At 37.0% G+C, this 72,089-nt stretch overlaps 1 protein-coding gene across 4 annotated transcripts; it reads left to right on the plus strand.

The window, feature by feature from the left end:
• The first annotated feature begins 34,216 nt into the window (after positions 1 to 34,216).
• Positions 34,217 to 47,563, plus strand: PCDH18 (protocadherin 18). 4 transcript variants are annotated; one of them, XM_061191084.1, is made up of 4 exons: positions 34,217 to 36,935; positions 37,723 to 37,811; positions 37,902 to 38,065; positions 45,701 to 47,563. In XM_061191084.1, the coding sequence occupies exons 1-4, from the start codon at positions 34,458 to 34,460 to the stop codon at positions 46,366 to 46,368; spliced, it is 3,399 nt and encodes a 1,132-aa protein (XP_061047067.1). In that variant the 5' UTR covers positions 34,217 to 34,457; the 3' UTR covers positions 46,369 to 47,563. The 4 variants fall into 4 exon arrangements, with proteins under 4 accessions (XP_061047067.1, XP_061047068.1, XP_061047069.1 ...); XM_061191085.1 differs by having other exon boundaries at positions 37,726 to 37,811; XM_061191086.1 differs by having other exon boundaries at positions 45,792 to 45,978.
• Positions 47,564 to 72,089: the final 24,526 nt, after the last annotated feature.

Consider the following 72,089-nt stretch of genomic DNA (forward strand, 5'->3'; position numbering starts at 1 on the left):
GCCTGTTACATATTATTAGGTGTCTCCCTGTAAATGTGATTTAAAAAGTAAAAAGTTAGATTTGAGTTTCAGGGGAGACATTTACTTGACATGCGGTCATGGAGAAATAAAAATATGAACGTTTTCCCATGTGTAAAATGCCATAAAAATGATACCTTTCCACCAGCTTATTGTAAGGTTTAAATTGAACTGCCTATATATGGTATCTATCACAGTACCTGTGACACTGAGTACTCAGTAAATGTTAGTATCCTTTCCCTTGCCCAATTTTTAATTGAATTTATTACTTTTCGTGAGTTGCTACTATTTTGTTATATCAATCTGAAAATCAGGTTTTTCTCACCTATACTATCGTTAATATAAAGCCTAAATTTTTTGGTGGTAGAAAATACATTATAAAGAATCATTCTTTATAGTACGTTCAATTTAACATTAACATTGTTACCTAATCATTTATTTATTTGTGATTTATTTGAAGGGAAGCTCCAAATGTTAGTTCATGTTTCTTTGGAAAACAAAGACCACAAATGACAAACTATACAGCCTCTGTGTGCCATTTACTCAACAACTAAATGTCATGCCTAATTTGTACAGGGCACTATACAAGGTGCCCCAAGGCATAAAACTATGAGTGAGACTATAGCCTATCAGGGGCCGATGATAACTAGGGTAGTGTTCGAAAGAAACGATAAGGGAAGGAAGGGAAAGATACTCTGGAATTTATAACAATATTATTTAAATACTGACTCGCTGTGGTTGGTTTGAGAGAGTAAGAAATTAAATATGACTGAGGTTTTACACCTGAGACTATAAGAATGGGGGGATCATTAGTGGAGAGAGGGAATTGAGAGGATGAAAGATTTTAGGGAGGATGGTCAGCTTACTTCTGTTCACCTTGGACTATCCGTATGGGATAAGTGATGTAAACTGCACCGAAACCCATCTGGAGTTTGATCTAGAAATGAGAATTTCAAAGCTGCTTGCCAACTGATTAAATGGCAAAAGGAATTCCCAGGGAAGAAAACAGATAATTGATTAATAGCTAGCTAGCTAGCTAGCTAGCTAGATGATAGGTAGGTAAATAAATTTTTGAAAGCCAAAGATAGAACCTAAACTGGAGGAATATTTGTACTTTGAAGGAAGAAGCCTAAAGAGAAGACAGCAAAGGAAAAAGTGAAGGGTTAATAAAGAAGAAAAAAAAAAAAAACAAAGAAAGAAAGAGAGAGAGGTGGGAGGGAGGGAGAGAGGGAGGGAGGAAGAAAGGGAGAGAGAAGAGAAGAGAAGGGTCAAAAAGAAAGGATTGTTATTAGAGTTTAATTTAAGGTGGTAGAAAATTCTAAGTTAAAAACTAAAAAGGGACCACTGGATTTGGCAAATATATTTTTGTTCATTATATCGTACTCAATTTTTCCTGCTTACCTAGAACTATTTAAATTATTAAACATACCAGCGTAAGGGAGATTCAGAGACATTTGCAAATGGCAAAGAGTAAATAATCTTCTTTATTAGAGGTTTTTTGGCTTGTTTATTTCACATCTCCTAACTAGAGAGAGATTATTAGAGAAGATCCTACTTACTCTCATTGATCGGACTTTTGAAAACTTAGAAAAAACTTTACAGAATATGTAGGACAGTAAGTTTTTTGGTAGTATGAATTCACTGACATTTTTATATTAATTTATTATGGATCAAATCATATTTTTATTACAATATTTTTTCAATTTCGTATTTTAAGATACAGTAGAAAGAAAGAGTAGTAAGACAGCACAAAATCAGGAGAAACTCTCTTAGTTAAAACTATAATGTTAGTCATTGTTAAAACTTTTAATACATCTCCTCATAATTAAACCTGCTAGCCAAGGTAAGCTTTTTTCCTCTTGCTGTTGTAAAGAATCAAGGTTTATGTAAACTTGATCAGTGATCACAAATTATCTCATTCAATTCTATTACTTTGGTTGCTTAGCAAGATTTTTCTTCCCATGAAATTAAGTTTTTCAAATTTTCCAAAAGTCTCCCCAGAATTCTTTCTTTCAGGAAATTATTGTTTTTAATTTGTTGCTCCTGCACTATTAATGCTTGAGGAATAATTCAGATAAGCAGTTTAGAAGAATAGATTTTTTAGCTAAGTATTTTTGAAAATTATGGTTTATTTTAACTATAATCCTTTGGTTTATATGGAAACTTCCATTGGTATGAATTATGATAATTCCAGTTGTTCTCACTGCTAAATTATCAGAATTCTTAAAAAAAACTGTTTCAGCTAATGTTGGCAAACTAAGAATTGACGTCTTCTACAATCCAGAATACATACACAGGCGACTGATATATTTAAAATGAAGAAATTCAGTATTAGGGATATTTGTTTATTCTATGCAAACATCAGAGGCAATATACACATAAACACCACAGCCTATATAAGTTAAAAATAGCAATGGCTGCAATGGTTTGATGAAGAACCGAACGCATTGTTCTTTCATGTCTCGTTTAGTATCACTGAGTAAGTAACGGAGCATAACTAGTTGATATACTTCCTTGTCTCATGGCTAAGTTCAACCCAAGTTGAACAGATTTCCTAGAGGCTGAACCAGTTTTGTCACCGTCTAGGTCCAAAAGGTAGGCCAGATAGACCTGGATCTACCTTTCTAGGATGTGTAAACCCAGATCTGCTTATTCTGAATGTTTTAGAATGGCTGGCACATTTCCCACAGTAAGTCACTGAAAGGACACTATGTCACATCATGGCCATTAAGTGCTCTTTCTTCTTTTCTGAGCTTTAATTTTGGGGAGTCACACCTCTTCTTCCACTCCATGTGGTTCTCCTAGGATTAGAACACAAGGATATACCTACTTCGCCTACTACTGAGGTAGGTTTATATCCTGAGGTGGGGCAAAAAAATAATTGGAGAAGACTTATATGTATCCTGTGAGAGAGAGAGAGAGCTCCTTTATTTACCCTGAGATCAGTAACTATGAGCTTGGATTGGCTAGTGATCATATTGATACCAATCATAGAGATACTGTCTGAAAATGAAGCCAACAGAGAACATAAAGAGAGACTGAGAGAGAGAGAAAGAGAGAGAGAGAGGCAGGGTGACGGGAGAGAGAAAAGGTAGCCAATAGTGTTTAAACCTCAGATTCTAGCTTGAGCATCATCCCTTGGCTTTCTCAGATACAAGAACTAAGAAATTACATTTTAGTCTAAAGTACTTGGAGTTGAATGTACAAAACTTGCAGTTGAAAAACTCCTGCCTTATTTCAAGCATATAAGATTTAGTTTGAATTTTTCTTAGAAACCTTGTTGTATAAGAAGAAAAGGGAACATGATACTGAGCCATTATTCTGAAAATCCTCTGAAAGTCCAGAATGAGTATCATTTGGTAGGTATTCATTTACTCGCTGACTTTTTATTGAGTGTCTATTTTGTGCCAGGCATTGTTCTTGGAAATATAAGTATGGTTATGCCCTAGATAAAGATTCTTAAACCTCTAGTGTGGAGTGGTACACATTAAACACATACATAAATAATTTCAAGTAGTAATAAATGCTACAAAGAAAAAAAAACAACAGCTAATGGGCTATTAAGGGAAGGATAGTTAGGGAAAGCTTCTTTAAACAGAATCTTGAATGATGAGGCAGCTTAACACACCATGAGCAGGGATGACACAAAAATGTAATGAGCTGTCTTGTTCAAAACACTTAAAGAAGGCCAGTACATAGAGAAGCAGTGAGTGAGGGGGAGAGCAGTCGGGGGTGATGTCAAGTGCTAGGGTCCTGTTGGCCAACCTAATGAGTGTGTATTTATTCTCATTTTAAAGGAAAATAGTTGGAACATTTTAAATAATACAGTGTTATGATATGTATTTTTTAATTACTACTAACTGTTCTGTGAAGAATATATCAAGAGAGAAAGGGTGAAGCAAGAAGACCAATGAGAACACTGTGTTGCAGCATGGGAAATAAAAACAGTACATGGACTAAGGTAGCAATGGATATAATAATAAGTGATGGGCTTAACTATGTATTTTGGAAAATAAAACTGACCAGTGGTTGGGGGGTGCTGGGAGAGGGGGTGGTCCATAACAAGAGAAAGATCAGGGATGAAACTTACATGCTAAGAGGAAGGAGAAGATTGCATCCCTCGACTGCCCTTGTATTCTCAGGATTAGAGATTCTTCTGGCTTACAAAAAGAAATAGCCATAGTGGTTTAAGTTTTGCTCTGAATTCAGAAATGGTTGATTTCAATTCCTAACTCTACCATTTCTTAGATTTGCGACTCTTTATTCATTCATTCAACACTCAGGCATACATTTGTTTCTGTTGGCAGGCTAAGTGTTGGAGAGGCAAAACTGACAAAGACAGATCTTCTTTTAAATCCTAGCAGAGAGGCAGGCAAATGCCAAGTAAACAAATACATAGATAAAATAGTTAGACATCATAGATAAGTGCTATACAGGAAATAAAGAAGGGGTAGAGGAAACTGGCTTTAGATAACATGGTAACCACAAAAGGCCTCTCAGATGAGGTAATATCTATGATGAGATCCCACTGTTGGGAGGAAACAAATCAAGCAGAGATTGAGGGAAGAGTGGTCAAGGAGTAGGATACCCTACAAAAAAGCCTTGTGGCTTCAGTTTCTTCATCTGTTAGAGAAGGATGATAATCTTTGTATGCATTTTTGAAAATTAAATAATAGAAAGCATAGGCAGGACTCAGTACAGTTCTGGAGGTGCAGTAAACATTAAATAAAGGATATAAAACTCTCCTAATTAATAGAATTGTTAAAATAGGAAGTTAGTATTGCATTGGTGTTGTGAGCACTGGTTTGATTTCAGACCAGTGGATTTTATGAAATCCACATCTTCCATACACAAGCTTTATCATCTTAGGCAAACTGTTTTTTAAGATCATAGAATATCAGAATGGGATCAGTCCTGGGAGACCAGCCTCCCGGGCAGGTTAGACAAGGACAGAGACAATCTGGAGAACCAAAAGAAAACAACCAGCACAAGGTCATTATGTCAGCTCTACAGATGAAGGGACCGTGGTGAGAGAGTTCGTGTAATTACTGAGTCCTAGAGGCAGAGTCTGCATCCAAAGACTACAACAGATAACCTCTCATTGCCTGTGTATCTTGACATGTTAAATTCTCCTTTAAAGCTGAGAACTATATAGATTACCCCGTATCCATTTAGGAAACTTAGAAAGTTTTTCCATGCTTTAAGACAGAAGTTCACAACCCGGGATAGGGGCTCAGAGGGGTCTCCCAGGGGACATTTGGCAATATGTAAAGACATATTTAGTTGTCACGGTGAGGGTGAGGAGGGGAAGGGTTGCCATTGGCATCTAGTGAGTAGAGGCCAGGGATACTGCTAAGCATCCTACAATACTCAGGACAGCTCCCTGCAACAAAGAACTATCCTGCTTGATATGTCACTAGTGCTGAGGTTAAGAACTCCAGGGTTAAGGTAATTAAGAGTTACGTATTCTATTAATTATGGAAGAGGTGGTATATAAAACAACAACAAACTTATAAGTATACTCAAGGGAGTGAGATAAAAGGATTTGGGAAGGACCTACTGTATAGCGCAGGGAACTATACTCAATATCTTATAATAGCCTATAATGGAAAAGAATATGAAAATGAATATATATATATATGTATAACTGAATCACTTCACTGTACACCTGGAACTAACACAACATTGTAAATTAACTGTACTTCAATTAAAAAAAAAAAAATCCAGGAATATACAGAAAGTAATTTCCTAAACCACAATAGATAAGAGTTTTTTTGCTTTCTCTGGAAACTGTAATCTATAAGAATGGCATGAGGGATGGCCTCTATAAATAACTGCTTTTTGATGTAACTCACCCTTGGAAATACGATATTGCTTTTTAGAAGTTGCAATATGGAGGAAGGAAATACGTTTTAAAATCTAGATATTTTGCAAGCTCACAGTTCTTATGTACAATTTTTGTAGTATGTGATGACAAGTAAATGAAAGATCAATGAGTTCTCTTTCAGGAATGAAGGATAAAAATTCAGAAGGCGTATATTAAATCTTATTGATATACATGCTTCTGATGAGGAATTTGAAAAATTTAATAAGTCAAAATCTTGTTTCCATCCTGCAGCAGCTCTTTGTCAGTTTTTTTTTTGTGTGCGTGTGTGTTTTTTGTTTTTTTTTTTAGCATCCAGTAATTGAAAATTCTATACCATTACATTTTGGCAGGACATCCTTTGGTGTGATCCATCTATTTCAAACATCGTGGGCTAGTAAGAGGACAAGAGGTGGGCAGCAAGAGTTGATTGACTCCACTAAATCTGTGACTCATAAGAATCTATTCGGGTGTGTGACAGAAAGGAGGAAGAGCCTCATTTTAAATGGACATCTTCTCAAGTTGAACTGCGGCATGGTTAAGACCATGAGCTCTGGAGCCAGAATTTCTGTTTTCAAATCCAAGTACAACCTTTTACTATCTGCTTGCCTTTGAGCAAGTTACTTAATAAGAATTCTACCTCATTCTCTTGAACATTAAAATGGGCATTAATAATAGTACTTGCTTCATAAAGGTTTGGTAAGGAACAAATTATATAATATGTGTAAAGTTACTAGCAGAAGGTCTAATATATTTCCACAAGTGTTATCTTTACATGGAAGTGGGTGATCAGCCAATGAAAAACAAGAGTATTTCAATTTATTGCATTGTAAGACCACATACCCCAAACATAGCTCTTCATATGGATGAATCCAAATTATAGCTATTGAGTACATTATTTTAAGAATAGCTAAACAGAATCTGTTGAGATTTAACAACATATTTATCAACAATGCAAACAGAAATCTTTTCTAACACATGGAACAAAAATAATACCATTAAATGATACTTGTTCTGGGATTTATATAAAAGTTACCTCCAGGACCTAAGGTAATGTGGTCTCAACTTATTTGAAATACAGGGCCCTTAAGAAGAATGATGGATCAGGTAAAAAAGAACAATGGCAAACTCTAACACAGGCTTCTCCTCTGGAGGCTTTCCTTACGTGCCCTGTGAGGGGTTCTTCTTCCTCTGAATAGATGACATGAATTTGCTAAGTAACAAAGAGATGCTTTTTGGAAAGGGATGGGACCTTTCTCAATCACAGGTGGGATAGATTATGCTTTGCACTGTGGAGAAAAAAGCTGTGGGAGAATTAGATCCTGGGACTAAGCCAAGAATCACCTGGGATGGAGAGGGTCAGGCTCTCTTGTCTGTTCTTGAGTTGGGGAGCGATCTCATGTTATTCCTAGCTGAGTTGGGGGAATTGAATATTTAGTGATTCAAGTGATTCATAATTAGCTCTGTCTTACTCTCTCTGCCTTTGGAGAAGAACATGGAAAGTCTGTGAACATCTCACACCAGATCAGGCATCTCCTTTTCATGGCACAGTTGGAAAAGAGGAGAGAATTCATTATCTTCCTTTTGAAAGAGGTAATACTCCTTGGGCCAATTACAGAGCATTGGCTCTTTGGTCTTAGTTTTACCATAATGGGAAGATAAAGCCTTACCTAAAACTGAAAGACGAGAAAAGGGGTTAGCAACAGGAGCAATAAGAGATTAGCAGAAAAGGCAGAGAATTGAATTCTGAGAGGGAAGAAGGTGTCAGCAAGTGTAGGAGCTGTGTAGCCAGTTTGTTGGAGTGAGAGCATAGACTCACGCAAAGAGACTACTGGATACAGTACAACAGGCTGTGCGTTTTAGTTTAGTGGCTACCCAGTGTTCAGACTCATATCTAGAATTAGTGTAAAGGGTTCTGACAACAGCACAGTTATGAAACTAGTGCCATTATAATGAGTGTTATTTTTCTTTTGGTCTTCTCTGAAATAGAAGGAAAACAGGAATGAGCAGTGACTCTGTGATGAATATAGAACATCACAAAATCACTTCCCATCTGCTAGCTAAATAGACAAATAACCATAAATCTTTTAAATGATAAAAACAAGAAAATGTAGTACATACATCAACAAAAATCTTTGACATCTCCTACCAGAAACCCAAGATGAGGTATTTGTTTAATTTTTAATGTGCTGGGTTTTTTTTTTTACAGTGAAATTAATGTTAAGTTAACATTAAAAAAAAAGAAAAATACTATTGATCAATGGAGAATTTCAAGTTTTATTCTAATTGTGATACTCTCTAGGAGAGATGCTTTTTGATTGACAAAGGTGTTTTTAGTTCATGGTTATACTGACAATTGTAAATAATATTACTATTTTTTAAATGAAATACATTAAAAGTTTTATATTATCTCTTTTCTTATGCACTGTATTTTTAAGTCAGATTTATTGAGGTTTAATTTACATAACTTTCACCCTTTTAAGTACGTAGTTTTATTAGTTTTAAATATAGAGTTGTGTTTCATGAACATTTTAATACTGGTTTCTAGAGTCTTTGGTGAGAAAATTGTCAATAAAAGACAAGATCCTAAATTTCCAACTTTTAAAATTGATTCTGAAGCTTGCTTAAAAGTACTTAAGCGAAATTCAAAATCGAATCTTTGAAAGACTGCATATACATATGCAGTTCTCTCATAGAACTGGGGTGAGAAAAAATACATGTGTACACACTAATATTAAAAAATCTTTTAGTGGTACCATAAGCATAATGCTTACAAAATAATCACTAATTATTATATTTTGACTTTAAGGCTACACAGTTTTTAACCTTTGCTACCACAGTGTATATTATTAAACATTTTTATAATATGACAAGAATTTAGTGCCTTAATTGAATACACATTGCCCTAAGGAAATTGTATCTTGTTTTAACAAAATATTGGTTAACTATTTTCCCAACATACTTTAAGTCGATATGTTAAATATTCAGTGCACGTGTGTATAACTTAAAAATATCTTTCATAGCTTAATGGTTTTAAGAAAAGGACACATATTCTTTATTAAGATCCACAAATGATAAAATTGATAAAATTTTCAAATGTTTTAGGTTGGCTGCACAAGAAAATAATGATAATGATATGATGTTAGAATAATGTTATATATTATGGCAAACTAATAACCTCCAGGGTGCTCAACTTCCATGAAATTCATTTCATATCTCATCTATTATGGAGGATCTGTGAAAAATAGTTTACTATTCCCCTTCTGAGATATTTGGCAAGGCAGGGCTGGCTCATGAAAGCAAAGAAATTAGACATTGTCATTTTCAAAGGGTAAAGTATGTGAAAGCTGTTTTCTAATTCAAGAAATGTCTGTGTGATAAAAATCCCTCCATGCAAATAATATGGGAGGAACAAAACCCAGTCATTTTTCTCAGCTTTCAAAATAGATATATTCCTTTCATTTTAAGTAGTACACGTCTCAGAGGGCTGTATCTACAAACACACAACCAGCTATAGATGCTCACATAGGTGATGTTTACTTCTTGAAAGCATCTACCCTTGGAGTTGTGTAGCCTTCTTCAGAGAAAGGTCTTGAGCCTTCCACATTCAGGAATTATCATCAGAATTTTAAGACTATGTTGTATCCAAAGTTCTAGTTGGGTAATGATGAAATCCACATAGAACAAAGAAATTGTTTAAAGGTTCTCATCCTACTTTCATATTTTCATTTGATTCCCACTGCCTATCATCAGAACTTATTTATGGCTAAAGGCCCTCTGTGAAACCCTGAAACAGTGTGTAAAATATTACCTGAAGTGCATACGTGCATGAGAAGCAAAAGCTTTCATTGCATCAGCAATGGCAAGGAGTTTTTAACCAATATAATACAAATGCCTTTTAACAGGGCCTTCAGAAGTGTTTAAGACCTTCCATATTTTCTATTTGGCCTGCACTGCCAGTTTTATCCCCTACAAAAGGCACCTTCCCTGGAACTTGCCCTCCTTCGTAATATTCTTGGGCTCCTGCTGATTTTCTTTTGCTTCATCTTCACCTGTATGAATTCTCCACAATGCTCGGGCTCCAGTTTATCTATGGTCTCATCCATTAGTCTGTGACATTCCTAAGAATTAAACCTCTGTGCTCCTACAGCTGCATTTCCCAGCAACGGTCTGATTCAATACTGTGTTTTTTGTTACTCTCTTATGTACCTCTCATTCCCCTTGCTCTAGTGAATGTCTACGAAGCCTTGTTTGTTTTGTGTCTCTAAAGTCTAGTCCACGCCTTGCACAGAGTGAGGCACATGTATTGACAGAAATCAAATTGAATTCCCAGTTATTTCAAACCATCCACTCTCCATGCATTCCATGAAGAAGCAGAGGAAAAGAAGTAAGAACCATCTAATCTGAGCAATCCTTATTTACTAAGCTTTCTGAATTATTTGTGTCTTCATCCAGAAACTTCTTTTTTTTTTTTTCCTTCTGCCATTTTCTCTTTTAGGCAGTAGTATAGGAAAACACGTTTTTTGGAATTCCATTATTTTTTCCTAACTTCTAATATCATTTATGGAACAACATAATAACAATTCATGGAAATGTAACATTTGGCAACTTTTTCATTCCTTGAATTCAAAATGTAACTACAAGATTGAACATGCCATAGTTTGGTTTTGTAGATTTTCTTTCAGAATCTCAGCAGATGTGAAAATGCAAAGAAAACAATACAGAAATTCTCACCCATTTGTTACTTTCCTGTCACTTTCATGACCATTGTGACACAAAAGGTCTTCTTTCCAACTATGTATTTCTTCATGTGTTCTCTCTGTATTTCTGGGCTTTTCTTTCTCCACAGATTTGAAGACTATATTCTGGCAAAGCTACAGACTCCTACTAAGTCTTCTCACAGCGCACGTCTCCCAGAACAGTTCTTTCCCCATCTCATCACTTTATGCTGTGGCCATCCTCCTCCACATGCTCTGCCGCTTCTCACGTCCTTCCCATCTTCCACTCTCTTCATTCTATTCCCCTCCCATCTGACAGGGAAATAGCCTCAAATATTTCCTAGGATGGTCCCTGAACTTCCTGGGCATAACTATCGCCGGCATCTCCCTTAAAGTTATTGATTCTTTTACAGATTCCTGGAGTCTAGAACCCTAATTTTCCTGTGACTCATGCACATCTGATTAGGAGATAATTTTTTTCTTTTTTTTTAATAGATCTTTATTGGAGTATAATTGTTTCACAATACCGTGTTAGTCTCTGTTGCACAACAAAGTGAATCAGCCATATGCATACACATGTCCCCATATCCCCTCCCTCTTGAGCCTCCCTCCCATCCTCCCTATCTCACCCCTCTAGGTCATCGCAAAGCACTGAACCGATCTCCCTGTGCTATGCTGTTGCTTCCCACTAGCTATCTATTTTACATTCGGTAGTGTATATATGTCCATGTTACTCTCACTTTGCCCCAGCTTCCCCCTCCCACCCCAAGTCCCTCAAGTCCATTCTTTATGTCTACCTCTTTATTCCTGCCCTGTAACTAGGTTCATGAGTACCTTTTTTTTTTAGATTCCATTTATATATGCGTTAGCATACAGTATTTTTCTCTTTCTGACTTATTTCACTCGGTATGACAGACTCTAGGTCCATCCACCTCACTACAAATAACTCAGTTCCGTTTCTTTCTATGGCTGAGTAATATTCCATTGTATATATGTGCCACATCTTCTTTATCCATTCATCTGTCGATGGATATTTAGGTTGGTTCCATGTCCTGGCTATTGTAAACAGTGCTGCAATGAACATTGTAGTACATGTCTCTTTTTGAATTACGGTTTTCTCATGGTATATGCCCAGTAGTGGGATTGCTGGGTCATATGGTAGTTCTATTTTTAGTTTTTTAAGGAACCTCCATACTGTTTTCCATAGTGGTTGCATCAATTTACGTTCCCACCAACAGTGAAGGAGGGTTTGCTTTTCACCACACCCTCTCCAGCATTTATTTTTGTAGATTTTCTGATGATGGCCATTCTGACCGGCATGAAGTGATACCTCATTGTAGTTTTGATTTGCATTTCTCTAATAATTAGTGATGTTGAGCATCTTTTCATGTGCCTCTCAGCCATCTATATGTCTTCTAGGAGATAATCTTGATATTCTCTTTGAATCACTAAACATCTTCTTTGAGGCTTACTTAATTTGACTATACTGTAAGTTGTTATATTATTGTCTCTCTTTATTGTTTCTATCTACAAATACTCCAATCCTTCCCCATCATTCACTGAAATCTTTGGTACCTTGTACCTTTGATTCTTTTCTAACCAAACTCCTTCCATTGCTATACACAATTTTTCGTCTCTGTGGATGTACTCCCAATACTTCAAACTTCAAAGTGCCTTGACTTTCTTTAATATCTACTCTACTTTAATCACCAGTCCCTTCTAACTCAAACATAGTATGAGTCTTGGAACCAGAAACCTACCATAAAATATCAATAAGATCTTGGCTATTTCACTAACCCTTCACATTTATTAAATGGGATATACATACTTGCTCTGCCCAACTCTTCATACTTATGAAAGAATCAAAACATATAACATATGTGAAAATGCCTTGCACACCAAAAATCTTCGTAAATATGAAGTAATATGACCTTGAAAACCATCCTTCAGTCTGGCATTCATGATTATGGAAGTATATGATATGATTTTAGATGGTCCATGGAGGAACTTTCAGTTTTATTTCAATGATCATGTGATTTATTTGTTGAATTTACAATGTACACATACTTTTAATTCAAACTAGAGATCTAAAATGAAAACAATGGTGCGCCAGTATTGTAATGGCACTGCCTGGGAGCATTTGGCAGACTCAAGAGTTCTGAAAATCAAAATTTTGAACTACAAAATCACCTTGACAATCTTCTCTCATCTGAGAAAGCAAACACAGCCTTTCTCTGGAAAAATATAGCAATATCTCAAAATCCATATTTAATTGTCATTTGGCTAGTTATCAAATCCAAATCAACACAGTTAGGAGTGAGATTAATACAGAGTAAGGGGAGTAAAGGGGGTGGTTATTCTAAAAAAATATATAGAAATTTGCTTATGTTTTCAAAAATATGGTGAAAACATGTTTATTCTTTCATTCATTTACTTAAAATATTTTCAGCATTTATCGTGAGTTGGGCATGATTTAATTGCTGGAGACAAAATGATATGCATAAACATTCCTAATCACTGCCCTCTTGAAAGTTAGACACTAATGGAAGAGAAATTAGTCAAATAGTCTCAAAAATGAATGAAAAATCACTAATTTGACAAAAGCTAACTAGGAAAACCTATAATAGGTCAATTTGACATGATCAGAGAGATTAGAGAAGACTTCTTTCAAAAAGTAATGCTCCAACTAAGGTGTAAACAATGATCATTAACTAGACATAGAAAGGGGAAAAGAATATCCAGGTAGAAGTAATGATAAATGCAAAGGCCATGAGATGAGGAATCACGAAAAGTACACAGAATTGAATGACATTTCCCTGCAAAAGAGAGTGAGGTGCAGCATAATGAGGGAAGAAGGTAGAAGGGTAATTAAGGCACGGACTATGCAAGGTCTTATAAAAGTCCATGATAGACGGACACTGATGTAATCATCATCTTATTCTTTTATATCAAAATAATGTATTGTTTTCATTAGGTATACAAAATTTTTTAATATATAAGTAATTTCGCTTTCCAAATTTGGTTACTTCTACCACTGTTTGTAGTAAAAACATACATTTTCCTTTTTAAAAAATTTTAAAGAAAATATTGAGTCAGTTTGAAGAAAATATAATTTTGTAAATAATAACAGGTGGTGCTCAGATATGGTAAAAACCATATAGGTGTTACATGAATGACTAAAAAGTTTGTGAAACACTACTTTAGTCTAATATCTGAATTTTTTTAAGGGAAGAATTGAGCTTTACAGAGATTGCTCAAAATGAAGTTTGGAATTTTTATTATAATCAATGAAATTTGTTGCCGGAAAATGAAACAAATAATAGCGGTAATGCTGACACCATTTTAAAATATTTTGAAATCATTTGTAAATAGAACTTCTATAGTTCCAGAAACTTTGTTTATCTTATGACATATGAGATATGGGACCAGATATTGATCCCTTTGTGTTCTTAGAGACACTTTGTTGCATAACATGTACTTTCCTATGAAAATATTTGAATGAGTTCTAAGCTGAGGATCCTGGCTTATGACAAACCTGAAGAGCGAGTTTGATCCTTATCCATGCTACTTCTCGTGAGGGTAGAGGAGAGCATTCACAGACGTCTAGACTCTTTACAGGATCAGTGGTTTGGGATAGAATTTTTCAGGCTCACTAAAGATCATCCAAGTAAAGGAAGGAACAGTATTAAGAAGAGTTTCCTCAAAATTAAACCCTCTCCACTCTTGGAAGCTTGTCCTTCAAATCTGAAAGATAAGCCATCGACCCTCATTAATGCCATTTCAGAATTGGAAACATTTCTAAACCAACCGATGGGTCTTTCTCACTGTTTTTACTAACATGGTAGCCCAGCTCAGAGCCCAAGTGTGTAAGGCTGAGGAGTTGGAGCATTTCTAAGAACATGTGGTGTAAATGTTTTAAATATCCTCTGATTCTAAGGCATATTTTATTTAAATTAAAATTTATTTTTGAATAGTTATTATGAATATAAGGTTCAAAATTCAAAAGGCACACACAAAAGTTCATACCAGTGATTCACCAAGTCTCTTTTGCATCTTTCACTGTCTACCAATAGGTTTCCCCCCAAAAGAGGCAAGCCCTATTACCAGTTACTTGTTGATGTTAACAGAGATATTCAATATATACACATATGTAATAAAACACTATTAAGCAAATGATAGCACACCAAAAATAAATAAATAAATAAGCCATCTCCTCCATGCATTCTCAGTCTCCTTCTACATTGTACTCTCTAATAATTTATTTCAAAAACTTCAATGTAAATAATTCATCCTAGTTTAACTGTGGTATCAGTTGCTAAGTGCTGACTAGGTGTCAGGAACTGTGGTAAAGTCTACAAATTCATTATCTCACTTAATACTCAGAGCAAGACTATGAGGTTGGGATTTTATCATCCCTATTTTAAGATGGGAAAATTGAGAATCAGTGAGTATCAGTAATTTGGCCAAGTCTGCATGACTAGTAAGGGCCAGAGCCAAAACTGGGAATAAAATCTAACTACCCTTAGTATTTGTGTTCTTCACTACCGTGAGATGCTTCTCTCTTTCTCTCTCTCTCTCGCTCGCTCTCTCACACACACACACATTTCCACAAACTCATATACACACATACATACATAAACACGTATAGAAATACTCATTCAGGCATTTATAAAATTATAAATATCTGGAAATAATATAAATCAATGTCTTATAAATTCACGACCTTGGTGATTAAATAAAAAACATAAAGAAGGCGCTTAATTGATAATAAATGTGCTTCAGCTCTCATTTGCCATTTCACTCTCTTGTATTCCAGTTACTCTGGGGTCTATTTCCCACATATTAATTACACAACATTAAATGTTTGTATGTCTACCAACCAAAACACAAATATGGGCACCAACAGCCTGGAGATTCCTTGTTAGCATATAAATCAATAAAAGATTATAAATTCCTGGTACTTGTAGACTGTATGTCAGATTCAGGAAGGACATTTGCCAGAAAGCCACAATGCTTGGAACTATTTCTGAATTACTGGCACTGGATATTGCCATATCGATTTATTGATGAAAACAACAACAATAATCTGCAGGCCTAAGTGGCATCTGAAATAAGTCAGTGATTTTTGGTGCTATTAATTGTGCAAGTAGAATTTTTAATATAAAATTATTACCATGCATTGAATTATCTTTTGGGGTACTTCTTAGAAAAGCTCTAAGGGTTGAACTGAAACTTTTTACTGAACTTTTTTTTTTCATGAGGGCTCTTTAATCAAACATAGCCACAATACCATTATTACATGTTAAAAAAATAACTCCTTAATATTATAAAAACTTCCCAATTGTTTTATTTTTTTAAAGTTTACTTTGTCCTTGAAATGTAAATAAAAAGAAGGGCCATATTTTACGATTAAATAAAATGTCTTTCAATGTAGAGTTTACCACTTCATCTCTCTAATTTTTCTTAAATTTTTGTTGAAGTTCTAGGTTATTTTTTCTGTAGAGCTTTGGGGTTTGCTGATTGCATCCCAGTAGTGTCTTTAGCATGATTTTCTTTCTCTGTATCTCCTGTAATTTGTGAATCTGGAGAATTGATCAGATTTTTAAAGTGTTGCTGATGGTCTACTTTCTAAGTGGTGGTGTATATTTCCATCAGGAGGCCCAGCATGTCTATGGTTGTCTTTTTGTGAAATTACCAGTCACTGATAATGATTGCCTACACCCTTTATTTCATTACAGATTGAAAAATGATGATATTCTAATTTTAACATTCCTCTTATTTTATCTGTTAGAATTGTTCCTAAAAGGAGGAACGACCCTATAACAACTCTGCTTAACTAGAAGTAGAGGCTATTTAGAAAAGGCAGAGTAAGTCCCAATTCTTTCCCTCTATTTACAAGATATTTGGCTTTTTAGCATCTCTAAAAAGTAACCAATAAAATTTTTTATTATCATTGTGAATTCATGGATTTAAACAATTTTTATGTATTTTAATACATTGCCATTATTATCCTTAATGATGCTAAAATGATTCCATATTTAGCTATAGTCAGAGTCTATTCAAGTTTGCTCCTGAGTCCTAAAGACATTATCCTTCTAGGCTCTGCCAACGTTTTTCTGTTACAACAAGATGTCCAAGCTCATCTTACACATTTTCTGTCTCAGAGTGAGAAGGAACCATTTCTCCAAAGAACCCTAGATCCTTTCAGTGGAAAATGGTATTGAGAGACCATAGTTAGGGCACTAAAGGAACTCATTCTTATTGGTCATTGATTCTAGGTCTTTTCACTTGCAAGATATAGGAAATATACGTATGAATTAGTATGTATTTTTTTAAATAAAATACAGACGTATGTTCCTTTCATGTTATTTTTCATTTTAAAAAGTTGCTTCTATTTTATAATTATAGAATATATTTACATTATTCCAAAGTTCAATATATAAGTAGGATATATACAAAGAAATTCACCTTCTCAGCTATAACCCATTCTCTCCCTCCTCCGTTGATAAGCTTTTTAAATTTGGGGGGATAATACCTCTGATGTTTCACAAAGTAAACCCACACACATTAGGGCATCCAAACTTTCTTAGATAACCTGCAGCATAGTCTACATAATTTTCTCCATATCCTATGGTCACTGCATAGAATGGCTACTCATTCCAGCTGCACAGTTTTACACAGCAGGTGTTTTTTTATAGTTTACTCAAGCAGTACACTATTGATAGGTGCTTGAGTTATTGCCAGTTTAAAATTATTTTTATTTTTATTTTTTTATGACTATAAATAGTGCTTCAATGAAGAGTCTAAATAATTTATTTGGTGATATTGCCATTCAATTACTTGTTTTTATAACAATCATTTTAAGGTAGGTAATTATTTAATAAAGAAAGATGACTATTGATCAGAAAATGAAGTGCTAAGAAAATAATTTTAATCGATTGACAAATTGATTGATCTGGTCAAATAACTGTAATGCATACTGATGAAAGAAATTAAGACAGAAAGAGGGTAATGTCTCTTCACATTTAATTTGCCTGAAGGTCAAATTTCAAATCAGTGGCAAAGCCTATGATAAATCAGACTACCCTGGGCATCGTGTCCATCAGAAATCTGCCCTAGTCAGACTCTTACCTCTAATTCTCTGATATCAGGCCTCTGCTTTCATTGTGTTCATCTGTTTTTCTTTTTTTAACTCTTGTCCCTTGCCCTTTTCAGTCAACTGTCCTCCATAATACACCATTTAAGAGAAAAATTAATGTTTAATAATTTCAGTACCTGAGCTATAGAGTTAGGTATCATTTTCACATTACTCAAGTAACTTGGCAAATGTTTAAGGTATTAAATAGTTTTCCAGGCACTCCCCCATAGTGATGGGAAAAAAGAAATCTCTTTCACTCTTTAAAACTCTACCTTCTGCCATCCCTATTCACCTGTCCCAGCCTAGGTAGCCCATCTCCCTTACAAGGATGGCCTAATCCAGTTTCCTCAGAAAACTACTGTGCTTAAATTCATGTTTCTCTGGGCCACCTGGCTTCCCAATTTGCCTCTGAGAGTTCTTGTTGTTTCCCCTTCCCAACATTTTAAATTATTTAAAGTGTAACATTTGTATTGTAACACATCCATCACCATTTCTCTTCAGGATTGCCTCTGAATTGACAGTTCATTTTTCAGGGAGAGTGAAGGTGATTTTTAAGCCAGAATCAAGGATCTGATTTTCATACTGTTAGAATGGCTGCCTGGAGAGATGTGACATCATAGATGAATGTCTGAGTCCTGGCTTTTTCCTTGGTCAAGAAGCAACTCAGGGCTTCCCTGGTGGTGCAGTGGTTGAGAATCCGCCTGCCAATGCAGGGGACACGGGTTCGAGCCCTGGTCTGGGAAGATCCCACATGCCGCGGAGCAACTGGGCCCGTGAGCCACAACTACTGAGCCTGCGCGTCTGGAGCCTGTGCTCCACAGCAAGAGAGGCCACGATAGTGAGAGGCCCGCGCACCGCGATGAAGAGTGGCCCCCGCTCGCCGCAACTAGAGAAAGCCCTCGCACAGAAACGAAGACCCAACACAGCCAAAAATAAATAAATAAATTAATTTTAAAAAAAAAGAAGCAACTCATTATTTCTAGAGAATCACAAAAGGCAGGATTTGTTTCCAATTTCATGTCCTTTTCTTAAGGTGGAGCATCAAGTAGCTACTGTTTAATGCTGGTGTTTTGTTAATTTTTTTCCTTCCAAGATACAATTACTTATACATAATTTGTACTCTTACATGAACCATTAGAAGATAAAGGATTGTAAGATAGAAAAAGTTGAACAGAAGTGCTTCTGTTCACCATGTCCTTGTCTCCCTCCATTCCTCCACCGCTCACCCTTCCTTCCTGCCCTCCTGCAGATGGTCACGCCCCTTCCCCTACTATCTCCTCACCAGGACCAGTGTCCTACAGGTGCCTCTGCCATTACTATACTCAAATCTGAAAAAAAGATATAAATCACACCAATTTTGCATCGAATCAGAAGTCAGTTTGTTTGTTTCAATATTTTATGAATAATATGGACATAATCTTCATAGTCAAATTGATCATTTTTAGAAAGAGTTGACTGAAATGATTCTAAACCTTGATTGCATAGAATAATCACCTGGGGAACTTTCCAAAATACCCAGGAAGCAAGACAAATCCATTAAGTCAGAATCTCTAGGGGTGAGATCCAGCCAACAGTAGTTTGTAAAGCTCTTCTGGTGATTCCAGTGTCCAATCAAGGGCAAACGATTGAAAAAATGCTTTTCTCTAAGGCTCATACATTTGCAATTGAGAATCACTACTTAGTAAGTAAGCCTTGGCTAATAAGGAAGGTTGTCACGACACTGAGCAAAAAAAGTTTTGCAAATCAATGTTACCAGTCTGTAAAACAATCATTCATCAAAAAGCTCATTAACCAATCTATTATTTATAATTTTAAAATAGCTAAAGTAAAATACTATTTTGAAAAATAAAATATAAACTGTATCTATATTGTAATTTTTTGGAAAAAGAGTTAAGTGCTAATATTTAAACCACTTATTCAAGACACAGAATAAAACCCTAGGAATATTATTCAGCTTGCCCATGGAACTTGATTAGTGTAGCATTCATAACAGTTATCCACCAAATCTATTTAGACTCTGATATTCCATTTTATAGAGTTTTACTTTTATCCACATACAAACTTCCTTAATGGAAATTGCCCATATGCCATACAATTCATGGTTGACTTATTTCACATTTGCTTAACAGCCTTATTCCATGATTTAAGGGGACATTTGTAAGAGCAAAACAGTCAAAAATATCTTAATAACATGATGGTTTTCAAAGGGCACTCAAGGGCAAAATGTGAATATGACATTTCAACACTGATTAGTAACATGAATATAAGGCAGATATTCCATCTAAGACTAAATTCAGCACATCAACTTTGTGACATACACAGATTATTCCTAAGTGAATGAAACATTTTATTTTCTATAAGGAAAGTGATTTTTTTTTCACACATGAAGAATAAGGTAACATTTGCTTATAGATGTGTGTTAGAGTTTGAAAATTCAGGTTACTTTCAATTCCCATTATGAAAATATTAAAAGTAGTACATTTTTAATTTCTAAGAGGTAATACCAGCTGCTTCATTATGCAGCATTGTATCTGTTCAGGGATTTAACTCATGTGCCTGGGAGCATATGCTTTTTAGAAAACATTTTAGTAAACATTTGGATGTTGTCAGACTTACAACTCTGGAGAGAATGTGCACTCTATTATTTTAATTATGTTTTAGCATGTGGCTGTATGCCATTATATTTCCTTTAAGAGTTATATTGATATGACTATTATATATAAGTAAGTAATGAAAGTATATAAGTATATACACATATCTATATGTATACATATACACTTATATTAGAATCCTTAGAGAAAATACAGCAAATATGTTTGCTATAATGATTATATGCAATTCTTATTTCCTTTAGCATAATAGCGATTTAACCAACTACTGAAATTGACTTAACATCCTGGCTTATAGGTTTATTTTAGTTACAATAAAATGATATCTGAAACATCGCTAATATGATTCACAAAGAGAAGATACGATTTGTTGCTTTTGAAGATCTAATTGTGTTAATAACGTATATGCTGGTGTTCTGTTATTTTTAACCATATTCCATACTACAGACTTGTGCAATACTTTAAATAGAATTTAAGTACTAGTTGGCACGTGTTCAGTTTCTATGAAGTTCACATTTTCTGCAATGCACTAACAAGCAGAAATATTGCTAAAATCTCATTTATGTTATGGACATGGGTAAGCATGACAAGCAAGGCTGGGTTAAATATGTGACAGCACAAGGCCTTGAGAGGAGAAAATCTGTAAACAAAACCTCTTACTAGAGCAGAACAAATGCTAGGGAGTCTCAACCAGAGCATTGAATGAAGAGTCGATACAGCGTGCAGAACATCAGAGGGTCTGGCAGCAAACTACAAACCATCACTCCCTGAGCACACTTGGACGCATAGCATGAGATCGTTGGTAACAATGCTGACCTACTCTTAGGGGTAGGTGGTACAAACAGTGAGGGTTCCAGGGGAGATTCCCAAAGGAATATCAGCATCACCGAATTTCACCAGCTGATAAAAGGCAACAGCCAAAAATGTTTGGAGCAGGATTGAGTAATGTGGATTTGGAACGGCAGGAGAATAAAACTAGCAAACCCAAGGAAGATCTGAAGGTCAACTACTATAATTGGGACAGTAGATGAGAATGACACATCAGGTATAAGGAAGACGTCTAATTAGAGCCAGGGACCAGGCTTGGGGTCAGACTCAATGAAGCATCAATTATTGGTGAGCACCATTGTTCATACATCCTTCCTGACTCAGGACAAAATTGGTTCCTGGTACACTGGGGCAGAGCTCTGGGGGTACAACAGGTGGGATTCAAGTGGTCTGGGATTAGAAAGACTAGAGATACAAAGGTTGTGAACCAAATTGCATTTCATATGGGTACCAGAATTCAAATGTCAAATGTCAAATGACAAATGTCATTCCTATGGATGCAACTTTTAAAACAATCTGCAACCATGCTTCTGAAAAGTAAAGAGCACTCAGGATTTGGGTCTACAACCTTACTGTGAGAGCCTATATGGGCACTGTATGTACCAGAGATGTTTATATTAGATCCCTAGCATACAGAAATAACTTCAAGCATCTTATTCTAAGCTGTCAAGAAATTCTAGGTGCATAGAGTTTCTTAATGAAGTGTTATCACTTATACCTAGATAAGATATGAGAAACTCAGATACTTTCATTTTGTGTAAACAGTCTGGGGGCAATGCATTTTCTGCAATTCCACTACACATTACCTATCTTCCAAACATGAATTATTACAAACAATAAGCATTAGAATACCTAAAGTTTTCTTCTCCATTCACATGATGGTGAGTTTGAATTATATCACATCCCAAATATTTATTTAATTTTCTCCTGTGTTTTACTTGTGAAGATGTGCATTTTGAAGGGCAGTATAGGATGACATATAAAGTTATATAATTTAAATTTATAATAAATTTATACTTTAAAAAAAGTATATTCTTAATGCCAAATTTAAAAAATATACATATATTAATGAAGTTGTATGTTTTGATTTCTGGAATACAAAAGAAAAGCCGTATAGTCAGCCTCAGTAAGATTGTTTCCCATCTCTAAAAAAATGTAAAGCTCAATAATCGCAAAATTTTTCAATAGTGCTATCACAAATATTACAATTTTTTTCCTCAACTGTAGTCATTGGAGGAAAGTTTTGCTTATTTGCAGAAAAATAGTTTTGTAAACTTTGTCTTTCACAACTTAATTTTTTCATAAAAGTACAAATAAGACTTCACAGCTGTCACCACATAACACGGATTTCCCAGCTTTTAACAGCCTAATCATTCTTTTGTTGTTTCAAACAAAGAAGCTTTATTCCATTTGAGCCAGATTGTTTTAAATGCTTCTTTTTCAAAATTAAGTTTTACCTTTAAGAGAAGGTGTAGTTTTTACATCACTTAGTAACAAGGAAGGAGGTTTTCTTTTAACCTCTTTGTAGTCTACCTATCAATAAATGACAGACTTCTGCTATTTAATCTAGAAAAAAAGCCATCTATTATCACCTCAATCTGGCCCAAGATAAACTTGTTAATAACTGCAGTTTATGAATATTTATCATGAGACAAGTGGTTAAAGAGACAGTACAGCTTTAATTTTCAGGTAGCATTTCTGATAGCCCTGCAACTTAACACTGATTAATCAGACTGACCGAGGCTTTAGAAATACAGGCTTGCCTGAATTTGTCATATCTTCTGTGAATCTTTTGTTCCTTGCATTTCAAAATACTCTGATCTCTACTGAAAATTACTCAAAACCCTTTCTGGGACAGATTTATTCTTGACCAAAGCTTCTGCAGGATGCAAAATTGGAGCTGGAATCAATGAGGACAGCTGAAATAACGATCGTTAACTGATCAGACTTTCTTAACTGAAAATACTAGGAGACCGAACATAGGCCTTTGAAATATGACACCGTCTTGAAAGATGTGGCATGCTATTATAAAGTAAAATAAAATTCCACATTCCAGAGCGTCAGTTCCTTCCAGGTGCTGGTTTGGGCCCTTAGCCATTCTCCTGCTTCTTCGCGCTCATTCCTAGTGCTTTCCACTGTGTGATCTATTTTCCTGAGAAAACTTTCCACGAGATCTCTTGAAAGCCTGAGAACTCTTAAGTTCAGATGAATGATAATGAGCACTGTCAAAGAGGCAGTAAAATTGAGTCCTTGGTCCCGGCTGCTGAGCGGGAAATCCACAGGAGTTAATTGTGTGAATGGTAATGAGACCAGGAAAGCAGCAGATGTTCGCGTGCCTTTACAATCCAAATCCCACCAACAAATTCCTCCCACAGAAACTGTGAGGGACATCTTGGCACCCTGGAGATGGAGCTAGACCCAGCCATAGCCTCATGCCACCTGCTACACCTATTGTTTAAAAAAAAAAAAAAAAAAGCCTATTACAATAACAAAGTTGTTTGCTGTCTTTTGCAATGACTTTATGGTACCAGTTTTACCACAGTAGAGGAATGGAAGGAAAAGAAACATCTGATTCTTTACAGAGAAACATTGGCACCCGAAACAGTTGACTTACGTGGAAAGACTGATGTTTGTTATATGATGCCTACTCTTCTGATAAACCATGCCTGCCTTTTCCTCTTGTAAGTCCCCCCAGGCTGTTTATTCTATAGCAGATTTACAAGGCTACACGGTTTTTCATGACATGAAGAGAAAGGGCCATGTTTGTCCCTACAGAAAAATCAAAAGAGAAAAAGGATGTAGGATGTAGAATTGTTACCAATAATATTCATTTCTAAATAAAAAGTAAAAATCTTTCTAAATAAAAATAAAAACTCTTGATCTTTTGAATGGTCTTAGCCAGAATGCCCTGTGAATGATCAGTCTTTATCAAGTTAGAATTTTACTGATGATGCAGTAATTGTATTTTTTTAAATGTCTAAGACTGGGAAGTCCAGAATGCCCTACCTTAGTAAAATGAATGATCAGAATAGAGACAAGCAAAATTAGAAGAAACCCTCACATACTGGGCATTTAGGTTTGTGGAGCAGTGTTTTCCATATGGCAGTTTAGGGCTTTCCCTGAGGACAGTAAAATGGTATGAAACTGTGAGAAATTCTATTATATATTAGCTACCTTTACTTTTGAGGATGTTTTCATAAATCTTGGTATTATATTCCTTGTAGAAAAAAGGGGGTCTATTTCTAGTACTGGAAAATAGGGTTAGTTTCAATGGCGACTGCAGACATGGTAGATTTGTCATGTTTATCCTGCCCTAGAAGAGAGGCTCAGGTGTCTCTGTCCGGGTTAAATAAAAGCTGCTTCACTTCTCACTTTTTGTTCAGTTGGTTGACCCTCATTATTATAAAAGTAATTAGTTAGGCTGGAATTTCTGAATCCATTGTAGACAGCCTTTGATGATCTTGCATTAGTCATACAGATTTGAGTTAGAAATATCTGTATGCTTTGTAAGTTGATTTCATTGTTACCAGTGCAGGTTTTGGATTGTATAAGCTCTATGGTGCTAGATTTTTCTGTTTGTAAAGATCCAAGGTTCTATAGTAAATAAAAAATTGTGTTCTTTTCATAATAATAAAATCCGTGCTTCTGATTTACTGAGAAGTCAGGGATGGAAGCATGTGGGAGTAATATGTAAATGCCAAGCAAGCTGTTTATACTGGGAGCTGCTCCTGCATAATAATCATAATCCAATGCTAGCAGAAACCTTTTGAATTTAAAACACTGTAGAGTTCCAGCAAAACAGAAAGAACCACAGCAAATGTTGTAATTGCTGATTATTTCTGAAAAAATCTCAAATATGTTTATTTATTTTTTTTTTTTTTTGCGAAGTGGGGATTTCTATAAGTTTAATAGTATCCAGCAAAATCATTCTAAAACAATTTCACCGTGCTTTGGTGACCTGCTCTGCATAAAAATGCAGGGGGAGGGTTGGGTATTGAGATTTGCTTTTCTGTATTTCTATTACTGGAAGAACACATTAAAACAGAAATGCACAGCCATTTTGTCTAAGAAAAGTTGTATTGGGAGTTGTGGAAAAAGTGAATTTTATTTTATTATTTAAATTAATGTTAGAAATTCAGACCTTCTGTGCAGACTTAATGATGTGCGGTCTATATATGCTTCTTAAAATTTAAAGAAAGGTTTTTATTGTTTTTATTTATTTAGATGGTTAAGTTCAATACTTTTGGCTGAGAAAGATAAAGCACATTTTCTTGCCTTAAATGATGTTACTTTCTTTGCCAGGAATGTTAGTGTCTTTCATATAGGCTCACAACAGAAAGCAGAGTTTCTAGAAAAGTCTGTCAAAATAAATAACATGCTCTTGAGTACTCAATGTAAGCAGGATATCCAGGCGCAGTTTTATGTCTTCCTCCTGAATTTAGGATTCTACCCTTTACACAAGAAAATATTTGCGGAGAGTGACTTATCTCTGGGAAGACTGGTGATGTTATGACCAATGATGCAACATCAAAGAGTCCTTGCGTGGGAAGTGGGTTCCTTTGATCTCAGGTCAGTTTCTCTTGTACCACATTGTGCTCCTCCCTTGTGTCAGTCCCCTGGTTGGCTTTTGCTCAAGCACTGGAATGTTTCTGATTATAACATAAACAAGACTCTGAATGGCTACTCTCCTTTTCTCAGTTTCCCAGACTTTCTAGTTTCATGTTTTAATCTACAAATGATTGAATTGTGTTCCCTTCTAGATGAGCCTGGTTTCAGAGAAACCAGGATACCTGGGATATTTAGAGTCAGAAGAATATTACCTCTACCTTTCTTTACCTCCTCCGTTTTTCCCAGCTTTGCCTAAGAATCACTTCAATTAATCTTGTAGCATTAATAATTTTCAAGGATACCATCCAAAGGACAAAACAGTGATGATTTTTTCATTATTGCAAGAATTACAATATTTTTCCATGAGATAATTCACTTTGATGGGTACTGATATCTTTCCCCACAGCTTCATTGTTTTGGAAAAAAAAGGAAGAATTCAAAAATGGGACAGCCTTTTTCATTTAACATCTAAGAAACAAGTAATTATTACTATATCAGAAGTAGATTTTGGATGCAGATACAAACATACAAATTCAATATCAACTATGTATTAGCTGTGTAAAAACTTACTTAAACTTTGTGAGTCTTAGTTTCTTTATCATAAAATGGTTCTAGGATTAATGTGGCAGACAATACCTGCTCTCCACTCAACAACAACTCCCTCCTCCACTCTGTTAACTGAATCCCAATATTTTAGCACTTTATATAAACTGAAGGAGCTATTCCTGGACCCCAGGGCTAACATTTTGTTAGTCTAGGCCAATCATGACAATTCCCCTCTCCTTGCTAGAGATTCAAGAATCATCATGGGACACAAATCTGAAAAGAGCTTTAAGAGGATATCACTGGAAGGCTCCTAGAATATGTTTTCTTCCTTGATGAAAAAGACTCTATAAAGGAAATACTACCTTTTTGTAACTCTATATTCAGCTGAGTGGGAAGACATTTCCTAGAATTGTAACAGCCATCTTGGGAAGGTGAAGGAACCCATGTTAAGAAGGATAAGGCAGCACATTCAAGATAAAAGAGTAGAAAGATAGGAGAAACATGGTTCAATGATGGCATTACTGAGCTGCTTAATTATTCAATGTCAGAAGTGTCCTATCTCTGTATATCTTGTGTTTTGAGATAATCAACTCCTTCCTGTTGACACTTTGCTTGGGTTCTATTACTTGTATCCCACATGTTTCTAGCAATTATAAACATTTCATTATTAAGATTACAGTAAGAATTAAATGAGGAAATATATATAAAGCACTTGGTACATAATAGTGGTCAATAACTATTACCATTATTTTTATTGTGTTCCAAGACCTTGACATTTAATTGCTATGTGAGATATGACTATTTTAGATGGTATTTTTTATGACTAACTCATTCTAATTGTAAACTCTTAAATCTGCCCTCTTAATTACATTTTGGAGTAGATATTTTCTAAAATGTTTTACTGTTTTTAGGCAGATCTTTTTAAGATGCTTTACTGTTTAAAAGAGAATCTTCTTTGGAAATTAAATTCCTGTGGATAAAGAATATTGACTATAATTGGCTAATTTATTATAATTAACTTATCCACATTGAAAATAAATGCTAGATGATAATAAAGAGTTGTCACAAATGGTAGCCTGCTTGCTATGTGCCTTATAGAAACTAGGCATTATATTCAATGAAAGCCTAGCAAATTTCCTCAGTTTTGTTCCAACTGAAACATTTTCTGTATAACTGACATATATTCAGACATTTCTTATGTAAAAAGTATGTACAAACTGTTCATTTCTTTTATAGGTTATAAAGGAATCAGAAGTACACACATTTCCAGAGACCACCTATATAGCTAGGTATCTGCTACATGTTCTAAATTTATTAATCATTGGTTTTCTTTATTTTATGAAATTTTAATTATTCTTGACAAACAGTGCTATTTGACAATACCTTGAACTTTGCCTTTTCCTTGTGAAATTAAGCATCCCTCAATTTGATAACATTGCTCTTGCTGCACTACAGATCCTAGATCGCTCCTTCTAAAAGTGATTCAACCGGTGGATGGTAATTGTGAAGTGAATAATTTCTCACAAATTCTAAGTGAATAAAAAACTGGACATTGGAGCTGCAATTAAGCTAGTCATATTTACTAACAGTAAGTTTTTTTTATAATTTTGATGCTAATAGATATTATTTTATAATTTTGATGGTAATAGATACTATATTAAAACCTCCTTTCAAAAAGCTTTATATATCCTAAAATAGCATGGATTTGATTTTCATTATTTAAGAGGACGTTAATACTTCTAAGTCATTTTAGTTCTCCTTTATACTCCTAGAAACGTTTTCTTAAGAGTAAACATCAGTCTATGTATAGTGGGATGCTCTTAGTTGGAAAAAAAATGGTTGGATGAATTAGGTATTTATTAGGAACACTCAGAAGTATTACATGTGCGATGGATTGTAATATGAACACAAAAGATTTAAGCACTGGCAATAAACTTTTTGTCTCACTTCAATTTCTTTCTTTATCTTGAGCTAGAAATAGCGAAGGATAAATAAACAGTGTACTGAAGATTTGCTTTCCCATACCACTGAGTAATGAAGGAAGATTGGCATGAAGAAAACAGAAAGCAAATGTGCCATTTATATATACTTGACAGATGGAAAACACTCAATCAGAGATTCCTAACCATATACATATGTACAAATATACATATATGTATTGACATTGGAAATATTTTTGCCTTCAGAAATAGCTCTTCAAAAAGAATTAGATCTCTGTTTTTTGAAAAGTATTTCCCTCCCAAATGAAAAGTGTACGGTCTAAATAGATGAGGAGGGGAGTAACTGGTATAAAACACTGGATCCAGAGAGAAGCTCAATTCCCTCTTTTTCTATGAACTTAACTGAACAGAGAAGTTTTCTTATATCCCTTCTACTTATATTCTTGAATAAATGGAATCTCAGCCTTGGCCCTTTCTATGGTAATCTTCACCACATGCCAATTGTCTAAACTCCCTGGAGGAGCAAAATCTCGCAGCACATAGGATGTGAGTACCATTATGTCAGGGTTTTGACCACTTCAGACAATAGATTACTCTTCGTAGAACTGTGTCGCAAACTTTTAATGTGCACAGGAATCAGCCTAGGATCTTATTAAAATGCAGAATCTGTTTGAGTAGGTCTGGGGTGCTGGCTGAGATTCTGCCTTTCTAACACACTTCCAGATAATGCCCAGGCTGCTGCTCTATGGACCATACACTGTACAGTAATGCTTTAAACTAAGAACTCAGACTCAACTGACTTAAGGGCTTGCCCTCCCCGAGGCCCTCAAATCTTCCCAGCAGCAACTTTTGGAACATAATTTGTAGGCTTAGTTTCTGCCTCAGGATACTGTCCTGATGAGAAGGAAATTTAAGAGACTCATAACCAACTTTGCTGCCATCTAGTTTAACTCTGTGATCCTTCTCAAATTTTGACTAGGCTCCCAGTATATGCCCATTTTCAGAATACTGGATCTTAGGTACCTGTCTTGTTCTCTCCGTGTTAATATCGAATTTCATAACCTGTCTGGCTCAGAAGGCTTGAAGTCCTAAAATGAATGGCAGCTTACCTATATACCTAGCATCTGGACTCAGCTGATCGCCTGTCACCAGCCCTTAAGTCACCTGCTGGAACTTGGCACTCTACCTTTGGCAGGACATCCCAATACTGATTGCCCACTCAGACAAAATTGGCCTAGCAGCTGTCACTGCATTTCACAGACTCCACCTCTTCCTGGTCTCCCACCGATGCTGTCACTGCACAGCTATGACTCCAGGTGTGTGGCCCTCCTGTGGGCATTTATCCCATTGTTTTGATCAGAATTCTCCTAAAATCTATTTCTGTTCTACAAGCCTCAGGATAATGTGGGATCCATTCTCATTTCCCAACCCTAGATCTTATGTTGATAGCTTTGTCCCAATAAAGAATTCACACTGTTTAGCGATTTTATATAGCATATTCTTGAATAGATTAGTAAATGGAATACAGGGAGATCAACATGAAGAGATGTAATATGCCTGATAAAAGGCCTAATAGTGTTTTTTTAATTTTTATTTTTTAACTAAAGTATAGTTGATTTACAATGTTTCCGGTATCCAATAGTGCTTTTTAAATTAAAATCTTATTTGAGAATTTTTATCTTCCCTTGTCATTGACAAGATATCATATCAAATTACATCCTGCTGTCCTAGCAGTATTCTGTGACATGACATTAAAAAAAGACACTGCTTTTCACAAATGATTTGATAACAGGCAATACTAGATGTGTATCCTACCAAATATACAAGATAATTAAGCACCTGATAGACTTCTTTTAACTGTATTAGACACGCTTCTATGGTTTAGGGTCTGGAGGTATACTTAAGTATATTTAGTGGATCTTGTGGAATTTTATTCAGTGAACCAGTACGTTTTCAAGATCACCATAGATCAGTACTACTAGTTTTGTCAATTATGGTTCACAAGTGACCTTCATAAATCAAAAATGCAGAGAGCTTCATCTTTCCAGCATAAAATTATACAAGCATTTAAACCAAAAGCTTGCAAAGGAACAAGGACTGTGGTTATAATTTACGTTTGTTTTTTTTTTTCTCTCTTTAATGGATGTTAGGAAGAAAACAGACACACAGAGGCTAAGAAAAGGAAACTAACCTTTGTTGTATGTTTACTCTGGGCCAGCCTCTATAGAAAGCAATGTTTAAATTCTTAACAAGAATTCTTTATAGTAAATAATGATTATTCCCATAGAATTAGACAGACTCAGAGAAGATAATTTGTTCAGGATTACACAGCTACCAACTGGTGGTACCTGCATTTGTACATGTGTTGGGCTCTGTAAAAAGTCAAGTGTTTTTTTTAATCTTAAACAGTTCCAGAGTACTGAGATTTCTTAACTTTACCAACTTTTGTCTGGTAAAGCTCTTGGTCTTATCTAATTTCCCAGGATATATGGTAGAGTAATTATTTAGGCTTGTTGCAGCCATTTGGTGTCAAGCAAGACCATGAGTTCCTCCTCCAAGACATTTCACAACAAATGTTATGAGAAAGGTTATGATGGTATGCCAATCTGCAAGAAGATTCTGAGATCCCATATTAGTACAAATTAATAACTAAGAATTTTTAAACAAAATTCACATCTGCTTGTAAGAAATTTTAGTGACTGTAATTTTGTATTCCGGTACCAAAAAAGTCACTATCCTTCATGTAGTAGAGAGACACACAAGCTTTACAATTGAGTCTTACATTTCCTTTCCTTCTCAGTAGGAAAGAAAACATTAAAAATTTAGAACTATAAAGCTTCGTTTTCTTTAAAACAAAAGCAATCACAATAAATGGCACAATAAAAGTGTTATTAGAGGTGACAGGATATATTGCATATGCCAGCTGGTATCTTTTCTCTAAGTTTAGCAATTTTCAGCCAACTGGGGCTGACGTGGTAAAAGGAGATTCGTGAATAAAATATGCACAACAGGAAGGAAGCAGCTGAGATTCTCCTCCAGGAGCTCATCACCTAGAGTGCCATAGTCCTCAAGAGGAGAAGCCACCTCCTTTCTGGTCAACAAAGGCTGCCATATCAAAGGTGGACAGACTTTAAGGAACATACTATCACTGCTTCTTCAGTAAGATGTCTAAGAAGTTGTTTTAGAGGGTCTACCACTTCTTCATGACTTTGTAAAATTCCAGAAGAAGAAAGTTCAATCCAATCATCGTTAGATAACAACTAACACGTTTATCCTTTTTTTCTCCCCTGATACAAACCCTTTCACAGACACCAAGTGATATGGAAGACATTTTTAGTATTTTCTATGCAGAGCTACCAAATAAGGACATTTTGAATTGCTGGAACTAATCAAAAGTTCGAAGGAAAGATTTAGTTTCTATTCTGTACTTTTTGAAAACAAGTTTGAAAAACAGAGTAGTATATATTAAGGAGAAATCAAGAGCAAAATACTATCATGTAGTCATATATAATTCCTCAGGGAGAGACTGGCCAGCTGAAAATGAAGCAATATTTGGTAAGGATGACAGAGCAAGCAAGAAAAGCCCTTCTGCATGAAAGGATTCAAAGTTCTTTAATGATTTCCTCATGGAAACACATTCTTTATGAGTTTATATTAATTTACAACCTATTTTAAATATTTCAGTAAGTTACTTCTGAAGCTCTTTTTCACAATAATTAATTCTTTTCAAGCTCACTGTCAGAAATAAATGAAAGATTTTAAAGATATTTTTACTTTTTAAAGCATAGGGAAAGATGTCTTTCACATTAAGGTAATCAAATCCATTGCTCTTGGGGTTTTGGGGGGTAGACATACCAAATCCACAAAGAAAACTCTCCTAGAACTAATGGAATTAGATTACCTTTGAATTCTCACCCCTACTTCGAATAGTCACTAATTCCTTTCTTTGCTCTTTTGGTGTTTGCAAAGGGGTTCACTAAAGCCTGAATCGATATAATTATTGGCTCAGATCGTGAGAGATCTATGCCGGATGGCTATGGGTTTCTAAAATCCCAGTTGCTTGTGGTAGTTTTCCTAGTTTGCCTATAGGGTTTGGGGATCAGCAATTTGAAAGGGCCACAAACTTGTGAAACAGTTTATTCATGGGGGCAGAATGTTGATCAGCGTGACCCAGTACTAAATACATACATTATGGGCATTTCTATTCTGCACAATTTGCCACACAGCACTAGTTTCTGGGGGTGGTGGGGGGAGACAATGGCTTATAAAATGCTTTTGAATGCCTAAAATAGAAGGAGAGGTCACGCTACGACTCCTCTGCTTTCTTTTTTGGAAAGAACCTTCTTAGTTACTTTAGCTGAGCTCTGCTGAGAGTAAGCAAAGTGGAAAAATCAGAAAATTACTTTTTTTTATATGTTTCTGGGGGCAAAAGAGAGAGTGGGAGAAAATAAATGGAAAAAAAGTGACAGTGAGATTATGTGAAAGAGCAAATATGCAAGTGGATGAAGACAGCTGAGGAATAATGCAAGAGGTATGAAAAAAAGCAGCCAGAAAAGAGCCATGATGATAAACTTAAAGGGAACTGCAGAGCGGAAAGAACATCATAAATAATCATATTTTCAAATAAGAATAACGTATCAGTTTCTGTGACCTGGATAGAGCACAAACCTCCCATGATATTTCCTTAGCATTTTGATGCACACAAAATGCAATTTTCAGCTCAGGCATTTTATTCTTCAATGTAAACAAGCTTTGGGTTTTTAAAATACATATCCTAAAAGTGTTTTCATACATAATACATATATCATAAAAATTTGACTTGCAAACTACTGAGTCCACGTCCCCGCAAGTATTCATTGTGAAGACTCACCACGTATAGAGATAGTACCTTATGGTAGAAATTGACATGCTAAAGCATGAAATGTCTTTTACCAAAGGTAAATAGGATTTTTTGAAGTACAGGACAAAGAAACATCATCGCCAATTTTGCCCAAACTCTAGGAGGGAAGTGTTACGAGGTAGAACTATATTGTTAATTAGTTTCAAATGCTTTGGTGTTCCTTTAAATCTTGCTAATTAAGAGAAATCAAGAGTGGAAAACAGCCCCTTTCTTATCTTCAAGGAATAAAGATGAAAGAAAAACAGAAAATGAAACCTCTTTTCTTGTTCTGTTCTTTAAAACAGAGCCCCAAGAAAATCCGCTTGCGCTCACATAAGGAGAAAGCCCCAAGTATTTACAGAGGGGGAGGGGAAGGAGGCGGGCTGAGAAGCATAATTAGAAGCAAGTTTTCACATTTGATTAAATTCCTCCACCAACAAAACGCACTTAGAGGTATTTTAAGTTAAACCAGTACTTAAGGGCTATGAAAAGCAAGATGACTGCATGTTTGTGGAAGAAGAAAGGGCAATTAAGAAAACCAGGCCAATTTAAAATGCCATATAAATAAAGGCGACCAGAAGTTGATTTAAAGTTTGTCTTCTGTAATTTGTCTCTCCTTTGTCGTGGCACGCTCAGAGAAAGTGAACGCGGGGGATGGAGGGGAGCAGGGGAGGGGAAGGGAGGGGAGGGGCGGAGGGAGGGAGCCTGTCGGATCCTCCTCCTCCGTCTCGCTCCTTCTCTCTCCCTCTCCCACCCTCCACTCCCGTCCGCCCTGCCTTCGCTTTGCGGACTCCCTCGGCTTCTGATTTGGAAGGACGCTGATTGGCTGGAAGCGATTCAACGCACGCGGGGCAAGAGAGCTTTGTCTGAGTTGAAGTGAAGTTGTACAGATTTTAGACTGGAGTCGGCAATCACGGGCGTTTGGTCTCTGCAGCCGAGCGGAGAAAAGGAGAAAGAATCGCTGGGAAAAGAGCCACTGCAGACTCCGCCGGCGCCCTGCGATAGATGCACGCCGACTACACAAGGGGGGAAACGCGGACGTGACACTCTTTCGCCTGCCAAGAGGACAAACGGCCGCACAAATGCAAGGACTGGACTCCATGCCGCTATTATCTGGGAGTCGTGACACGGTGTGTATAAGACAAAAGTTTGCGAGCTGTTAATTGCTGTGCTGTTATTGAGAGACGCTTTCAAGTTTCGAGTACCAAATGTAGCCTAGCTTTAAGTTGCCAAAGGAAGTTGAGGGAATTGCTTTGCTGTTTTAACTGGCTCTGTGAGAGGAAATCTCATAAAACTGACCGAGGTACCAAATGAATGCTAAAATGCACTTTAGATTTGTTTTTGCACTCCTGGTGGTATCTTTCAACTCCGAGGTACTGGGCAAGAATTTGAAATACAGGATTTATGAGGAGCAGAGGGTTGGATCGGTAATTGCAAGATTATCAGAGGATGTGGCGGATATTTTAGTTAAGCTACCTAATCCTTCTACTGTTCGCTTCCGAGCCATGCAAAGGGGAAATTCTCCTCTACTCGTGGTCAACGAGGATAGCGGGGAAATCAGCATAGGGGCAAAAATTGACCGCGAACAACTATGCCAGAAAAACTTGAACTGTTCCATAGAGTTTGATGTGATCACTCTACCCACTGAGCATCTGCAGCTTTTCCATATTGAAGTTGAAGTGCTGGATATTAATGACAATTCTCCCCAGTTTTCAAGACCTCTCATACCGATTGAGATATCAGAGAGTGCAGCAGTTGGGACTCGTATCCCTCTGGACAGTGCATTTGATCCGGATGTTGGGGAAAATTCCCTCCACACGTACTCTCTCTCTGCCAATGATTTTTTTAATATCGAGGTTCGGACTAGGACTGATGGAGCTAAGTATGCAGAACTCATAGTGGTCAGAGAGCTGGATCGGGAGCTGAAGTCAAGCTATGAGCTCCAGCTCACCGCCTCGGACATGGGGGTGCCTCAGAGGTCTGGCTCATCCATACTAAAAATCAGCATTTCTGACTCTAATGACAACAGCCCTGCTTTTGAGCAGCAGTCTTATATAATACAGCTCTTAGAAAACTCCCCCATTGGCACTTTGCTGCTAGATCTGAATGCCACTGATCCAGATGAGGGCGCTAATGGGAAAATCGTCTATTCCTTCAGCAGTCATGTGTCTCCCAAAATTATAGAGACTTTTAAGATTGATTCAGAAAGAGGACATTTGACTCTTTTCAAGCAAGTGGATTATGAAATCACCAAATCCTATGAGATTGATGTTCAGGCTCAGGATTTGGGTCCAAATTCAATCCCAGCTCACTGCAAAATTATAATTAAGGTTGTGGATGTTAATGACAATAAGCCTGAAATTAACATAAACCTCATGTCCCCTGGAAAAGAAGAAATATCTTATATTTTTGAAGGGGATCCTATTGACACATTTGTTGCCTTGGTCAGGGTTCAGGACAAGGATTCTGGGCTGAATGGAGAAATAGTTTGTAGGCTTCACGGACATGGTCACTTTAAACTTCAGAAGACTTACGAAAACAATTATTTAATCTTGACAAATGCCACGCTGGATAGAGAAAAGAGGTCTGAATATAGTTTGACTGTAATCGCTGAGGACAAGGGGACACCCAGTCTCTCAACAATAAAACATTTTACTGTTCAAATCAATGATGTAAATGACAATCCACCCCACTTCCAGAGAAGTCGATACGAATTTGCAATCTCAGAGAATAACTCGCCAGGGGCATATATCACCACTGTCACAGCCACAGATCCTGATCTTGGAGAAAATGGGCAAGTTACATATACCATGTTGGAGAGTTTTATCCTGGGAAGTTCCATAACTACATATGTAACCATTGACCCATCTAATGGAGCCATCTATGCCCTCAGAATCTTTGATCATGAGGAAGTGAGTCAGATCACTTTCGTGGTAGAAGCCAGAGATGGTGGAAGTCCAAAGCAACTTGTAAGCAATACCACAGTTGTACTCACCATCATTGACGAAAATGACAACATCCCCGTGGTTATAGGACCGGCACTGCGCAATAATACCGCAGAAATCTCCATCCCCAAAGGGGCTGAAAGCGGCTTTCATGTCACAAGAATAAGGGCAATGGACAGAGACTCTGGTGTGAATGCTGAACTCAGCTGCTCCATAGTAGCAGGTAATGAGGAGAATATCTTCGTAATTGATCCACGATCGTGTGACATCCATACCAACGTCAGCATGGAATCTGTTCCCTACACAGAATGGGAGCTCTCAGTTGTCATCCAGGACAAAGGCAATCCTCAGCTGCATACCAAAGTCCTTCTGAAGTGTATGATCTTTGAATATGCAGAGTCAGTGACAAGTACAGCCATGACCTCAGTAAGCCAGGCATCCTTGGATGTCTCCATGATTATAATTATTTCCTTAGGAGCAATTTGTGCAGTGTTGTTGGTTATTATGGTGCTGTTTGCAACTAGGTGTAACCGAGAAAAGAAAGACACTAGATCCTACAACTGCAGGGTAGCGGAATCAACTTACCAGCATCACCCAAAAAGACCCTCCAGGCAGATCCACAAAGGGGACATCACATTGGTGCCTACCGTAAACGGCACTCTGCCCATCAGATCTCATCACAGACCGTCTCCTTCTTCATCTCCTACCTTAGAAAGAGGGCAAATGGGCAGCCGGCAGAGTCACAACAGTCACCAGTCCCTCAACAGTTTGGTGACAATCTCATCGAACCACGTGCCAGAGAATTTCTCATTAGAACTCACCCATGCCACCCCTGCTGTTGAGGTAAGATCATACCCTCCACCTATTCACTGACAAAGTCAGCTGTTAGTGATCAGAAGTTGTGTATGTGTTAGTTCTTAAACGTTTCCAGTACTAAGTAACAATACTAACAATATGCAAATTAAATAGAATACCAGTTACATTATGTAGGTATAGCAAGTATACACACCTTTTGCATACTGCCTTAAGTTTTTCATAAAGAATTTACTTGCATGTACCATGTGTAATATTGAAAAGTAAATGTGAAGCTAGCAAAGGACTATCTAATTAGAGTCCCCTTATCCTCAGATTATGATACTTCAAGCTAGAAATAAACAGGCTTGCTTTATTCTCAATAGTTGTGGTCTCTAAGAAAAATAAAAAACTGGGGTCTCCAGAATCCCATCTCAGTGCATGTGTATTTGTTCAGCTTTTGAAATGTTTCTGACATTATTTTAACTACATGTGTTAGAATGTATTTTACAGCATTTTCCATGTATTTTTATAACTGATCACTTTCATCTGAACTATAAGATAGAGGGAATCAATTAGTTTTCTATAAAGGAATCCTCTTTCAAAAAGAGAATGTCAGCTGTATGAGAGCATCCAAATTTCTCTGGGATGCATTTCAGTTCTGTTTGGTGGCTGGCTGCATGGTCCTTCAGAGTCCAGCATATGTAAATCTTTAAAACGGAGATAGTATGTTCAGTTAATTAGCATGAAATAGTGAGTAACTGTATTTGCTTGCTTAAAGCTTTTGAGTATTGGGGGATTTGTTTCCAGGAATCAGTACTGTCTGTTTGGTTTCCAGCAGGTCTCCCAGCTTCTTTCAATGCTTCACCAGGGACAATATCAACCAAGGCCGAGTTTTCGAGGAAACAAATATTCCAGGAGCTATAGGTATGAATTACCCTCGTGCTACCTATTAAGTCTCAGATAACACGAACGCTGAAGACTAAAAACTATACTTTCTCTGATTTCTCTTTCTAGATATGCCCTTCAAGACATGGACAAATTTAGCTTGAAAGACAGTGGCCGTGGTGACAGTGAAGCAGGAGACAGTGATTACGATTTGGGGCGAGATTCTCCAATAGACAGGTTGCTGGGCGAAGGATTCAGCGACCTGTTTCTTACAGATGGAAGAATTCCAGCAGGTAAGAGCGTGGTGATAGATAAATCCTTATTTTCAGATCAACTACACCAGTGAAGTGAGCAATTTCTCCCATGCTTTTATTTCTTCTTTGTTCTTTGCACTAAAGTATCTGTAATACACACACCATTAGCAGTGAACATAGACTGAAACAATTTTAAATTGTTTAATTAAAATTCATAGTAAACAGTTGGTAGAGAAAGGGAATAAGCAGGAGAGCTTAAGAGGACAAGACGGAAGGAGTGGGGAGAGGAGGCGAGAAAATGACCCCACTCCCCTCCTCTCTCTACCCCATCTACTACCGTCATAGGACACTCTTGAGCAACTCTGTAAAATTACTGGGTGGTTGTTTTTATTCAGAGAGCCTGTTTTGGTGCCTAGTGGTGAACTGGACTATAATTTGGAGGACACATTTCCTGTGATGGGAACCAACTCGCATAATCAGAGATTAAAATACACCAGGGAATGGTACACTTTAATCACTAAAAATAGGAGAAAGAATGCATCTTTGTAGGTGGTAGGCATGGAATAATGTTGCCACCTTTCATTTTAAGTGTCCACTGTAAATGGAAGAGGAACAGGAGTCCAAGAGGGGAATTTATAACTACACAGCTAGATGGAGGAGACCCTATTAAGTTACGAGCTATATTTTCGTTAGACTCCCTTCTCTCCAATCCTGCAGTAGAAACACTCAGATCCCGCTGAGTAAATACTGGCTGCATCACTGTAGCAACCCTGTTACTAAAGACTGTAATAATATATCAACCCTTAGGAACATATTCTTTTGGCTACTTATGTTTCTAAATTCCACCAAATGTTGATCAAATAACTGCCACTTGACAAATGAATAAGTGAAGTGATAAATGAAAGAAAGGCAGAACAAAACTATATTACCTTGCTGAGTCCATGGAACAACTGTTTTCTAAGTACAGATAAATAAGAGAGTTTAGGAAATAGACATGGGAGAGCTTCAGAGAGCCAGAGAAATTCAGTGGAAATCAGTACATAGGAACTCTATCTCTCGTAAACTGAAGTGGTAGTGGCGGCAGTAGCTGCAGCAGTATTAATATTAGTCCCAGCAGTCGCAGCAGTGGTTACCAGCAACGCCCTAGTACTTACTCTGGGCCCATGAGGAATTCTATACCTGAACAACCTCTTGCAACACTTTGACATAGGAATTAATGGTGGCGGTAATAACAGTAGTGTTCATATTTTTTTTTTAGATTTGAAAACTGAAGCTTATAAAGGTTAAAAAAAAGTATCCAAAATCAAGCAATTTGTACATGATAGAGGTGAGATTTGAACCTATCCCTCTACTCATTAAACACTAATCTATCAAGAATAATATAAAGTAACAGGTTTTTATTTTTTTGTAATATGTTGTATGTCATATTTGTTCTTACATTCTAAAGTCTTACAGTACTACTGTCTGTAACTTATTAAATGCTGCTTATTTAATTATGCTATTACCGTAATAGATACTGCATTTCTGGCAGGATGAATGTATGGGAAGGACTTCTAGTGGCATGAAGGGCTACAATCAATGTACATTGAGAGCCGAGATACTTACAGTCACCCATGGTGTCTTTTTCTTTTTCTTTTTTTAATGCATAGACTCCCTAGACCCATTTAAAGAGAAATCCTTGAAAACCTAGTGGAATATATATGGCCTAAGACAACTTGCTCAAAGAGAAACAGTTTTATTCTTCTTACCCATGAAATGAAAGAGCGGGCTGAATTTCTATGATTCTGTGATCCTGATGGAACTCTAATTTTGAATATTGATCTCTAATTTTGAATAAGATGATTTCCCAAATTACATTATTTCATAAAACAGAAAAGTAACATCATGGGTATAATATCAATTATCTCATTATATGTGTTATTTTTTCAATTGTAGAAAGTCAACTCACTGACACAATTCTATCAGTATAGTTAAAAGGAGAATAACTGCTCCTACTTAGATAACCTTGCCATTTCTGAGCCTAAATTATACCTAAAGTCCTTTTTAAATTCTGAAATTGTATAATTCAATAGCTAATCACGGTCTAGTTTTTTAAAAAAGGTCACGACGCCTCTTTCACTCTATCCTATACTTTCAAAGTTACCACCACCAGCTATGTTCATGGCAGGAGAGTTACCTAATGCTTGAATTAAAGTAATGAAAGTAAATGTTAAAGAATAAAGACATCTGGGAAACAACAGGTAGACATTGATAAACTCTAGATAATAGTGAGTCTTATTTAGTGAGTAACTTGAGTCTCCTCCTAAGTTACATTTCTTTTCAAAGTTAGAGGCTTACCTTTATATTATCACCAACACCAGTGAATATGTAGACAATTCTTTACAAAACAATTCCATATTTACACAATCATACTTAATCTGGGTGTGTGGTGGGAGAGCTGGGGTATGGCATCGTACTGCAATAGACTGTATCAGAGTACATACACTTCTGCCTGACTAGCAACCTGTCTCTATGTGGGGTGTTGTAGAAAGTATTCTAGAGGCATAGAGCACCAGGAAATCACCAATGATCCATAAAATATCTTAAGCTTTATGCATGGTTGGCTATTAGAAATGTGCATAATCAAATATCTGTACAAAGATAACCATCCCTTAATTATGACCATCATTCTGATGATACATCACCCATATTCTGGCTTATCCTTCACCCTGGCAGCTTCTGCTGGCACATTAGGGTGTAAAATTTGTGCTTTGTAAACTTTATATTCCCAGGAAATATCCCAAGTAGAAAAAAAAAAAAAAAAAAAGTAAGTCCACATCTGAATGCCATTAACAGAAATCAGCACAGTTTTTCTAAAGCATGAATATTTTTAGAACTTCAGTGTCTTATTCCAACAATGTTTTTTCTGCATTAGACTGTGATCAAATATAGATTATGTTATGTTGCTTTGCCTGCCAAACAGGGTCATTTCTGGTCATTCATTCTATTAATTCCCACAGGAGGATCCTGCATTCTGAGCAGTAAAGTCAGCACGCATTTTTGTCTGTTGGCTCATGTTTGTCAACATACTTTCTTCCTTACTCAGTCAACTTTGAACCACAACACTATATACACGCTTGCAAAATCTCGCTTTTCCCAAAGTGTTAGCTACACCAGGATGTTCTTGTGATACCCCTCCTTGATTGGGCGCATTCCATTTTTTTATCATTGTATCATCTGTGATTACTTAATTCAAATATTTGTCTTTAATTCCATGTCCTCACCATTCTCATGGCTGGTATCCTACTTCTGGCCTTTCTTCCATGGCTGGTTTTCTGTACCAGCACATGAATTGATATTCACTCTCCAGTAGCTTCTTTCTTTGTCAAATCTTTCTTTCATACAGCTTGAACAACTTTTTCAGAACATTTTAATTTATACTTTTTGTTTCAAAAGCAATAATTGACTTTTGTTGCCTGGCAACACCTAATTCAGCTATTTATCTTGGCATTCCAAGGCCAATGAAATCCACTCCTAGCTTATTAACTTTCAATTTTTTTTTTTTTTGTATCTTTTGCAATAGGCAGAGCCATCTCTTCCCGTAACACACCAATCCTTTGCTCATGTCACCTTTCTACCTGAAAAAGTGGCTTCTCTTCACTTTGTCTTCTATTCATCTCTCAAAGTTTGTTTCAAGTTGCTCTTTCTTTAACTACTTCAGCATCCACCTCTACTCTTTTCTTTTTTTAAATTTTATTTTTACTGAAGTAGAGTTGCTGTACAATATTATATAAGTTATAGATGTACAATATAGTGATTCACAATTTTTAAAGGTTATACTCCATTTACAGTTATTATAGAACATTGGCTATATTCCCTGTGCTGTACAATATATCCTTGTAGCTTATTTATTTTATACCTAACAGTTTGTACTGCTTAATCCCTTACCCCTGTCTTGCCCCTCCCCACTTCCGTCTCTCCACTGTTAATAACTAGCTTGTTCTCTACATCCGTGAGTCTGCTTCTTTTTTGTTATATTCACTAGTTTGTTGTAGTTTTTTAGATTCCACATATAAGTGACATCGTACAGTATTTTTTTTTCTTTTTTTAACATGCCCTCATCATCGTATAGTTTGGCACTTTAACTGGGCATTTATGACCTCATTTGTAACACTTGATTATTCTTATACCAGAAGCCATTTGAGGGCAGGAAGCACTTTACATATGGCAGGCTCTTAATAGATAATTGATTGATCACTCAATGACTAATGGCTTGATAGATGTTAGGCATATGTTTTTCTTCTTATGTCCCATGCTTGCTTCCTGCCCTACCTATAAGGTCTAGCACAGGGGCAAAATTGGCCATCATGCTGTGGGAAAAAAGAGTTCTCTGTTTCCCCATGACTTTCCCTTTCCAGAGGAAATTTAACCACCTGACAGAGCTTTCAAGGAGTGACAGGAAGGTTGGCCACTTGCACCACTAGCCAACAAGTTCTGATTCATTGGATACGGTGTGGAACATCTGTGGCTCTAAGTTACATGTACACTGAGGATGATTTCGAACAGTTGAGTCTCAGGAAAAAGGTTGAAAATATCAATGAAATTAAGAAATGCCCTCTTCTGTGTCACTGCTCTTCCATCTCTATTATTTTGGCCCTCCTTCTCTCCATTAGTCTTTATTCATCAATTTTTCATATTTTTTGAATTTTAAAATTTTATGTTATTTTTTTATTACTAAAGCCCCATTTATTTACTGTGAAGTTATAAAATAGCATTCCCTGTCTAAAAACTCCTATGACCAAATTTATTTTTAATATGAACTGTTGTTTGAATCACCCAGATGGTACTGATGGTTATTTTCATTATGTTCAGTTCTCTAGAAAGCTGATCATGCTCGGGATTCTTAGAAGCTTGTGTAATTTTTCCCTTTTCCCCCTGTCATTAAACATTAAAACAAAACAAAGCCAATCAAACAATTAAGTCCTTCCCACAGAATTAAAGACCAGAAAACAAATGAAGAGGTGTCATCAGGTCTGTTCCCCTTCCTTCTAAAAGGATGTGAGTAAGACAATATAGACAGGTCTCCTTTCCATTTTCAGAGACTCAGGGAATTAGGAAAAAAAAAAATTCATTACCACTTTGATAGTTATTTCAGTACTTAGAAAACCTCACTGCTATGAAGGTATTCCAGTTACTTTCAACACATTTTGGTTTTGTCCACATTTAAATGAGGAACAACGATAGTTGGTAAATATTTCCAAATAGTAATAATGCATTAACTCAGCGCATCTAAACATCTTTTTATTCTTGCTTATTTAAATGTAACCTTTCTTCATAGCAAAATGACACAAGGATTCTCAATATTGCTGTCTTTCTGTCATGCCATTGTGATTCCCATGGGATTGGCATTCACACTATCCAGCATCTTCCCTACTTTGAATTTCTAGCCTTCCTAGCAAGCAGACTTTTCTTCTCACAGTTCTTGCTCTCATTTTTGTCCCTCAACTTACCCCTTCTCTATTAAAAATTGAGGCCCAGAATGGATGAGGTATAAGGACAGAATTATCTTCAAGGCTCAAATGATGAAAAGCAGTGACTTCCACACCTTTGAACAAAGTCCTTTCCTTCTCCTTTTCTGAAAGGCAACATTTATTCTTCACTTCTCTTTTTTGTGCATAAATCTTTTCCAAAATTTTGTTTTAAGGCATACACTAAATATGGGATCAACCCTGCTAACAAAGTTTTAACTGTACAATACAGTATCATTAACTGTAGGTACAGTGTTGTACAGCGGAGCTCTTGAACTTAATCTTGCTTAACTGAAAATTTATGCCTGTTAATCAGCAATTCCCCATTTCCCCCTCTCCCTAATCCCTGCTAACCACCATTTCACTCCTGGATTCTATGAATTTGACCATTTCAGATGCCTCATATACAGGGAATCATGCAGTTATGTGTCCTCCTGTGACTAGCTTATTTCGCTAAGCTTAATGTCCTCAAGATTCATCCACATTATCACATATTAGAGAGTTTTCTTCTTTTTTAAGGTGGAATAATATTCCATTGTATGCATATACTACATTTCCATTAAACATTCAGTGGACATTTAGGTTGTTTTCACATCTTGGTTATTGTGAACAGTGCTGTAGTGAACAGAAGAATGCCAATATCTCTTCGAGATCCTGATTTCAATTCTTTTGGATAAATATCCAAAGATGGGATTACTGGCTCATACAGTAGTTCTCTTTTTTAATTTTTTGAGTAACCTCCATATTATTTTCCATAGTGGTTGCACCATTTTACATTCCCCACAACAGTGTACAAGGGTTCCAAGTTTTCCTCACCCCCCCCCACTTGTTATTGTTTGGGTTTTTTGGTTTGTGTTTTATTACAGCCATCCTATAATAAAACTGGTATGAGGTGATTTCTTATTGTGCTTTTTGATTTGCATTTCCCTGATGATTAGAAAATATGTAGCGAATGCCCACTCTATGCAGACATTTCAGACCTTTCCCAGGTGCTGGGGGTACATCAATAAGCACACTGGACAACTAGCTTCCCCTGACCAGGGATTTGGCATTGTTCAAGAGTCAGCCTTTTTTTAGCAATAACTTGGGAGGAAGAGAAATCTTTCTTAAGCAGCCAGATCTACAGAATTAGCTCTGAATATGTAAGTATGGCTGATATCAATCCAATTTTCATTCAAATCTAAGATAATTACTTTGCATTTTCTGAATTCTGTCATTTGCCCTAAAATGAAATCATGATATTGAAGAGACCTAAGCTGTCACTGAAAAAGATGGATGGTTTGTGGAGTATATTTTACATCTTCACATTTCTTGGTTGTTCTGTAGTTTAGTTATCACATTTGCCAAATTTAGAGTTTTGCCCTCTTCATTTTTCTGCTTTTCTCATATCATCGATTATTTTCTATGAGTGTAACCACTCACATTCCAACAGTGCATAATAACATCTGGAAGAACTAACCAGTCGTTTTTCATATTCTTCTTCTTTTGATGACTTCTCCAACTCTTTGAATTTCAAACCTCTAAAAGACTTCTTAACAGGGTAACTGCAGATGCCTGGTATTTGAGGATAATTTGCACTGCTGTTTTAAGGAACAAGTCGATAAATAATCCAGAATACTTTTAATAGAGATTGACAAGTATAATTACCTGATAGCTTATTATATTCTCAATGCCTCCATTAAAAGTAAAGTAGGTCAGATAGACCTCAATATCTAGAAGGTACTCAATGGTAGTACTCAAGGCTTATCTGGTGGCATTCTAAAGTTATGGATTTCCCTTTACAGCTCTGGGTTTTTATAGAGTTTATGTTCAGCAAATATTTCATCACCCACACCTTAGCTCTTTTCCAAACTTCTTCATTAGTAAGTTGTCAATCCATTTTCTCATTACATGAGTAGCAGAGGATATCCCTGAGAAGTACATGAGTCACAACCCTCCTTTGCTTATCTGATAGACAAAAAAATATATATACCAGGTCCACAAAACCAGTAGTCAAATCAAAATTGTAACTGTAGTCCACCTCATATGTATAATAATGGGTTAGTATCATGGTCATAGTTTAAAATTGTCTTATTCTATGTTTTAAAAAATAAAATGATAATTTTTTCTATTATTTTGAGTCACACGAAGTATAATAACGAATCCCCACTGCTTTCCTTGAGTGCAGCTATGAGGCTGTGCACGGAAGAGTGCAGGGTCCTGGGACACTCTGACCAGTGCTGGATGCCACCTCTGCCCTCACCTTCCTCTGATTATAGGAGTAACATGTTCATTCCGGGGGAAGAATTCCCAGCACAGCCCCAGCAGCAACATCCGCATCCGAGTCTTGAGGACGACACCCAGCCGGTAGATGCTGGTGAGAAGAAGAAGAGTTTTTCCACTTTTGGGAAGGACTCCCCAAACGATGAGGACTCTGGGGATACCAGCACGTCCTCTCTGCTCTCGGAAATGAGCAATGTGTTCCAGCGCCTCTTACCCCCTTCCCTGGACACCTATTCTGAGTGCAGTGAGATGGATCGATCCAACTCTCTGGAACGCCGGAAGGGACCTTTGTCAGCCAAGACTGTGGGTTACCCACAAGGGGTGGCGGCCTGGGCGGCCAGTACGCATTTTCAAAACCCCACCACCAACTCTGGCCCCCCACTTGGAACTCATTCCAGTGTGCAGCCTTCTTCAAAATGGTTGCCGGCCATGGAGGAGATCCCTGAAAATTATGAAGAGGATGATTTTGACAATGTGCTCAACCACCTCAATGATGGCAAACATGAACTCATGGATGCCAGTGAGCTAGTGGCTGAGATTAACAAACTGCTTCAAGACGTCCGCCAGAGCTAGGAAATGATAGCAAAGCATTTTTGTTTCCATATATATGGAAATAGGGGACAGCGAAAACCCTGAAAGAACTGGCATTGCCACATAGTTGCATTTATCATAAATGTGTCTGTGTATATTGAATATTAAATACTGTATTTTCGTATGTACACAATGCAAGTGTGATTATTTTAATCTGTATTTTAAAAATACATTTGTACCTTATATTTATGTGTAATTTAACAGACAAATTTTATTTTTTTACTCCCATGACAGACATGTGTCTCCTAATCATGTAGAAACTAGCCACTGTTCAAATCTGATATAATATTCAACCACAAAGTATAAAGGCACTGCTTAGATTAGTTATGTTGGGGAAGAAACTGTTATGCTGTAGGAACAATCCCACTAAAGCATTATTCAATTCTTAGTTCCATTAAGTGATCCAGCTTCTATTTTCTTTAACTTTTTTAAAAAAGTAAGCATCAAGAAAAATGTTTAACTCTTTTATTATTATCGTTGTTATTATTTTTACTGGTCTCTGCTAGTTCTGAGAGTCGGACTCTTACAGTAAAATTGAAACATGAGGTGAAATTTTATTTCAGGACTGGGAAGTATCTTTCACAGACAATGATGTAAAAAAACAGGACTAGAATCGGTTTTCTAACTCCCAGGCTCCTACTATTCCAGGGCATCACACTGGCCTGTTCTTGAGAATATTTCTGCTAAAGTATTATCATCTATTCATAATCAAGGTAAACAATGAATTTTATTCCATCCTTGTAATATGAGAGGTGCCCCAAGGAAATGGAATCTGTCTTTTAAATGGATAACAGTGTGTATTTTAACAGCATAAAGTATTAATGGACAAAGACAATTATGTCGGTGTCCCTCCTAGGGTAGTAAATATAATTGATTTATCCTGAAACTCTTCTATTTGAATCTTCCCCTCTCCTCTCACAATACTTGAACATGTTTATTTTTTGTAATGTTTTTCGCTATAACTCTTCACTCTTAGCTTTTGTCTCTAGTGCATGATCTCATATTTTTGCTTTTATTTTTAGTATAAGAACATTTATAAAATTACAGTTTTTGTTATTGCAATTCTGTTTTATTTGTTGTGTGACAAACGGCAAATTCTTTATTTATTGTGCTGTTATCTCTCTGTGTGGAATGCCTTGGAAAGGGAGATCGTTGTTATTATGACTGTTCTCATTTATGACCTAGCTTCTATTAATGTTATTTCTATGAATACACTATCTTGGATTGTACTCTCCAGAAAATTTTACTGTCAATGAAAATAAAAGGAAAATTGAAGTAAAGCTAAAGAACTGTCCATACATCAGAGTCCTGTTCCTACATATATGTTCAAAAGTTTTGCATGAAGCATACCCCTCATGAGAGGGTAATTCAGAGTTGGGTTTTGAATAGTAGAGAGGGAATATTCAACTCGCTTGGAAACAAGAAAAACCACAATGGAAAAGGAATGAATTTGAGATCTGTAATGGAAATGAAAGCAGTCTACCATATTTCCAGTAGATTAAAGAATTGAAATGCATTTGAAGTATAAAGAAAAAGGAATAATCAACAGTAACCACTTGAACATTTCTCAAATTATTTCTCAGACCATTTTGTGTTAAGTTGTGTCAGGAAAAAAAGTGTACCCTTACACTGTTTCCAAGAGGTGAAAATATTATCTTCTTTGGTTTACTAGTAGGGAAATGAAATACTAGGAAAGTTAAATAACCTTAAAATGGAGGAAACTCAGATATTTTAATTCTCAACTGAGTACCACATCAAATAGATGTGTTATGTCTTTCAAAAGGCACATTTTCCTTTGTAGAAGGGATTACAATTACAAGTGAAATTTCAGTTTATTTTTCAGTAGATTACACACACAAATGCTAACAAATGCTTTTTCTTTAAGAAAAAGACTTTCATAACTTCACTGTTCTTAATTTAAAGCACCAACAGTAATTTAGGAAGCAAAGCTGGAAATCAATGTTCGAATGATGTAAAGTAAATAAAATGCAATATTGTATTAAACAGAAGACCTTTGTACATTGTCTGTACAGGAAGCATTCCGTGTCTCAGGCTCCTTGTTTCTCCAGCCTCCCCGCTCTTCTTACTTCCCATGCCCCAGGTTAAGGGATATTAGGGCAAGCTTTTCACTTTTCACTCTTGTTCTTTTCACAGGTAATATTATCTCAGTAAAGGCTGGAGTGTCTGCTGCCATGATAGCAACCTAACTTCTCATCAAATTTATATTTCCTCTTCTTTGATACCATGCCCTTCCTCAGATTGAAACAACCAAAAAGCACTTCAGTCAAGGATATCCCTTCCTCCATTTGGCCCCAATGGATTCCCTTAAATGTTCTTCAGTGATAATCATCCATTAAGGGAATCATCTTCCAATAATGTAATTTGACACTGAATCTGTTGCTTAACATATCTTCCTTTTAAATGCTCATAGGATGATTAGAATTGGCTTTCTTCAGATTCTTATAAGTTACTATATTAACACGGTTATTCATTTATCATTTCTTTCTTTCTTGGTATTTGGCAGATGGGGCTTATAACTTTGTTAAGCATTTAAATTCTTGTTCCTCCTGTCACACATATATCAAATTTACCACTTACCAATAGATAACTGTTAAGGCAAAAGATGGGTAAGTCACTGTCTTATTGGAGTCACTGAAGAAGTGTCATTTGTGAAAATCAGCTTAGCTTCCTTGTTTCATCCATTTGATACCAGCTAATGTCAGAAAATATTCAAAACTGAGTTTGAATTACTGACACATTAAAATTCAAAGAATAGTGAATCTATGTAAAATTTAGTTGTATGGGTGAAAAATGGATTGTCTGACATAGCAACCTGCAATCCTGCATGAACTCACAGAACTGATCCAAGACAATTCAGGCAATTTGCCGGACTATCAAAAAGTTTTGATGTTTCTGTTCCAATTCAATATATCTTGATTAAACATCATCACAGTATCAAAAACAAAAGGATACACTAAATAGGCAATAAATATTGCTATATAAAATTAAAGCCAAACCATATGAAAGTCTTAAAGATTTGTGTTGAGTTTTAAAAAGGAAAAAAAATGCAGGAATTTTTTTTTTAAAGCCAGCACGTTGACGTCCTTAATTGCAGGTTAAATTCATAAAACAAAGCTATCATATATTTATAAACTGCCTTATATATTATGAAAGTGTAAGATGCCAAACTGATTGTAATCATTTTTAATATGTTAGGATGTCTCTAACTGTGAATGTTAGAAACATTTCTATGTGGTTATATAACATTTTAACTTAATAAATTAAGTATTTGGGGCACTGAAGATTCATCTCATTCAGTTTAGTTTCTAGAACAAGCAGTAAGTCACTTTTTTGAAATAATTGAATAATACCTAAAGTATTACATTGCAAATGGAAAAAAAACTTTATTGCCCAAATTGTGGCTTCATTCTTCATCTGTGTAACAGGAGTCATAGTCAAGTACATACATTTTGTATAACAGAAATAATAGGACCTTTAATGTAATCTAAACCAAAAAATAATTAACAGGTAGGCACTGTATAATAGATCTGCAAATGACAGTCTCTACTTCTCATTAATTTAACTTTTTATTATAAGATAGCTTATACAACTTGTGGAGCTGTTAAAAGAATTTTATGGGGAGCTGGTATTGCAAAAATTGCTACCAAAATTTACTGACTTCCTGACTTCTAAAATTGCAATAACACATCCTACCCTGGCACTTTAAAATAATAGTTTTCTATTTCCTTTTACGACTTCTGCAAGTTGCTCCTAATTCTTGTTTGCTTTTTCAGATTTTATCCCTTCAATTTATTTATTTTATGGTACTCCTCCTTGATAATTTATCCTACTGTCCACATTTTATAACAATCTTCTCCAAATTTTTGCATGTATATAGTTCTTTATACAGCCACCTAGGTTTTTTATCAATCTTTTCACGTCTTTCCTTTGTTATTAGTATTACAGGGATCATATTTTTGAGATATGAAGCCAATATCTTTTCATTCTCAATAAACCTTGCTCCTCTGATTCACTAGTTTAATAGAAGGGCAAATTTATATAATTAAGAACAAAGGGGTCATTTCATTTGTTCTATGTTTTAAAAGTTTTTGAGTGCTTATAGACATACTAGCATAGAAAATTTGACTTTTATTGAGGAAGGAAATTCTTTTTTCTAAATATAAAACACTTCTCTTTATGTACTAAGGGTTAGGCTGGGAAGGGTAAGCTTGGAGTTTTACTATGAGCCAAAGTTAAGCGCAAGAGAATGAATATTAAGTAAGGAAGGGCCATAACCATAGAAAAGAAAGGTAAGTTAGGCAACTGTTGAGAGCATAAAGCCCTAGAGGTGAATAAATTGAGAAGGGTGAAATATCAGGTTTTAGTGTCTTTATTCCCACCTCCAGTGATCTTTAGAAGAAGCTGTACAACAAAGCAATAACTCTGGGGAAGGTGTTTCTCCTTTCCCTGACCCTCCCTGCTCAGGAGTGCAGACATGGAAGGAAGAGGTGCAGGTGTGTATGTATGTCTCTGGGGCAGCACTTCTCCTCACTGCCTTTGGATGGCCTGCAGGAGATTCAGACTTTCTTCCTTACCCAAAATGGGGGAGAAGCTGATATTATCAACTGTATTACCTTTCAAACTGCTTTTATCTAAATGAAGGAAACCTTTCTAAAAACCCCAGGTTTTCTTGTTTTATTAAAAGATAAATTCTGCAGTTTAAAATAACTAACCACAAAATAGTCTAGGCAGAAGAAGCATAGACTTTTCCTTTGGAAGAAGACCTTTGTGTTAGAGTTTTAGGTTCCAAATAACCTATACAACTTCCAGGAAATCTTGTTACACTGAGATGCAACATCCAAAAATGGAAGTAAGAATATTTCATAAATTCTCACCAGAAAAATATTTTGCCAGTCTCTGCCTTGTGATTTGTATCTCTTCTGCAAAAGTATGCCTGGAGGCTGTCAGTGTGGACTTTGTGAACTTCCTCTAGAGATTTTCGGTAATTGCCAAAAGTATAGGCGGCAACTATATGACAAGTCTACATAGCAATAAGCAAAGTATCGTTGAAGGAAGTCTACAAAGGACCAACCACTACAAATGACTTATTCCTTCACTGCTTTTTCTCCCCTCCCTTTCTCCTCATTTTCTCCTTGGGTGGCATTTGAGTAGAGGGGCTGTATGTAAATCATTCCTTAATTTAACAAATATTTATTGTGCAATTACTGTCAGATAATGATCCAGGTGTTTGAGATACATTGTTGAACAAAACAGACAAAAAAGACATGAAGACCACTACATACCTATTAGAACAGCCAAAATCTGGAACACTGACAACCCCAAACGCTGACACGGATGCGGAGCAACAGAAACTATCATGCACTGCTGATGAGAATGCAAAATGGCACAGCCACTTTGGAAGAGTTTGGAGTTTCTTACAAAACTAAACATACTCTTACCATATGATGCAGCAATTGTGCACCTTGGTATTTAAACAAAGAAGCTGAAAGCTTCTGTCCACACAAAAACCTGCACCCGGATGTTTATTGATGTTTTTCATAACTGTCAAAATTTAGAAGCAACCAAAATGTCCCCCAGTATGTGAATGGAAAAATAAACTGTGGTACATCCAGAAAATGGAATATTATTCAGTGTCAAAAAGAAATGAGCTATCAAGTCATGAAAAGACATGGAGGAACGTTAAATGTACATTATTAAGTGAAAGAAGCCAATCTGAAAAGGCCACGCACAGTAGGACTCCAACTATATGACATTCTGAAAAAGACAAATCTATGAAGACAGTAAAAAGATCAGTGGTTGCCAGAGGTCTGGTAGGGGGAATGAATAGGTGGAACACAGAGAATTTTTAGGGCAGTAAAAATATTCTGTATAATACAGATATATATAAATATAATAATATTCTGTGAATGTATAATGATGGATATATGTCATTATACATTTTTTCCAAACCCATAGAATGTATAACACCAAGAGTGAACCCTGTTGTAAACCTTGGACTTTGGGTGAGTATGATGTGTCAGTGTAGGTTCATCAATTGTAACAGATGTACCATTCTCACGAGGGATGGTGTTAATGGGGGAGGTTCTGCACATGTGGGTTCAGGGGGTATATGGAAAATCTCTGTACCTTTCTCTCAATTTTGCTGTCAACCTAAAACTGCTCTAAACTAATAAAGCCTTAAAGAGAGAGAGAGGGGTAAAGAGAAAAGCCAGCAGAGAGAAAGCCCCAGACCATAACTGTCATGATGGAACAGACCACACACACCACCAGAGCAGGCAGACACTTCATATCAGGTGTAATTTGCAACAGGACAGAGAAATGATCAGAGGCCCTGCTTTGTTAACCAATATACCCCCAGTGCCTAAAACGGCAGCTGGCCTGTGATAGATGCTCAACAAATATTTGTTGAATGCAGGGATGACTTTATGCTTCTCCTTGAACCTGTATGCTACCCAGGGAGAAAGACTGAAAAATATTGCATTATTACCATTAAAAAACTCAGTTATGACCCAAGCATGCTTAAGTTTTAAGCCTCAAGGAACTAAGATAGCAGTAACGAAATAAAATTCAGTGTTTTCTCCTAGCAGCATGAATTGGAAATCAAGAAAAACTGAGACCAAATATGATTGTGTACGTCTATTTCACTTCTTTCAAAGAACATTTTTTTATTTTTTTGGCTGTGCTGGGTCTTAGTTGCATCACGCTGTATCTTTAGTTGCGGCATGTGAACTCTTAGTTGCAGCATGCGTGCAGGATCTAGTTCCCCGACCAGGGATCGAACCCAGGCCCCCTGCATTGGGAGCATAGAGTCTCACCCAGTGGACTACCAGGGAAGTCCCTTTCTAAGGAACATTAGATATTTTGTCCTTTTCTTTGGGCATTTGTGTCTAGATTGGGTGCTGCAGTTCAAATCTGAAAGCCACCCTTTTCTGGCAATATGGCTTTCAATAAGTTACATGACCAGTGAAAAATTTGGTCTCCACACTTGTACTACAATGTTAATAAATAGTAATAGCACATTCATGTCAAGTGAAACAAATAATGAACCCTTTATATTAGAAGAGGAAAACACAAGGGAATTTATAACAGGTACCATCTGTTTTCTTGTGTCATTTTTCTACAGAAGAGCTCATCAGTTTCGGTGCAGATATGGGGAATTAAATAATAAGTTTCTTTGCCATCTGAGGTTTTAGCAGATGGCTTGAAAGGAAAAAAATTAATTTTACTTAAAGAAAAGAAACTATGGTTTATAATGCTATCAGTGGGGAAGGCTAACAGGTGTAAAAAATAAACTCAAAATGAATAACTACTCAAATGCAGCAAAAGTTCCTTTCTTCTCATGTAACAGTCAGTCTAAAGTGAAGGTCATTTGAAGAGCAGCCTCATGAAGACTCTACCATCATTAACCCATCATTTCCAAGGTTACCTTGGAGGGAGGGAGCTCCTTTCCAGACAGATACAAGGGAAATGGTTATGGAGTAGTGCAATTAGGAGATGATTAAGAACCAAGCCTGAAAGTGTCATAAGTCATTTCCACTGATGGCTCATTGGCTAGAAACAGTCGCATGACCACAGAGGGAGGCTATGAGAGGCTGCCTGCTGTATTTTGGTCAGCAGCACAGTCTCTACCACACAATCTTTAGGAGTGCCTGCACTCTCAGAATGTCACAACAAGTCATCAGTATAATTTCTCCAGTCATTTGCAGTTCACTGTTGTAATTCTCCCACTAGAATCTCAGTACCTTGAACAAAGAAACTGTATGTTTTTAGTTTTGATCCATTTCTGTGTCTCCAGAGACTGGTGTAGTTTTGGACCTGTCGAAGGTACTCAATCTACAAATAATTAAAATCAAGAAAAAAGATAACATTTAAATCCTACACAGTAATCTTTTGTGGCGGGCGGGGGTGCGGGAGGGCAGGGAGTGGGATGGGGAAGGGTTGGTAGATACAGTTATTATCAGAATCAACCCATTTTCCAAAATAAATATGACTACTCTACCCAAATTTTGATAGGTATCAAAAAAGTGCTTCCTGGTTGTGGCGGTAGGGCGAGGCGGGAGTGGAGCCCACCTGCAAAGCAAAGAGGGAACGCTTTGCGGTAAAGAAAATGTTCTTTATCTCGATTGGGGTTGGTGCGTTACATTTGCCAAAACTCACCGAAATGTACATTTAACATCTGTGCATTTTATTTGTAAATTATACCTCAATAAAATGGAAAAAAAAATCCCCATTAAATAATAGCTGAAAAGCAAAACTAGAGAAGAAGATGAGGACTGCTCACTGAATCAAATCAAATCTTCTCTAATTCCCCAGGCAGTCAGTTCAGAGAAAGTCCCCAGCAGGATATTCTATACCATGTCACGTTAGCAGTGACTCAGTTCTGTGACCTAGCTGCTAGTCTTCCTGTTACAACTGTAGGTTTCTTAGGGAAGAGAACAGCTAATTAGATCTAATCATCTTAATTTTACACCATCAGCTGTGACAAGAGAAGCAGTACTGAAGAAACCAGCATGAACCATGAAGACCCAACTTCATTTAAGGAGCTTTCCATATTTAGGAAAAACCTTATGGTTTTGTTTAGTTTTAACAGAAACCCAAATTGTAACACAGAAGAGAAATCTGTGTGCATTACCAGGGTAGCAATATTGTGAGAAAGTAAATATATCCACCCCCCAACGCCCCGCCGGCAAATATATTGTGAGTGTGCTTGTGTTGGGCTGTACCCCACTGCGCTTGCCCAGCTTCAAGACCGAAGAATGGTTTAATGGACAGGGGAGCTTACAAGTCTGAAGCAAGGTCTTGGAGCAGGGGATGGACAGAGAGCAAGAGAACAGCCATCTTGGGTGGCCTGATCATACACTCCACCCCTGCATACGCTGCACGACCCTCACAACCTTGGTCCACCCCTCTTCAGCAATATCCCTGGGGTCAGGGGCACTGCAGCCAGACACCACAAATACAACACAGACAGCAGCAGCCAGAGGGCATCAAGAGTAAGACACCCCGGGGGCTTCCCTGGTGGCGCAGTGGTTGAGAATCTGCCTGCCAATGCAGGGGACACGGGTTCGAGCCCTGGTCTGGGAAGATCCCACATGCCGTGGAGCAACTGGGCCTGTGAGCCACAACTACTGAGCCTGCACGTCTGGAGCCTGTGCTCCGCAACGGGAGAGACCGCGACAGTGAGAGGCCCGCGAACCGCGATAAAGAGTGGCCCCCGCTTGCCGCAACTGGAGAAGGCCCTTGCACAGAAACGAAGACCCAACACAGCCAAAAAAATAAATAAATAAATAAATAAATAACTTTATTAAAAAAAAAAAAAAGAGTAAGACACCCAGTATGCTCAGAACAGTCGTTCACCAGGATGTGGGCAAACTTTGGAGCCAAGCGCTTACCGGGTCAAAGCGGGAGTCAGTGGCAGCAGCATCCTGTCCAATTATAAGGAAGATAAGGCCACCCCTGGTTTTCATAAACCTAGAGCCACCCCCAAGGGGAAGGGAAAGCCCTGGCTTTAAAGGAAACATTCTGGTGGTCTAGCCAGGAGTCAGCAGTCACAGTACAGGTCTCCACCCCATATTATGTTGAGTGTCATTAGGGGCGGACCCATTAGGTCTTTCCAAACAAAAAACAGTTAACCCACTAGTTGGACTTGTGTGTCCAGAAGTCACCCTATTCCACTCCACACAGCAGAGCCCAAGGGGACTCATGGGCAGTCGGTTGTACAGTAAGGTTTTACTGACGAGGGTCCTTCTGACGTATTGGCAGGCAGGGCAGGAAGATGGTGAGGGTCTTTTCCCCTTATGGTCGGCCGTCCCCACATAGTCACATTAGCCGGGTCCACTTTTCATGGAGGTCCAGAGGAGGACAGCAATGGCATCTCACTGTAGACCCAGCAACTAGACTCATTTTGCAGTGAGGCCATGGTCGCTTCCCAGTCCTCAAATAGATTTCCTTTACTCAGGCTAGGGATAACGTGCAAAACATCTAACAGACACAGCACAGGGGGGATCATGACCATTCAGCAAAATACTAGCAGTACCCACATTCTGAGATAATACCATACCCACCTGTGGATTTTGTCCCAGTCTGCAACAGAGTTCAGAAAACTCAAGTCTTCAGTAATACAGCAATATGTCACAAATCACATTACAATGGCCACCTAGTTTTAACCTTGGATTTCTGAACCACAGCTACTCCATTTTGACTTTCAAATGTATTCCCCTCCTCAATGGCCAAAGTAGATGTACAATGCATGCTCGACAGGCCACAAAACAGGACACTCTGGTCAGTAAAGTTTAAGTTAAACCATGTATAAACCAGAATGGTTTCCCTATACTTCCATATGTGAAGATTTTTCCATCATTTCCCCTTTTGATTGCAAATCTTTTGATAGACCAAAGTATATGTCCCTTGAAGCCAGGGTGAACGTCAGCTGCCCTGAGTCCAGATCATGTCCCTTGGTTCTAGGCCTCCTTTATTTTTGCCTACTTATCCACATTGGGGGAAAACTGATCAGATATTGTGAACAAGCTCAGAGGTATGTTAATGGCGAAACGTTTTATAGGCTATATATTTTATCACTTATAATTATACAATTTATCACATTTTATCACATCAAATTTTTACACAAACATTATTCATGTCCTTTTAGTGGCAGACTTACAGCAAGCAGTGATACATCATGAGTAGTATACTCTGTGACAACCTCGCTAGATAATTTTCTTTCCATCTTGAACATCAGAGAAAAAGTATGGCTAACACAATAACTTTCATAAATACAGACCTCAATGAGCAGAACTAGGATCCACTGAACCAAAATATTTTTCTCTCTAAAATTACCCTCATCTCCACCAAACAAAGCCAAATCAAGAAGAATTTGTTTGCCAAATTAGTCTGGTGAATTGACCACATAGGCTCTGCAAAACTGCCTTTTGTAGAACTCCTCATAAGGAGTCTCAGACTAAATTCCCAAAAGGCCTCTCAAGGCCAGGAAAGCCATGCCAAAGGCCTGCCATCAGGCTCCACCTTGGTGGATTTCTCTTTTCTAGAGGTCCCCAAAATATTGAGATTCCTGCACTTGCTAGGAGACAGTCTTTCCCATTCACCTGATAAGGCTGCTCAGAATCCAAGAGTCTCCAGGCAGAGAGAAAAGAAAAATGTTTCGATTCTACCCACAGGTGTAGTTTACCAAATTGCTGTAAGTCATAACTAACTTGAGGGGGAGGGCTTCCCTATATCTGGAAAACACAGATCAAAACCAGTAATACTATTCCAGACAAAAACCGTAAAAATTATAACCATATTCACCAGTTCACTCAGTAACCAATCGTTCTGTTAACTTTTTATGAAACCATCAGGTTTCCCCTTAGGATTCTTTAATTCCTTACCCAGTTCAGCAGTATGATCTGAAATTTATCAGAGACCTGTACTTGTCAAAAGCCCTTGACTCTCATTAAAGATGAAGCACTTTTGCAAAAGCATCAGAGTACAACAATAACTGTCTATAAATGACAAAAGACTTAAAAAGCCACAGTTAAATACTTGGTTACAATGTAATCGATAAAGAAACTTGGTGACAATAAATAGAATTATGACTGATTTTAATCTTAACCATTAAAAACCTTAATCTGTAGCAAACACCAAGAAGCAAGTTAACTGTGAACTCCTTGTCATACCAGCATTTCCTGTTTAGAAAACTTATGCTTTAGTCTTCGTCTTCTAAGAAGGCAAAGGTAGGTAAACTTAGACCAGCCCAGCAATTAATGTTCCAATATTTTATTCTATTTGAAATGACCCAAATAATCAATGAATTTTCTTCATTTAACTTAGTTTAGTTTCAAGCTACCAAAATCTGGAGAGACTATTTTAGATAGACATGCCCAAAACATAGTTATTTCTACAGAGTTTGAAAAAGCCCTTTTTTTCCCTTCACTCTTAGAGATCACAGATGATTAAAGTTCCTGAGAGCCCAGGTAGATCATTTACATCTCAAAGGCACAGGAAGAGAAATACTGATTCCTTCTAGAAAGCTAACTTCCTCTAATGGTATATGCAAAAACCAGTTTTAGAATGTCAAAAAGAGGACATCTTCAGGGATTTTTTCAGTTTTTCAGTCGTCAATTCAGTTTAAACAAATAACAGTAATAGACAATAGTGCATAGCATTCACTCACATTCACATGCCTCATTTTCAGAGGAACATGAATGAATCAGCATTCAAGTTAACCTTCACCCCAGCTGCTGGCTCAGCCTCTGTGGCCTTTCTTAATATAAAAAGCAATGGCCAGCCCACAGCTGTGGCCACTTCTTTTTCCCCACAGTAATGGCGGCCAGTATCTCTGCAGCAGCCTTAGGGATGTCTATGAGATCTCCGTACTCTGGGAGACCCCCATTCATCAAGGACAGCCACCACAGGACCCCACATGCTAGTGGACAGCCACCCCAGAATTTCCCCTGCAACGTTCGGGATCACGCCTGCAGCTTCTGGACTCCACATTAGCGGACGGCCACCCCAGGATCACCCTCACAACTTTCCACTCCCGGTCCTTATTTCCTGACATCTCGGGGCTCACAGGAGTTTCCTCTGTCTCCTGGCTGCTCTGCCTGGGGCAGGCTTACAAGCCCTGTACTTGCCGGTCCTCGAGACCAGAGAAAGAGCCCAGAGTCGGCGACAGAGACATCAATGGTTTAATGGAAGGGGGAGCTTACATGTCTGAAGCAAGGTCCTGGGGCCACTCCCCACCGTGTACCGCAGACGGCAGCAGGATGAGGTGGCAAGTCTTCACTCTGGGGGCAGAGGGAGGTTACCCGTTATAGGGGGGAATTGACATCAGCTTGGCTCAGCAGTTACCAGGGAAACTAGCAGAGAAGCACGACCCTCACCACCCCCCTGATAAGCTATCAGGTGGAGACGTTCTAATCTAAAAGTCAGAACAATCACTAGCTGGGGCCCGGCAAGTATGCAGGAAGGTCGGTCCTGTGATTAGGGTGTAAGTGAAGCAGGCAGGCACTACTCAAGCAGGGGATGTAGAGAGAGCAAGAGAACAGCCCTCTTGGGTGACCCAAGCATACAGTGTATATGTGTGTGTGTGTGTGTGTGTGTGTGTGTGTGTGTGTGTGTGTGTGTGTGTGTGTGTGTGTGTGTGTGTGTGTGTGTAGTGCAATATATATAATGTATGTAACAGAATTCTTACTAAATTTTCTGAAAGTACTTTTGGAATATTTCACATCAGTTATAATATAAGAGAAATCTGAGACTTAACCAGAACTATCACATGAAGATTTGAGCAACAACAAGATTGTTGCTCCAAAATTCTATTAAAACAGCCAGAAAATCTGTCAGAATGAAAATATCAATATTCAAAAGTACTTACTAATTGCTCTTAGTTTTGATGATGACCTGTCAGTTTAGAATTCATACCATGCCTTAGGCATCCAACCTGCCCACAGAGTATTAGGCAGTGCACATGAAATTAAGGGAGATGCTACTCACCACTGGGAAGTGTTTGCAAAAACTTACTCTCCCATTGAGTGAGTCATTGTTGAAGGTTTGTGATTCACAGCATTAGCTCTTTTATGAAAATAAACAAATAGCAAAACAAAATAAAAGCATAATGTCCTCCTCCATATCCCTCATTTTTATCATAATGCATCCACTTTGATAAAAGCAAAGACGGGCCAGACGTTAATGTCCCAGATGAAGGAACACATAATGCGAGTGATTTATAGACTTTCTGGCTTTCCACAGAAAGACTCTCTCAACTCCATAATTTCTTTTAATGTGAAGGGATGCTTTCTTCTCATTTAGCATGAAAGATTTCCATTGGTGTTTAACTTTCAGCTTCAATGAAAATATCCAAATTCAAAAGTGCTTACTAATTACTCATAGTTTTGATGGTGGTTTAGAATGTGACTCAGAATAATCCATTTTACTCCATGATAGGTCAACTTTTCTTAAATAAATTATTTTGTATTCTGAGTGTTTTTCGAGTTTCCTTTTTCTGCTACCATGCCCTCAAAAAGTTAAGCACTCTTCAGGATATTATATCCTGAATATCACCCTCTTCCATGAGAAAATTTGATTTAAGCACGTCTCTCCTTGACTCTTCACACTTTTCTTATTTTATTTAGCTCTAGTGTTCTCCTTCAATTTGTATTATACGTTTCTTTGATAGAACTCTCAACTGTGTTTTTTGTAATCTTCTGACTGAATCTTTTGACTGAAAACATAAAAATGAATTATATGATGTTGAACACTTGATTAGTTTCAAATTAAAAAATAAAACTAATAAAAAATAATGTAAAAATATCAACCTTGTAATGCTTAACAGTACATAAATTGCCTTTCTATTCAGTATCATGCTGTTTTAATTATTACAAGTTTAAAATGATAAGAGTAGAGAATCGTAATTCTCTCTCTCTCCTTTTGTCTATTTTTAGGACATTCCTATTTTATTCTTATTTTAACACTGGCACCAATTTGTCTAGTTTCCAAAAATATACTGTTGGTATTTTTACTAAGATTGCATTAAATTTATAGATTAATTTGAGGGAGAACTGACATTCTTATGATGTTGCATTTTCTTTTCCAAGAATGTGTCTTTCCTTATGCTAAAGTCCTCCTCTGTGTTTCTCAGTGGCATGAACAGTTTTCTACACACAAGATTTTACTTGTTTCTTGTTAGGTTTTGTATTTTATCTTTTGGTGTTTTATTCTCATACATTGTTATCACCCATATGAGAAACCCATTTATTCCCAATGTATCAATTTTGTGCCCAGCCCTGTAACTGTTTTGTCTTATTATTTATAATAGTTTTCCAACTGATCCTTTTAGATTTTGCAAGGAGAAAATATATATTATTCTCAAGTAGTAATAATTTAAAATTCTGCTTTCCAATTTTTGTTTCTAAATTTATTTCCCATTGTATTCCACAATATCATTGGCTTATGCCTCTGGAAAACTTTATAATCAAAATGTTGATAGCAAATTTTGTTGCTTTATTATTGATTTTATAGAGAATGTTTCTAATGTTTTCTCAATTAGCATATACATATTATTTCTGCATATATAAAACAGGGTCATATGGAAACTATCTTATATTTTTATGATTTTTAAAATCAAGAATAGACATTGAATTTTATTAAAAGAATTTCTTTATAGGTAGATTTATATGTCTTTTTTCATTTGCTAAGTATGTTGATTTATATTTATAGCTATCCTAATATTTAACCACATTAACATTCCAGGAACAAACTGTACTTGCTTTATTATTTATTAAATAAACAGCTGAATTTTGCTAGTTATTTTTAAAATGTTTTTATTTTAATATGTTTGAATGTTCTGTGGTTTTCTTTTATGTGTATTTCTTCAATGGGATTTTGGTATCAATGTGAGGCACATTAACTCTAAAAGAGGTAGGAAATTTTCTTTTCCTTTTTTTTCTCTATGCTTTGAACAATTGAAGTTTAATTGCAGTTATCTATTACTTGAATTTTTTTAAGAATTCCCTTGTGAAACCACCTGGGCAATAGCTATTAGACAACCTTATCTCTTGAATGTTAAATCACGTGTGCAGTTTTCCAGACCCACTTTCTGGGGTCAGTTTTGGTGATTTATATTTTCCAAGGAAAGCATTCATTTCATCCATGTTCTCAAACTAAATTGCAATGACTTGAAAAGGTTAGTTGTTTAGAATTCTACTAATTTCTACAATGTTTGTGGTTATTTCTTTATTGTCATTGGTAAGATTAAATAACTATTCTTTTTATTCATGTTATCAATTTTATTCACAACAAAAAGGGCAATAAGCTTTATTTATTGATTCTAACATTTAACTGTTTATGTTTCATCATTTTTTGCTTTTATCTTTACTACTCACTCTTTTCTTACATTTGTCTTTTTTTAGACATTTAAAAATTGAATGCATGCTGCTTTTGATATATATTATGTTTTCCTCTGTGCACTATTTTAGATGTGTTTTTCAGAGGTTTAGAAATATACATATTTTAATTGACATAATTTCCTAAATCATTTCCTATTTTAGTTTGATTTCCTGTTTTAGATAAGAGATGTATAAGAGAAAATTTACACTTCCTGGTAGAAAGATCATTCACGTTATTAATTTTTACTTTATTGCATTAAGGTCATATTATTTTGACTCTGGAATTGATTAAGCTGTTGGTTAATGCCCAATATAAGGTCAATTTGTGAACATTACTTAGGAATTTGAAAAGAATGTGTATTCTCTCATCTCTTGCACATGCTCATACATACTTACATGTACATTTAATATAGAATATATTAATATATAATGTTCATACTATTGAGAAGTAACTCAAACTTTATACCTACTATGTGTTTCTATTCTCTGTTTTTTCTGTAGATTTAGCTCCATTAATGTTGAAACTTTTTTTTTTGGTGCATAATTGCCTGGTATACCTTTGCCCATTTATTAATTTCTAGGCAATATAAATAGCTTTGTGTTAAGAATGTTTTGTTATTATACCACATTGTGCTTTGAGGTCCAACCTAAGAATTTTATTCTTTTAATAAATAAGTATAGTCCATTTACATTTAGTGGTTTGACATATGGTTTTTTTTTCCCTTTTCCCTTCAAATTCTATGTTTAGGTTACCTTATTTATTGTCTCTTTTTGTAATTTTTGATATTAATTTCTTTTTTTATACATTTATGATTCTAACTTTATATAAAAAAAATTAATCCTTTTTCTTTGACAATGTCTGTTAACTTCCTGCTATGGGCAAGGGCATAATTCAATGTTTCTACTTCCTTTTCTCTCCCTTTTATTCCCTCTTTCCCTATTTTGTTGTTTAGCTTTACACATTAAAGTATGCACTTGTAACTTTCTTTATACCATTAAATGGCTTATTCAACTTGTATTTATAAAAGATTAGACAATCATCCCATTCATCATAGTTCCCATTGTTTTCCTCCTAGCAGAGTTTTAGTTATGCTATTTCTACATTTTCAGAGCATATAGTATTTTCATTATTAGTCTTGTTCTTCACATTTGTCTTTATCCTAGTTGTTCATGTAAATTAATTTAATGTCCACTGTCAGTTCTTTTGTCATAGGTGCCTTGATACTTAAATAAGTTGACATACAATATTTATATTGCCCATTCCTACTTTGAAGGCTTTATAAACATGCTCTCCTATTTCCAGAGTTAAATGATGCAACAAGGAATAGGGAAACAAGAATAATTTTGTTCCCTTATAGATGACTTGACTTTTTTTGCTTAGATTCCTAAAATTTTTTTCCTCTATTTATTTAAAGTGCAGTAAAATCTACCAGGCTATACTTCAGTATTCATGTATTGTTAGTTTTTCTTGTGACAGGTGACTTTTTTTTTAATCTATAGATTCATATCTTTTATTTTTAGAAAGTTTATATGGTTTTATTTTGGAAAGTTTTGTTTTATCTTAGAAGAGTTTTATTGTTTTCCTTTGTAGTAATCAATTCATTTTCTTTTGGGACACTAATTTTGCAAAATGGAATACCATTTGCCTGCCTTTCCTATCATTCATTATTCTCTATTTTTAAAAACACTTAGTCTTCATTTTATCATTCATCTACATTTTTTTCCCAGTTTTATCCTCCATGTCAGTGACTGTTTTCAACAGTGTCTAATTCATTAATTGTTAAATCTAATGAGGTTTCATTTTTTTGATGGTTTTGAATATGTGTGGATCCATGTTTCTGCTTTTCTAGGCTTTCTTCCTGTGCTTTGCCTGTTCATATTTCATTTCCTTCTGAATTCTCACCATAAGTCCCTGAGCTTTTTGAACTATACTTTGTGTTTTTGTTTTTATTAAGGCGGTCACTTTGCCAAACTTGAGAATTCTTCCTTGGAGTTATATCATGTGCGTGTGACTCCTCTTTCAGGCCTGTTGTCTCTGAATCCTGAGGCTTTAATCCAAAGCAGTTCCTCTGAGGTCTCACTGTTCAACCAGGTTTCCAAACTATTGCTGAATTGATGAACTGTTGAACTGTTGATGAACTGTTCACAGAGTGGGCCCTTATTTGGTGAATGTGCTCTGCTTCTTTTTCTGAATTTTAAAAGCAAGGGGATTTGCATTCGTTTCCCAGGGCTGCCAAAACAAATTACTACAAACTGGTGGCTTAAAACAACAGAATTAAATTATCTTGTAGTAATGTAGGCCAGAAGTCTGAATCAAGATGTCAGCAGGGTCATGCTTCCTCTGAAAGCTCTTGAGGAGAACACTTCCTTGCCTCTTCCAGCTTCCGGTGGCCCCTGGCATTCCTTGGCTTGTGGCAGCATCACTCCAGTCTTAGCCTTTATCTTCATGTGGGTTTTCACATGACCTTCTCTTCCTTACCTTCTCCCCTTCTTTTAAAAGGACAAGTGTCACTGGAGTTGGAGCCCACCTTAATCCAGAATAATCTCATCTTGAGATCTGTAATTTAATTACATTTGCAAAAACACTTTTTCAAAATAAGGTCACATTCACAGGTTCTGAGTGAACCTACTGTTTTGAGGGCTGCTATTCAATCAACTACAGGAACTTAACAGATTTCTACTGGCCTTTCTAACTTTGGCAAAAATGGTCATTTCTTCATAATTTATGGTTTCAGGTTACAAATATCTCTATGTTTTATCAAAACATGAGCATTATTTTTTTTTATTACTTTTTCCCCAAGTTTTATTGATATGTAACTGACATATAATATTGTATAAATTTGAGGTGTACAATGTGTTGAATTGATACATTTATATATTGAAAAGTGATTACACCATAGCATTAACTAATATCTCCATCCCATCATATCATTACCACTTCCTTTTTGTGGTAAGAACATTTAAGATCTACTCTTTCAAGTATATACTGCAGTATGATTAGTTATCATCAACACTGTGCACAGTAGATCCCCAATTCAATTAATTATTAATAGGTAAGGACTTACTAATGCCATCTTCTTTATTGTTTTCTGGATGTTTAATAGTTCCTTTGTTTCTTTTTTCCTCTCTTGCTGTCTTCCTTTGTGATTTGATAATTTTCCATAGTGATATTCTTTGATTTCCTTCTCTTTATCTTTTGTGTATCTATATAGATTTTTTTGTGTATTTACCATCAGGCTTCCATAAAATGTCTTCTAGAAATAGTCTCTGTTAAGCTGATCACTTAACTTTAATTGCATACAAAATTTCTACCCTTTTACTCCCTCTCCCCCACATTTTATGTTCTTAAAATCACAATTTACATACTTTATATTGTGTATTCATTAAGATTTATTGTAGCTATAGTTATTTTTAATACTTTTGTCCTTTAACTTTTACACTAGGGTTAAGTGATTAACACACTACCATATTACAGTACTGGAATATTCTGAATTTGACCTGTACATACCTTTACCATATGTTTTCATGCATATGTTTTCACATTACCAACTGGCTTCCTTTCATTTCAGCTTGAAAAGCTCCTTTCAGCATCTTGTGAGGCAGGTCTGGTGTGATGAATTCTTTTAGCTTTTGTTTCTCTGGTGAAGTCTTATTTCTTCTTCATTTCTGAAGGACAACTTTGCCAGGTATTCATGTTTGACATTTTTTTTTTCAGCACTTTGAACATAACATCCCAGTCTCTCCTGACCAGCAAGGTTACTGCTGAGAAATCCACTGATGGCTTTATGGCGATTCCCTTGTAAGTGACTCACTTCTTCTCTCTTGCTGATTCTCTATGTTTAATTTTTGACAGTTTTATTATAACATGTCTTGGGGAAAATCTTTTTGAATTGAATTTGTTCTAGGGGCTTCATGAACTTGGCTGCGAGGGCTGTTGAGGTCCTCAGTGGTGCCTCAGATCCAGGGCTAGGGGCCACGGCAGGTGGTGTTGGTGAACTGAGCCAATGGCACATACTTGGCTGTGGGGGCAGGGTGTAGGTGCCTGTGTGGTGGCAAGGGATGGGGCCAGCAGAAGGGGCGGGGCCAACTGGGGGTGTATGAGTAGCTGTGGGAGCCCTAGTCGTCAGTGTGACCTTGAGTGACTACAGGAGCTAGCTGCAGGGGCACACGCTGTGATGGGGGGCCAGTGATGGGAGTCAGACCAGCAGCATAGAAGTGTGTAGCTATGGGGGGCTAGCTTCTGGCACGTGTTGCAGTGCAGGCCAGTGGCAGGAGTTGGGGCCAGATGCAAGCCCACAGCACCTGTAGGGGCCTAGGTTGTTGGCATGGACTTGTACAACTGCAAATGCTAGCCATGGCACACATGACAGTGGGGTCAGCTGTTGTCTTGCACGTGTGGTCACAGGGCTTGGACTCACTGCTGGTGCTGATTCCAGGCTCCAGCGTGAGGGCAGGAGAGGGAACAGGAAGGGACTCAGGCAGGTGGTATCTGCAAACATGAAAACCTGTGGGGCAAAAACCTCAGTGGTGAAACCTGCAGGGGCTCTGGGGAGACTATGGTTTCCTCAGTGGTTTCCTTGGTGGCAAAAGCTGCTGGAGTCTTCTGTGGAGCAGTCTGCTCTGGTCCATGACAAGGTCCTCTGTGATGAAAGCTGGTGGTCTCAGGGGATGGTCTGCAGCATCAGCAAGGGTTGTGGAGGTCCTCAGTGGGGAAGGCTGGGAACTGAGGTCACTCATGCTGCATAGTGGCCGAAACTGGTACTCCCTGCCCTTCTTCCTTGTTCCTGGCCATCTCTAGGCATCTCAGCTTTGGCGGTCTCTGGGTGGGGTGAAAGTGAACTGGGTCCAGGAAGGCTGGGGCAGCTAGTTGCTCACCTGACTCTCCTTTTCCCAGTTAGGGGAACTCTCCTACGTGGGGGAGTTCCCTCTTGGTTCCTTTTTTTTTTTTTTTAAAGAATCAATTTTATTTATTTATTTATTTTTGGTTGCATTGGGTCTTCGTTGCTGCGCACGGGCTTTCTCTAGTTGCGGTGAGGGGGGGCTACTCTTCGTTGCGGTACACGGGCTTCTCATTGAGGTGGCTTCTCTTGTTGTGGAGCATGGGCTCTAGGAGTGCAGGCTTCAGTAGTTGTGGCATGTGGGCTCAGTAGTTGTGGCTCGCGGGCTTAGTTGCTCAGTGGCATGTAGGATCTTCCCGGACCAGGGCTTGAACCCATGTCCCCTGCATTGGCAGGCGGATTCTTAACCACTGCGCCACCAGGGAAGTCCCTCCCTCTTGGTTCTGAGCAGTGCCGGCCTGGGGGCTGGGATAATGCAGGCAAATTAAAACTGTTCTTCCTACTCTTTTGGGCGGTTTTTGGAGTTTCTGCTCCACTATGTTCCTGAAGTTTCTTATATGGAATCCTGAGGTCTCCAAGAGCTATTTCATTCATGGATAGCTGTCTAATTGTTGTTCTTTGTGGGAGGACGGAGGCCAAGGTCTCCTACTCCACCACCTTGGTGACATGACTCCCTCTCATTATTTTTTGTTGATTTTGGGGTGGTATGCAGAAAAGAGGGAAACTTCCGTCTTTATGCCACTATTTTAAAATTCCTAGTCTCCATTTCATTTAACATGTAGTTTAAATTTACAGAGGTAATATAATCAATCAAATAAACATACTTTAACTTTTTGCATGCAAATCTGTTTCCACCTGCAACCTTAATTTATACTCCCTTTTTATTAAGAATGAATAAACGTGAAGAGGATATGTCACCACCACTTTACTGTAACCTTCCCTCCACAGGGATATTGCCCCATTTTTTCCCCTGGCCATTTTCACCCTCTCTACTTATCCTCTCTACATGTCAAATCGTACACTATTAATATATTATCTTGTCCATTTCGTCTTAAATAACCTTCTCTGAAACACAGGCACTACTTCAATTACCACCCTTACTTTCCCCTATACTCCATAACCAAACTTCTTAAATACATTTTTTCATACTCACTAGCCACGTTTTCTAACTTTCTGCCTCCTGATGGTTTCTCACCTTCCATTCTCACTTTTCCATCTAACTGCTCTAACCAAGGCTATGACAAGCCTTTAAGTTGATAACGCCAGTGGATGCTTTTTGGTCCTCATTTTACATGGCCTCGTATCACAGTTAACATTATCAACGCTACCATCTCTCAAAAATCGTATTATTCTCTTGGTTCTTGTATTAATTATACATTGTGTGTAATAACTCATCCCTAAACTTAGTGACTTATACCAACAAATATTTATCATCTCAGTTTCTGTGGGTTAGGAAATCAGCAGTGGCAGAGATGGTGATCCTGGCTGAGGACCTCTCCTGGGGTTGCAGTCAGGAGGTTGGCTGGGGATACAGTCATCTGAAGGCTTAATTGGGGATGGATGATTGACTTGCACGGTTATTGGATGGAGGTACTTGCATGGCTGTTTGATGAAGGCTGCAGTTCCTTACTCTGCAGATTCCTCCTAACACGGCAGCTGGCTGCCCTCAGAGTGAGTGACCCAAAAAGCCACAGTACCTATTGACTAGTCTAGTCATTCTCATCATTAGACGTGAATCCCTTAGTCCAGCCACACTTAAGAGGAGAGGAATTAGAGTCTACTTCTTGAAGAAAGGAGCATCAAATAATTTGAGGACTTATTTTAAAACCACTGCAGCCCTCTAATCACAACATTCTAAGGTCTCTTTTGTGGATCCTCCTTTCCATTAAGTACATTTTCTTCACTTCTCCTCTCCTCACCAATGGAGTGTTGGTGCACCTCAGATATTGGCTCTAGTTGCTCTTTGGCTATCTGTCCATTCCACAGATACTATCCTGGTGTTATGATATGTAGATATCTAAACTCAGGAAAACACAACTTATCTTCGTAGTTTAGATTTGCATATCTAAAATGAGAAACCCAGGCTAACAGTATTCTCACAGTGATTCTCATTCAGGGGGCACCAGGTTGGGGTAGCCAGGAAGAGTTGGGGGAATATAACAGATTTTTGATTTAACAGAAGGGCCATGCATAGTTATAAAACATACATTCCCCATTTATTTATTTTTATTTGTTCGTAATCACAATATTTATTCTAATCAGAAATTTCAAAGCATTATAAGAGACCAGTAGGTTTTACTTTTTAAGTTTTATTGTCTGTTTTTCAAAATGAGACATGGTCTAGAGCAGTTTGGAAAGCACTGACTTAACGCTGCTTGCCAAGGCTAATTGCTTTTTGAGAACACTACACATTATGTAAGCAGCAATATTTTGAAAGAAGTAATAACTAAATATTATTCATATTTCTATTTTTTGCTTAAAGAATATGAGTAGAGCTTAATAAATTTAGCCTTTAGAATGGAACAGGAAATGCCTGAAGAATACAAATTGTCTAACAGTAGAGAAAAGGGTAGTTAGCAATTATTGTTTAACCTTTGCCTCCCTGCTCCAATATTCTAATGCTGAGGCATCTGGAAAATTTAACCTTTTCCCCTCAGGTAATATTTTGCCTTGATATTTTGGACTCCTGAAACTTTGTGAAAAGATCACTATCCATTTATCTCTTTTCAGTGAATTTTCAAAGAACACAAGTTTTAAATTTATTCTCCAAACCAGCCCTGGGTCATCAGTTCTCTCAGTTTTATACTTCTAAGCTGATGTATTCATCACTCCAACCATAGGCTCCATATTTCCTATCTGAACATTTCTTTGTTTTCTAAGTGGATTTATTTTCTTCTGACACAATTACCAAGACACAAATGTTGACTCTGTGCACTGATGGTTATTTTTAACTTTCTCCAGTTAAAAGAAACAGTCAAGATATATGCCAAAGTAGCTCTATCAAAAAAACAAACTTTCCTTTAGCCAGCTTAGTAATATATGTGTAATGCATTTTCTTTCCATTTGCAAGATCCACCATGGGACTCTTAGCACTTTTATTTTTTTCCAGGGGTAGAATAAAAATGGCAAGAGGTTATTTCAGGGCAGATTTTTTGGAGAATAAGTTGAATTAGCATAAAGTTAACATTTCCTAAATGGCTATTTTAGAAACTAGATCATTAACCTTTAAGAAAGACAAAAAAATAAATATACTGGAACTTTGTTCTAGTATTATTGGCTTCCAACAGAACCTGGAATAAGTAGCATATCTCTTGGACCAACTAAAAACAGTACTATTCATCAGAAACTAATAAAACTTCAGAGTAAAACACTCCTGCCTATAAGGTAACCTCATTCAATAAAATGTATTAAACAGTATTATCTAGAGTTATGAAATAAAATGACATGAAAAGTTAAAGATACAGACCTTCCTTGACTTATGCTGGAGTTACTTCCCAATTATCATAAACTGAAAATACTGTATGCCAAAATTGCATTTAATACGCTAACCAACTAAACATCATAGCTTAGCCTAGCCTACCTTAAATGTGCTCATAACACTTACATCAGCCTACAGTTGGGCAAAATCATCTAATACAAAGCCCATTTCATAATAAAGTGTTGAATAATTCATGTAACATTTTGAATACTGCACTGCAGGCTTCCCCAACCCCTGGGCCGTGGACCGGTACCAGTCCACGGCCTGTTAGAAACCGGGCCGCACAGCAGGAGGTAAGCGGCGGGCGGGCGAGCAAGCAAAGCTTCATTTGCCGCTCCCCATAGCTCACGTTACCGCCTGAACTATGGCTCGCATTACTGCCTGAACCATCCCACCACCCCCATCTTCCATGAAACCAGTCCCTGGTGCCAAAAGGGTTGGGGACCGCTGCTGTATTGAAAGTAAAAAACAGAATGGTTGTCTGGGTACAGGATGGTTGTAAGTGTATGGGTTGTTTACCCTTGTGGTCGTGTGGCTGCAGCTGCCCAGCACGACAAGAGGGAATCTTACCGCATATCACTAGCCAGGGAAAGAGCAAAATTTGAAATTCAAAGTATGGTTTCTACTGAATGCATATTGCTTTTGTCCCATTGTAAAGTCAAAAAATCCTAAGTTGAACCATCACAAGTCAGGGACCATCTGTATATATTTTTCAAGTTAAATTAGAAGATTTCTTTTAGAAGGAATTGTGGAGTCTAATAAAAGGGATAGAATTTAAAGGGAAAATTTAATACTTAGGTGATTAATGATTTTATAGATGATAAAAACTTTTAAAATTAAAATTTTCCTCCGTAAAATAATCATACAGAAGAAATGTAAATCCTATGGAGCCTTCTAAACATGAACTAAATAACCTGCTTTTAAATTGAACTCAGATTCATGTATATCAGTGAGAATGCTGCATCACTGCCATGTTAGCAAATAACTCATGTGAGCTGAAATGGCAAGGGGTAGGAAATATACAGGTCATCCTTTGGAATCTGGGGTGTTGACTCAGAGTTAAGGATTAGCTTATCCAAGAGGGAGTTGGCCTCTTGCAGAATATTTGGGAACTGAAATCTACTGCATTGAAGCCAGCTGTAGACTTCAGTGCTAAGACAATCCATTCTAGTAAGTGCTGAGGTGATAGATCTGGTCTGGTACAGCCACTGGTACAGCACATCACACAGCTGCAGGCTCAAATCTTTGGACTTCACTCTTGATCAAGCTGGTGGAAGTGATTGTGCTTCCTCCAATATGAAGCTTATATAAGCTCCCAGCCCAGAACACTGGATCTCTCTTCCAGAATCCAAATTCTTGTCCCATTATTTCACTATGTGCAGCCTTAGAGTATGATAGGCAACAGGGAAATGATGTAACTGTTGTGCTCCAGTCTCTTTATTTTCCCCAATAACACTGTTTCAGGTCTCATGTGCCTATTTGTTACTT

The sequence above is a fragment of the Eubalaena glacialis genome, chromosome 5 (assembly GCF_028564815.1).
Source record: "Eubalaena glacialis isolate mEubGla1 chromosome 5, mEubGla1.1.hap2.+ XY, whole genome shotgun sequence".
NCBI classification, from domain to species: domain Eukaryota; kingdom Metazoa; phylum Chordata; class Mammalia; order Artiodactyla; family Balaenidae; genus Eubalaena; species Eubalaena glacialis.

What these genes read in the sequence shown, in the direction of transcription:
- PCDH18 (XM_061191084.1), top strand. Translation starts at nt 34,458, where the DNA reads ATGAATGCTAAAATGCACTTTAGATTTGTTTTTGCACTCCTGGTGGTA. An exon ending in ATGCCACCCCTGCTGTTGAG is followed by an intron (nt 36,936 to 37,722) that starts GTAAGATCATAC and finishes TTTGGTTTCCAG; the next exon opens with CAGGTCTCCCAGCTTCTTTC. An exon ending in AGATGGAAGAATTCCAGCAG is followed by an intron (nt 38,066 to 45,700) that starts GTAAGAGCGTGG and finishes CCTTGAGTGCAG; the next exon opens with CTATGAGGCTGTGCACGGAA.